Below are 72,089 nucleotides of genomic sequence, written 5' to 3'. Positions count from 1 at the left end.
TTAACTGTAATGATGAATGGTGGAACCAGTGTTTGGAAATTAAACCGTCGCTTTCAGACCCAAATCTGTATGTTCATTCAAACGAAGGTTCTTTTGATCTTTTAAAGTGCACTGAGAACAAAATATGAAACCCCAGAATAACCAGTGAGAGGTTAGTACAGACTTTGTTCTGCAAATGCACTGCAAAGGTGCATTACAGTGTTTAGATTGCACAAGTGAGCTGCTAGACAGTCAGTACTTTTTGCCCCAGACTTCAAGCTGCAGTACAAGACTGTATTTTTGCAGATTGATCCTTGTAGATGACTCAATGACTAGAGCATCTTACACGTCTGATATGGCTGCTGAACATTCAGCTTTGCCATCATAGAAATACCAGTATTACTATTTTTACTTCATTTCTGAAAGAAAAAAAATGCAGCCATGGTGAGCATAAGAGACTTCTTTCAAAAGCGTTAAAAATCTCACTGACCTGCTGAAGCTCGCATACAAGATTTATGAGGAATACAGGGCATATCCAGGAATTGACATCTATTTGGCTCCCTTTATGCATTTTAGGCTTAAGAGCAGATGTTCATGTAATAGACAATTGCATAAAAAGACAGCATGTATTTTGTCTCATTGACTACCATAAATACCTCTAAGACTCTGAAGTTTGGATTTTGCCAAGAGCAACAGCCAAGAATATTAAAGTAATGCTGTGATCTAGATAGTGAGAGTTCGAGAAGCATGGCACGCAGGACAGCGAACAGTCCATCACTTGTCCACCCTATTCTGTACTGCAGTTTTTTTGATGCAGATGCTCATATTCAGCATCCGTTTCACATTGGATACAGATGCATAAATGCTGCTCTGTAGAGGATAACATAAACACAGAGAAATGCTAGGCAGAGAAAATGGTTTTGTTCTTCTTCATCCAGACAGACGTTTTGTTCGCCCAGTCACTGACACAAAGAGGGCAGAGAGCACAGAGGATCAGCTATTACAGCCATTATCAGGAAGCCTCTAGTTCTTCCTTGTCTGAATAAATGAAAACGCACCCACACATTTGTTATGTATCACTTGCCGTTGAAAATAATATATTTTGAAAAAAGGAAAACGAAATATCTGCTTTTCTTGGCACACACATATGCATGCAAGCGCACGCTTTGTACTTCCCACAGCGTTCTGTTTCTCTCAAGTGTAAAGGAACATAATACAATGGCACACGTCAATCACATAAATAGGCCAGAAATATGTCAATTTGATTATTCTTTTAACAAGCACCACAATCACTGCCTTATTTTCTTCTGTCAGTGTGACACTCCAAAATGAAATATTACCAAAAATTCAACAATCAAAATTAATGTTGTGAGGTCTGGGTTTATTATTTGTCTTTCAACTGAGCATAATAAGCAGCTTGCATTGTATGATTTCTTATCGTCTGCATGTTAGGAGTTGGTCTCAATGCTTTTTGTTTTGCTTTTGAACTGTGTCCTTATTATCAGAAATGCTCTGGTTATGGAACACTTCACTCAAATTTTTTTTGATTGCTGAAAATGTACTCACACTCCCAGGCCATCCAAGATGTAGATGAGTTTGTTTCTTCATCAGAAGAGATTTGGAGAAAATTAGCATTACTCACCAATGGATCCTCTGCAGTGAATGGGTGCCGTCAGAATAAGACTCCAAACAACTGTTAAAAACATAAAACTTTTGGGTTACAAGCAATTCACATGATTCCAGACCATTAACACATATTTTGTAGTGAAAAGCTGCATGTTTGTAAAAAACAAATTCATCATTAGGGAATTATTAAGTCTTTTATCCAGTGGGACAAGTCTTGTCTGAATTAGGAGAGAAATATGCACAGATGAAGCACTGTTTATGGATGGCCTTTTTGTCTGGAGGAAGCATTATTATAAATTATGGACTGGCATTTTTGCCCGAAGCAAAAGTTTAAAATTAAAAATCCTTGATGATGGATTTGTTTCTTACAAAATGTTATTTATTTATTTATTTATTTATTATTTTTTTATCTAATGCAATAACATTCAACATTAATGAAAATGTAAGTTTGTTTTTTTCTTTACTAGATTTAATTTTACTATTGGTTTGAATAAATCCGGTAGCATTTTAGCAGGCTGTCCTTATATACACTCAATGATTAAAAAGTTCATGGTTAATCGCAAAGCTCTTCTTATGACTTCTGAAAACACAGTGATGTTTTCGCAGGTTCTGCTAAAAAAGATTACATGCTACACATCAGCTCCCACATTCAGCTTGTGAGTCACGTTGAAAACCTTGAGACTGTGGATAGTGAATGCATTTCACATAAAAACAAAGAACACAATAGAGTGCATGAATACACAACCAAAACCACAAACTGAAATCAAATATTTGATAGAAATGTTAACCAAGGTAACAGGAGTTTGAGAAAAAAATATATATATACATATAAAGCATTTGCTTTTGACACTGTCTTTCATTTGACAGCTTGTAAATGAAACTTTAAAAAAAATCACTTATTACATTAACATAAAATTAAATATTTGCCTTGCATTTAAATTTGACTTCTGTCATCATTTACTGACCCTCGTGTCATTCCAAGCTGATGTGACTTTCTTTCATCTATATGAAACAAAAGGAGAAATTCTGATAACTGTGATGGTCACTCTTTTTTTTAATCACACTTTTAACCTGTTTTTGTTTTAGTTTTTTGTTTGTTTTTTGTTGTTGTTTTGTTTTTGTTTTGTTTGTTTGTTTGTTTGTTTTTGGTTTTTTTTTGGGGGGGGGGCTATCCTTTTAAGAATTTCTCAGTTTGTGTTTCATGGAAGAGAAAAAGTCAAATCTTTTAAAACTGGGTTATATTATTAATCAGCATCAATAGTCTGTAGCCTATAACCATGGCAAGCACCATTGAAAGTGCGTGTAAACACTTGTCTGTCTGCGTCCATTGTGTGTTGTCTTCTATTAGACTGTTATTTTTAAACCTTGGAGGCATCACATTATGTCTGTTTCTCTGTGGAATGTATTTAATGACACAGCACACTTTCTTTCCTTTTGAGCCATTACCAACCTCTAATCCACTGAAGAAGCTCCAAAGGTCACAGCACCATGGCAACAAGGTCATCCCCCCAGCCCAAGGTCAGCATGCTCAGGGGAAAGACTGTTAATGATGTGCTTCTTGTGACATTAATAATAAGCTTCCTATTTAGAGTTTTAACATGTAATTTAATGATTTTCTCATCACTTTGTGGTGCATTGTTGCATATAAATGTGATAATATTTTGTGAGATTGCAAAAAAAAAAAACCTGATCAAATGACCAATAGTTCCTTCAATAGGTGCTTAGTCAGATATTGTCCTCTTAAAGCCTTTTACTGTCCTGTGCTTTCCTCTGTCCATCTATATATCTATTAAACTCATTTTGTCACTTCTTTGGACACCTTGGAGAAGTGGTTCTCTTTCTAAAATGGGAGATCTTGGAGAGGCCCAAAATTGCATGCCTGTGACAATAAGAGACTTTTCAGCTTGACACTTGAGAAAAGTTTTTAAATGTATGTTTTAAAAGAATAGAGACTTACTCACCAGAAAACAAGTTGATGAAATCATGTGAGCTCTACTGAAGTGACTTTATCTTTTCCATATTACAGGGATTGAAGAAAACTTCATAAAGTGGTTGTTCTAATCAGTAGTGTGTTGATGAGTATTTTTTTACTTTGTGTAATTTTCTCCCCATTGCTGAAATTCTCTACTCAGCTCCATTTCTTTTCGTTCTCTCTCTCTGATAGACCTGCCTTGAGGTATTCTGTAATAACTGAGAGGATGAAAAAAAGTGAACTGGAGCACCTGTCCCCGTTTCTTCTGCTCTCCTTTCTAGCATTCAGTTCATTTCAGAGGTAATGATCCCTCTTCTCCACTTTAAAGGGAGAGACAGAGAGAGGACAAGAGTGTGCTTGGAGCTCGCAGGGAGGCCAGGTTAGTAAAAAGACCTTATCCTTTTTTGTACTGAGGTGAAGAGGGGCTGCATCTGCTCACATGTGAGCACGTCCATCCTTATTTCCCTGCCAGCCCATGCAGCAAGACTCCATTAAAGAGTGGGGAAGAGAAGAAAAGAGAGATAAAAGAGGTGATGTGAACAGGATGTCCTTGCATCCTTGCAAGTGGTCTCTGGTGCTCTTCTTCCCCTTCTCCTACTCTGCCTTATAGGATAAGAGCATGGCTCTGATTTAATGCCTGAGAAAAGATGTTGAGGAAGAGAGAATGAAAGGACAGGGATGGTCAGTGGGGTACCTATGGCTCCGGAAAAAAATAATAATAATAGTAAAAATCCATGGTACCTTGTTCTATACAAAAAGAAACAAATGCAGAAAGGAAGTTTCAGAGGAAGTTTGTGTGTGTGTGTTGATTTTTATGACAGTTTAGCAAGGGATAGCAAAAGATTAAAAAGATAACTCATTTATAGAATTATGTATACATTTTTTGACAGTCAATTCTATTTTAAACTGTGATGCCTAACATACTAATTCAATATTCTGCAGTACTCTAGACCACTTTTGTAGCAGATTTCTTTTTAGCACACATTTTTGCATTGATTTTTATGTTTTCATTCAGCAGCTTGTCGATTTACATTTACATTTAGTCCTTTAGCAGACGCTTTTATCCAAAGTGAATTACAAATGAGGACAATGGAAGCAATCAAAAACAACAAAAGAGAAATGATATATAAGTGCTATACTGTAACAAGTCTCAGTTTGCTTAAACGCAGTACACGTATCAAGGGCTTTTAAATAATATAATAAATAAAAAGAAAACAGATAGAATAGAGCAAGCTAGTGTTAGAAGTCTTTTTTATAATTGTTAGAGGGTCAAATAAAGATGGAAGAGATGGGTTTTAAGCCATCTTGTTGTCATTTTTTGTCCATACACTCACATACTGTTCCACTCTCTTTTTACTCATTTTTAATAGTTATGTTATAACTGACTGTATCTGTTTTAACTTTATTTGCAACATAACTACACATTTGTAGAATACAGAATAGAGACATTTTTACAGATTGTGCTTTAGGACTTTAGACATGTACTGTAAGCACACGATCACGCACACATTCACACTTAAACCCCTTTTACTTGATTAGAGTTTGCATGGAACGGTGAGATTGCATTAGTAAATCACATTGTGCATGCTCTTGCGTGATCTAAGGCAGCTCTCAGAGCCCATGGAGAGCATTATTACACATACTTAAAGCATGCATAAACTACCGGCACTCACCGTGTTCTATTTCAAAACTAGTCCAACTGTGAGTGACTCCGGGAGGGTAATAACATTCAGCCTTCATAAAAGGGTTCAGTAATGTGTTGTACAAGTCTTCATGAAGTCTCGAAAATGAAACCAGTAATGTGCATCACATTTCCATGTGAGTGGTGTCCACAATTGCAAACTGTTTCAGTGGGCCATCTGACCTAGGTCTCGATCTTTAATGTTTACTTTCTCTGCACACACACACACACAGACACATGTGCACATAAAGACTCACATGTGCATATACGAATTCACAACAAATGTGATGCCATAATGCTAGACAAATAAAGGCAGAAAGCAGAATGAACAGTGGGTTTAAATCAGAGCTGTCTATGTCCCTTGAATACAGATTTTCTTTTCAATCCCTGTAAAGAAAGGATGAAAGATACAATCCAAACTCAGTTTTGCTTCCAAAAAAATATACATATGAATGGATTTATATCATGATTAGATCTCACTGCCTCTAAAAGCTATGTGTGTGAGTTTGCGTGTGTGTGAGTGAATGCTGGATGGTTTGTGGGGTCTGAAATAGCAGTGCAGGCTGGGAAAGGCAAGCAGAGTTTATAGAGGGATATTATCAGTTTATGGCTGTACATCATCTCCCAAATCAAATCACCCCCCAGGGGGCTTTTCCCTGGCCTGCCCCCCCGCCTCGGGCCCCTCTCAGAGATGGAGCTTTTTCATTTCCGTAATCGCCTCGCTGCCATACGCCGTCTCAGCTGCCAAGAGCCCACAACTCCATTACTGTGGTGACAATGTGTGTATATGCGCAAGTGTGTATATGTATATGTGTATGATTGTCTCACAGGAGACAGACGCGATCAGTTTATGACTTTGGATACTTATAGAGTGAGATTTTCTGAGACTCATTTAGACAAAATGGGAATAGGAAGCAACATACCGAAAGACAATGGTTTAAAGTAATAGTTCACCTTAAAAAATGAAAATTCTGTAATAATTTACCCACCATTGTGTCATTTCAAACCAGTATGACTTTATTTCTTGTGCAAAACACAAAGTAGGGGATTTTGCTGAGAGTTTTCCATGCTATCGGATGCAACAGCACCATAAAGGGTCCATATGATTTATGCTCGATATTCAAAGTCTTCTGAAGTTGTACAATATCTTTGTTTGTGGAACATACTGACATTTAAGTTGACAGAAATTACATTAGAAAAGTAGAAATGTCCAAAACAAATCTGTTTGAATCTTTGCAAAAATATAAATTGACCCAGTTCACAAAAGTGGTTTGATTTCGATTCTGGGCTGTGTCTCCTAGTGTTATTTTAATTTTATTTATATACTAATATAGTTTTTTATTAATATTTCAAATTTTTACTTTTTAATTTAATTATTAGTAATTTTGTTGTTCTTTAGCTATTTTTATATTTTTAAATAGTCTTAGTGTCATATTTATTTAATTTGGTAATTTTAGTACTTTTGCCTAAACTTATTTAAGTTAGTTGCCAAAGCAACACTGAAAAAAAAAAAAAAAAAAAAAAAATGTTTATTATGTTTGTGTAATAGTCCTATTTTATTTAATTTCAGCCTTTTTTATTTGTATTTATTTATTATACATATTATTATTATTATTATACATATTATTATTATTATACATATTATTATTATTATTATTATTATTATTATTATTATTATTATTATTTGCAACACCATCTCTCAAAAAAAGCACCCGTATGGCTTCAGAAGACTTGGACTGGACTATAATGTTAGAGTCTTGTGAGCCACTTTTATTTGTCTTTTTTGCATTGAAAATGCAGCACAGTCTTAAAAAAATTATTTTGTTTTCCATGACAGAAAGATAGACATAAGGGGCTAACTAAATGATGACAGACTGTAATTTATCAGCTGAACTGTTCCTTTAAGGACAGTTGTCTGTGTTTACATTGTATTTATATGCCTCAATTGTTGGTCACTAATCTTGCAGAAGAAAGAGTTTTGCTATTCCCAAGTGGAAGTTCCTCAGGTTGTAGAATCCCCCTGGGTATTCAGACAGCCTCCGAAGCCAAGAAAGACAGACTGTGTCTCACAAACAAATGCTCTGAAAGAATAATCCTTTAATTAAACAGCTTGATATCTAATGGCTGGAAGTGTGAAGGTGCAGTGGAATCAAACTTTGAATTAAACTAGTTTTTCAAACGCTACACAGTGGCTTTTAATGGAATGAGCTGTCGTGTCCTTCAGGCACAAGTATTCTTCTCCAGCTTTGCAGAATTGTTTTGCAAAGGTGGTCCGAATGAAGATGGAGTGTTGTGTCAGGAGGAGCGCTGCCTCATTTTTAGGGTTAGTCTTTCTTATGGAGATGAAAATGGCAGGCCTTTCCCATTCCTTTATACAGAAAAGAACTCAGATAAACTCAAAGCCATTTCCTTTTATGCTCTAATGTGTAAAGCAACCTCCACTGCTCCACCAATCATAAACAAACTTTTTCTGATGGGTTTCTGGGTACTTTTCTTTCTGATTTTCTGTTTAGATGGAATATGTTTCTGTCAGTGAATGGGAAAGTATATGAAAACAAAAACATTTGCAAAGATTGTGTGGTTAAAATCAAAATCCATCTGTTATCATGCAGGATGTCATGTATCATGTGATTTGCCATTTTGATTCTTCAATTTAAATGTGCTCTTAAATTCAAAAAGTGTTCGATAAATTTTATTAGTTACTTATGTTATAAAAAATCAAATCTTAAATCATATAGCCTGTGACATTATGAATTCAGAATTAGTTGTAAATAAATATAAAAAGACATCAGTGGATTTTCATATCTGATCTCTGTCTTATTGAAACTCTCTATTGGAAAGTACTTTGTTTTTTTTGGGGGGGGGGGGTGTTTAAGATGCATTTGGCAGAAGCATTTTGGCAATAACAAATGTTGTCTCTGTATGAATGTGGAAATGAGCTTTAGAAGTGTCAAACAATGTAATAACAATGCTTTAGCAATGTTTTGAAAGTCTTTTTTTACCCAAAAAATCAAGACCTCTCCTTTTAAGTACTAAAACTATGTTTTTCATAATGAAAAATAAAACATTTTTGCAATGTTGTGCTTGCTGTCAACATTGCTGTGTTGTTCTGTTGTGACTTGGAGATGAATTTCTATTCTGCTGTGCTTTTTGACAGTTCGTTTCACAGTTGAACAACGTAGTTATGTGAGCAAGGTTAATGCTGATCAACCCTGTCAGCTGCTAATGCAGAAAAATCGCTGTCTGTTTTGGAATATTGATTCTCCTCAGTGTCTCTCAGTGATTACCGCTCATCACGCTTGGTGGCTGTCTTTACAAGGGCTCTCCTGCTGAGCCTGGCAGGTGACATTTGAATATTACTATACCATGCATGTGAGGAAACAAACAGCAGCACTGTTGTATGATAGAAGATAAAGATACATTGTCGATTATTGCATACAGGCTCTTTGCTAAACATCTCTCTTGAGTTTGTGCTAGCACATCAGAAAACTGCATGCTAGCTTGGTAGTGCGCTTGAACCCTCTTAACATGGGTTGCAGTTTTAGATCTTCTTACACTGAAGTATTTTACATAGATTTGACCTCAGTGCACGAATATGTAAATCTGTTACTAGCAGAAATCTTCTCTATGCTGACAGTGTTGCTAAAGTATGCATTCTTTGATGTTAACAAACTGTTAGCACCCAAGCAGTATCCCAAGGTCATGTGAGGGATATCTTGTCCCATGAGCACATTTATGGTCTAATTAGGTGTTGTTGTTTTTGTTTTTCTTTCTGACAGTCATCAGCAAGAAAACATTTAAGAGGCGGCAGCTACCTAGAGACATGAAGGGGCTGGCGATGAGGCGTTTTATCTTTTAACATTACTTGCAAGGCTTTTTTAGAATATAAAGCATAATCATTTCACTTTGAGTGTACACCAGGGTAGTCCTTACTGTGGCCCTCTGAGAATGAATGTAAGATTATAACCAGACTGTGGCTGGATTGAAACCATTCATGCATCAAAACATTGCCAGAGTCAAAAAATAAAAATAGATTGAATTACAAAGGTGAGCATTCATAAATAAGACGCCAAATGCCATACTAAATGCACTACAAAGCAATGAGATTGCTACATTCATGCTGGTTGATCTTTGTGCAAACAACACAAAGGAAAGGTGCATTATGCTCTTTTCTATTAAATAAAAAGTTTTTTTGTTTTGTTTTTGATGGGAAAAATTGGTTGAAGCACAGGCAGGCACGTGCAGAGGGGGGGGGGGGGGGCGTTGGGTGCTTGAGCACCTGCCCCTTTGCCCTTTGGTGCCCAAAGTGCCCTTTTGTCAAAGCAAAATTTCCTCTAATTTTTTTTTTTTTTGTCATAACGTTTCCTTTTGTGAATGCCTGTTCATGCCCAATCTAAATATTAGTAAAATTTTGAATAATAATTTAGCCGCAATAAGATGACCAACATGGTGACCTTTGACCTGATGACGAGACCTCCTCATCCAACCAGGACGATTCTTCACGCCACACGCGCATTTTTTAATTGTCAGAGGATATTTTCATTACTGCGGAAGTTGGTAAGTGGTGTTTCATTCTCAGTGAAGTGATTTTGATATGTATTTACTTATTATTATTTTACAAGAACGACGAGATGTGAGAACACGCAGATATGTTGTTTATATTGCGGTGTGTAGCCTGTAGTGTACAGTAACGTTAGCGTGCTGTTTGAGGGAGAAACGTTTCACAGGCATCGAGGGAAGAGGCGTCATGCCCATTCAAAGATTTCTGAGCCAAGTTGATTTTAAATGCAGCTTCCAAACGACAAAAAAAAAGAAAAAAAAAAGCAGAATAATATTTTTTATATATTTGATATAATCACACTGTTGTGATTAGATCGTTCAGTGCACAGCATCAGCTGATAAATTCAAATCTGTGTTCGTTGGCTGGCGCTGAGCCAGAGACGTTCTAACAACGCTTCATGATGATAACCAATCAAGGGTTCTGTTGCGCGAATGCAATGGCCAATCGGAGACGTGCAGAAGAGTCATCATGAATCGCGGTGTTTTTGTTCACTTGCTCGCTGACTGAATTATTTAGCGAATTCTTTCTTCAGAGAGAGAGAGAGAGAGAGTAAAAACTAAAAACAATCCTGATGTGCATTGGACATTGGACATCTATTAAGGTGCAAAACGCGTTTACTTACACGTTTGAGAATCGAGATATTTCCTGATATATTAAGCATGTTTGGAATTGTTTTGAATAAAAAGGAAAAATAAATAAAACATAAGCCTATATAAGTTATACAGTGCTTTCATAGCATGACTCAGTTGTTTATTGTTTTGTATCAATATTTAAGGTGGACTTATTGATTAGGTGCAAGAGTAGTAGTGATGGTTAAAATAATAGATTGATAATGAAATAGTAGATTGTGCCTTGTTCTTAGATGGACAGAGACTGGAAAGTAATAGATCAGATGAGGAGATGGAGATAGAGGAAGAAAAAGAGGCAAATGTAGACTTTTTTACTTTTAAACTTAAAATTGTCTCTTCTAATCTTTTTCTTTTTCAAAACTGCATCACAGCATTGGCTGCCGTATCAATACATAATCATCCATATCAATACGCAAATTGGCAAGGAATGCATCACAATATATTGCTGTATTGATATTTTGAACTGCGCTTTTTAAAGCCTTGTTCCATGTGCCCCTTTTATACTTTGAGCACCTGCCCCTCCAAAGGTCTCTGCACGGCCCTGAGCACAGGTAAACATATATTCCACTATAGGAAAAAAATAATAAGAATAATAATTTTTCAGCGGTACTAACAAACAATGTGGTCTTAATTTATATAAACAATGGAGTAGGATTTGTTAATACTGCTGAAACAGTTTGCACTTAAAAATCACTGTATGTTTGTAGAATTCCTACCGTAAATATATATAAAAAAACCTTATTTTTTATTAGTAATATGCATTGCTAAGAACTTCAATTGGACAACTTTGAAGACGATTTTCTCAATATTTCAATTTATTTTTTACACACTCAGATTTAAGAAAGTCTCTTGGCCAATTATTCAGCTTTCAGATGATGTATGAATCTCAGTTTTGAAAAATTGACACCAGTTCTCTAAAAACTGGCTGTGAAGGTATTTAATTTGCTTGTGAAACAAGAACAGGTGGTATATACAGTACATACGAAGATACCGAATACACATACAGACTATCATAAAACTAAACTGACCACAACAATAACAAAACCTTCAAAATGATGTATTACATATATGGTATTCATTTCTTTAATGCATTTTCCCCTTCTTCTTCTTCTTCTTCTTCCTAATAATAATAATAATAATAATAATAAAGATATTGATATAATTTGTCCATCAATAAGGCTATACAAAAACTTTCCTTTGTTGTACATAAAATAAAATATTAAAAATCAAATATTTTTGACATTGTCAACGTGATGATATTTTGGGTTTCGGTGTCTGTTTAAACTTAGAAAAAAGGTTGCTACATTTTACACATGAATACCTACAAATAAAAACGAGAACATCCTGAAACTGAATACTTCATTTGTATAGAAATCACATCATTGCAAGGCACCAGCACATGTACACGTGTACTATGCACGTCAATACTCAAATGTATCCGCCACACATTTTCAAAATGTTTGAGTACTCATATGCACATCACAATAACGGAGTGTCTCTGAATTGATTAAGGGCTCACCAGCGTGAAATAATAGATTAATTTGGTTTTGAGGTGAAAATCACGGTTACCATAATTATGGCAGGGTGAGTAATGGAGTGTGTTGTGATTGGGAATTGCTCCACAGCTGCAGAGTACCTGCCAGGCCTCTAAAAACTGTCAAATCAACCTAAACACACAACACACATTATTGCTGCAATCATGAAGTACAGTCACTGTTTAAACATCAAATTATTCATGAATCCCTAAATGGGAGGACATGTCCGTCATGTTCTTATTGGGTCTTTGCTTATAGACACTTGGTTGCTGAAGTAATCTGTCAGCATTAGTGTGAAAAACCAATTAAGTGTGTAGATTTATTCTGCACTTTACACTGAAGTATTCCAGGTTTAAAACACGTTAAGATCAATCAACAGCATTTATTGCTTTAATGTTGATTACCACAAAAATAACTTTGACAAGTCCATTGTTTTCTTAAAAATAAAATAAAAATGCAAGCGTGTAATTTTACTAGGCATTTAACTTAATTCTTATGTTAGAACTTGTGAATTATTTAATAATTTTTAGTAACACTTTAGAATAGGGAACATTTTCATTATTAATTTAGTTTTCCCTGACAAACCCCTAAATTACTGCTTAATAATAATTAGTAGGTAGATGTTAAATTTGAATAGTTCATAAAGTTTTATATTAAAAGAATTGGGTTTTTTCTCATCTTATTTTGGAGCTCCAAGAAGTAAAACTAACTTTGGCCCATACAGAATTCAGTGTTTGATTGCCAGCAGTACATATGAGTTAATGTGGCCGTTTTGTAAGTCAAAAGCAATGCATGACCTTTGACAGAGCAACACTGAACCACCGTTGAGGGAAAAGCCTGATGAAGGGGAATGTATGTGATTTATAATTTGATTAGAGTGACTTATTCATCAAAAACTTTTGTCTTGGCATATTCCCAGAAAATGGATCGTCATTAAGGTAACAGGAATAGAATTAAATTTAAATTTAGATTTAGGTCATTTGAGGTGAAATGGGGTGCACAATACAGTTCAAAAAGTTAGTTTGTGGTTTGTGTGTGTGCATGAGTGTGGACACATACAGGAGCATATGTGTGTTATGCATAAAAAGTTCAGGTGCTGAGAAAAGGAGAGGAGGTCACATTGTCCCAGTCTAACAGCCATCAGCCTAATGTGCTATGAGACATCATTAAAAACCCATCCTAGCGACTGTCAATCATACCACTAACATAAGCATGAGGGAGGAGAGAGAGAGTGAGAGGGCTTAGGGAAAGAGAGAAGCTTAGAGAACAGAAAAGAGAAAAGGAAAGCATTTTCTGAAGGTTATTCTCCTCCCCTTCACTTCCTGAGAAATGATAGTGTGATGGCTTATGGCTTGAGTGGGCTGATCATCAGTCCATGTGAAAGGCTTAAGATGCCATCAAAGAAACAGATTGTCTTAGTTCTGATCTCTCTATATTCACAGAACTGCATAGTAGATGCTTTTGATCATTCAGACCCTTAAGAAAAACTACTCTAGCGGTAGCTTGGATAATCAGTGATGTTTCAGATGACATCCTGACATACATTTTGAGTTAATAACTTCTCATAGTCACACAGCCTGTTAGGAGCTATAAATACTAAGTGTGAGAATTAACTTGCGCTAGTCTATGGATATGCGCGCGAACGCTGCACATACTAGGCGCTTCAGATCAAAGCCTCAGTGGTCTAACAGCGAGATGGCCAATCAAATCAAAGTAGGCGGAGTTTATTGTTCACAGAAGCAGAGCGCAAAGTCTGAAGTGCCAGTTAACGTTAAAGATGAAGCTGCAAATAATTTTATATTAGGCAGCTTTTACCTATAGTAATGTTAAATGACAGTGTGTGTGTGCGTGTGCGCATCAATTAAAGCAACACATTAAAATAAAACGTGACTAAACTGTTGGCACAGTGGATAACCAGAAAAATTTAAAATGGCACGTCATGCCGAAAATGTTGCCGACCCCTGCTATAGTCCTTGTGTCAACCAAGGTGGTACTAAAAAAACTACCAGGTACTGTACCATGCGGAAAACCCCCCAAAAGGGAACTGTACCCTTCTGTACCATGCAGTGAAAAAGCAACATTAGAAAACCCAGAGAATATTGACAGTATTGACATTTATATATTGTATATAATATTGTATTATATATAATATTGTACTTTTATTGTATAAATGTTCTCCACCATCTCCAGTTGCCAACCATGTTTTAGCATAGTACAATATATCAACCCTATACCACTTACATTGTGGACTTGTTGGTCAGTTTGTAGAGGATTTAACAGGATAAAGGGCTTCCAGCACAAAACTTAGTCATGTGTTGTGCATTGTAAATGTCAAAAGGTCATGTTTTGTTTATTTGTGGACTGTTTTTGTGGTTTTCCCTCCATCGCACTTTCGAAAGGTGGTCCTTAATACAAGTTTAGCTCCCTGTCATTAAAGTTTATCTGCAGCGTAATAAGATTTATTGCGTGTGTTGTATGTGTGTATGTGTGTGAGTGTGTGTCTGTTGTAAGCTGATATTGGTCTCATTTCAGCATGGCTGTTTGGAGGTGTCCACACTGTCACCTGGGAATCCCATTAACTTCTTATCATTCAGTGATTAATGTTTGCTCTCAGGCAATACAGGGATTTTTATATCCGCGTTATCCGCTTAATCGCACAATGTGTTGACACCGTCTTTGACATTCTAATAAACAAAGCAATTACATCTCTGTCAGTCTATGTATTGCGTATGACGGGATCCAAAATGGTGATCGGGTCCACTCTCAGACGCAAACTGGCATATCATAAAGAACTTCAGAGGTATTTTGTGCAGAGCAGATTCATGTGTGTTTGCGTGTGTTGGCCGAGAGAGGCAGAGAAGGATGGAGAGACAGGGACACTCAGCCACAGACTTTCTGGAATTTGAAAGGTCAACGATGACATCATTGATTACTATCGTCTGGGGAACGAGACGCTCCAAGGCAAAGACGAGGAAGTCTATTACGAATACTTGCACAATGAAAGCCAGAGAATTTACATCATATACTGAGCACTCACTTCTAAACCTATTACTGTCAATGTAGATGGATGCTCAAACACTAAACATGAGTAGGATTAGCTAATGTTAATGAAGAGGGCTATAATTAGAATGACAATTCCATGAATCATATAGAATCGATTAGACATAGGTATTCATTATAAAGGAGAAGAAGCAAATTAGCAAGCCACAATTAAATGTTTGTTAAACTAATTGACAGACTTGGCGCTTAAGACACCTGATACTGTATCAAAGTCGCTACATATTAGATACTAAATATTACCGCAACTCTATTTTAAAGGGCTTGAAATATTGAATAGAGTGGGACGAATAAAGCCTTGCAAATATTCCAATGATGTTATCATATGTGGTGCTATATGGGACTTAAATACTGTATATACTGTACCAGCTTACAATGTGGTCTAGCGTAGGGTGAAAACATTACAGTTTATAACAACGTCAACTTTGTGGGAGTGTATAGATAGATAGTGAAGGAAGTTTCTTAACTGATTTGTGAACTGGGCAGATTGTTCCTGTGGACAAAAAGCTGTTTACTGCATATATATCCCCTGTAATTATTGTGGTTAATAGAAGCACAAGCTAATAGATTTTAGTCTACTACATACCAAAGAAATAATTGCTTGAAAACAGCAAGATATCCAAAGGACCTTCAACTATGTAGTGGGTTAATAAAATGTCTTGCAATCTTCCTTTAGAAAAGTATAAAGCACATAGTTAAGCGGAAAATGTTTTACAAATGATGAAGTCCTGTTTGAATTTTATAACCACTTACAGTAGATATAACATTCAAGATCATTTGTTATTATTTAATTGCTGAGATGTAAATGTAAATATATATGGTGTTGTATGGCTGAAAGAGAAGTAGCATTATTTATGTTGTTAATACCTATTAAATGATTAAGTTAAATGTAGATATTTTTTGAAAGAGAGAAATTAATACTTTTTGACATCAAGGTTGCATTAAATTCAACAGATCGACAGTTACACTAAAGACTTTTACACAAAATCTCTTTCAAGTATTTTTTTAAAGAATCCTGAAAAACTATTTGTCAGGGTTTTTTTATACATTTGTATGTACTTATGTTCCTAACTATCAAAGATACCAGGGTAGGTGAAGTTCTAGTTATTCTGACTGTGTTCATGTTTCCTTCCAATAATATCTCTCTCAGTATTAAAATAAATAGATACAAATAAAAATTATAACTCTAATATGACATGCACCAACTACACGTAGAACCATTTGTCCCATAAAAACTCTTGGTGGACACCGGACATTGGATCAAAGTCACTGCATATTAAATATTGAATGGAGTGGGAGGGATAAAACCTCTGTCCTACTGTTATTCTATAGTTATTTAAGTGTCAGTTTGTGCTGACCCACTGTTAGGCTGAAGAACACAATAAAAACAGAAGCAAAGGCTTTTCACAGAGGACTAGTAAAAGATAACTTTTATTGGGTTTACTTTTTCAGAAAGAACCGGTACAACTGTATAACTTTCAAACAGTCTGGGGCTGAGTGTGTGTTCACTGTACTCTTAAACTTATTGAATTTCCTCTGTAGAAATAGAGCGACTGAGAAACACAAAGTTAACTGCTGTAGAAAAAAGAAAGAGCTTTTTCAGGTATGTCTCACTGCACCATACAGATATATACTGCACAGTTCAGTCATGTCTTTCTCTCTCTGTCTTTCTCTCTCTCTCTAACACACACACACACTTTTTCTTTGTATCTCTCTCCGCAGGGTAAATTTAATTTTTGGAATGGAGGGGTGTGGGAATAGGTCATGCGGGTGGATAGGGTGATGTCGGGTGAAATGATGCAGAGCGGAAAGGCAGAATGGGATGGGAATTACAGCCGGACTTGGTAATGGGAAGCCTGGAAACAGACCAAGTTAATAAAGCCACCGGCACTCTGGCCTGCACTCGAGAGTGATTCAGGCAAACTGCCCAATCCAGTCATTAAGCTGATGATACAAATGAGAAGCGAAAAAGGAGTGTGCTCGTGCATGCACGTGATTGTGTATCCCAGCATTTGTGTGTGTGTGTGTGTGTGTGTTTTAGAGAGACACCACACAGCAGACTGATTGGTGCCTCTTCAGCGTGAGGAAGAATAGTTCTTGATTCTGGCTCCTGTGCTTGTCTTTAGCTTGTGCATCTCATGATTAAATCCAATTACACTCTTGAATCCATCTTCCTGCCCAACCATATATGCAATATCAAAGTGTAAAGGGCATAAAATAAATCTCACTTGATGGGAATTCTTCTTCAGACATTAGTGTAATGTATTGATTTATTGATTGATGGATGGATGGATGGATCTATAAGCTGTGTAATTTTAGTTTTCCCATTTTTTTATTTTATAACAATGACTATATTTGCGTTCACAACAATGGTCAATAACTTTCTGTTTATTCTAAGTTTTGTCACCTGCCGCTTTAAATGCTCTAAATTGAGAGGACTTGATTGGCTCTCGATGTTTTTATCGAGTGAATAAATTGAGTGAATCATTCAACGTCTCACTCATAAACACTTCATTCATTTATTCCTGAAAGAATCAGTGTTTTTGAACAAACCATTTGAGCAGTGAATGAATCACTGACCCACCATAGACAGTCACTTAATTTACTTAATGGCTTCACAGTGTTTGCTGAAAGGTGCGGACAGAAAATATCACACCACTAATGCCGAGTTAACATTGCACGATATTCAAACTCGGATCTCCATTGTTTTTACACTGTGTGATGTATTTTTGTATTTTTCAGTCAGAAATCATTGCACACAGCATGATTGTGAATTGCCGACAGCTCCAGATACAGGTGCATCTCAATCAATTAGAATGTTGTGGAAAAGTTCTTTTTTTTCAGTAATTCAACTCAAATGGTGAAACTCGTGAGTTAAATAAATTCAATGCACAGACTGAAGAAGTCTTTGGTTCTTTTAATTGTGATGATTTTGGCTCACATTTAACAAAAACCCACCAATTCACTCATCTCAACATCTCAATCATTTCAACAAATCAGAATTTGGTGACATGCCAATCAACTATTCAACTCAAAAAACCTGCAAAGCTTTCCTGAGCCTTCAAAATGGTCTCTCAGTTTGGTTCACAAGGCTACACAATCATGGGGAAGACTGCTGATCTGACAGTTGTCCAGAAGACAATCATTGACACCCCTCACAAGGAGGGTAACCCAAAAACATTCATTGCCAAATAAGCTGGCTGTTCACAAAGTGCTGTATCCAATCATGTTAAGAGAAAGTTGAGTGGAAGGAAAAAGTGTGGAAGAAAAAGATGCAGATCCAACCGAGAGAAACCAACTGAGGATTGTCAAGCAAAATTAGTTCAAGAATTTGAGTGAACTTCACAAGGACTGAACTGAGGCTGGGGTCAAGGCATAAAGAGCACACAGACGTGTCAAGGAATTTGCTGAACCACAGACAATGACAGAAACGTCTTACCTGGTTAAGGAGAAGGAGAACTGAACTGTTGCCCAGTGGTCCAACATCCTCTTTTCGGATTAGAGCAAGTTTTGTATATAATTTAGAAACCAAGGTCCTAGAGTCTGGAGGAAGGCTGGAGAAGTTCATAGCTCAATTTGCTTGAAGTCCAGTGTTAAGTTTCCACAGTCTGTGATGATTTGGAGTGCAATGTCATATGCTGGTGTTGGTTCATTGTGTTTTTTGAAAACCAAAGTCACTGCACCCGTTTACCAATACATTTTTGGAGCCCTTCCTGCAAAAAGTCCAAATTAAACATTTTAATACAATATTTTGTCTTGCCGTGCCATAAAGTGATCATTGTCATGGCTAGAGGCTGTTATTAGGCACTTGGTATGATGTGTTTACAGATGAGCTAGGACTGTTTTATCTGATAGATGTACACAAACTGGCATCCAGCTGATGATTTTATGCACTGGGGATTTGTGCTCAGCATGGCTATTTGACGTTTAGCAGACGCTTTTCATACAAATTATTTTTAATGCAAAGACAGTCCCTCCAGAGCAGCCTGTGGTTAAATGGGCTCAACTGTGAAAGGGGAGCTCAGTAACTCTTCATGTGACCTTTAAGTTACCAGCTCAGATCTTTAACCACTAAACTGCCTCATAACAGAAGCCCTTTTGTCCCCAAAACATTTTTTTGATTCCCTTCTGTCTGGTTGTTTTGGTCGCTACATGCAATTGTATGTGGATGCATTCAGACACCAATAAACAAAGCACTCTATTTTCATATTTAACACACTGTGTGTTAATGTTTGTTTCTAGGAATGATTATATGGCTGTTGTGGGCCTGAGTCTGTCAGGCAGACTGATGGTAACCTAATTAACTTTATTTTACATGTTTAATGTAGTTTACTTGCCTCAGCAGTTTTCAGCTGCCTGTCTTTTTATTTCATTACATTTTGATGGACTTTAACATATAACATCTACAGACTGCTTAAGGAACTTACTCTATGCATGCAGTCAATAGAAATATGTATGTTAATTTAACAATACCAACACCCAGTTAGTCTTAATTGTTATTGGGTTTTTATTTTTTTTACTTAGTTCAAACCAAAATCCTGGCTGACTTGCTCTAAATAAAACAAAGATTATTGGATTATGCTTTATAAGAAAACACTATTTCATTCTTTCCGCTTAAAATGTGTTCAATGTGTTACTTGGCATTTCTTTTTGTAGTTAATTGCGAATTGCTAGCAATTCCTGAGCAAAAGTAACTCCTACTCCAAATCTACACCAGCAGTTTTGTGTAATTTTGAAAATGGATTACAGATATTATAATTAAAAACAGATGTGAGGTCAGCCAAGCCATGATTTCTGTGAGCTGTCATATGACAAGGTCAGTGTCCAGCCTTGAGATTCAGCCTTTTAAAAATCCCATCATATTCAGAGAAAAGACAGATGCCACAGTGTTAACCTATGAGTGATTAACAATCGCCTGTGTCAATGCTCACACAATGCTGTTAAATCTAAACTTTGTATCCTGTTGCTGCTGCTTTTGTCTGCATAGTCTTTTTGAAAGCAATTTGTTCATCAAATATGTTCTGTCAATTGAAAATATGGATCTATTTTACTCTTTCTTTGAAGCTACAATCATGTTCAGAGAAGGTTTTCCTCTATTTAAACCAGAAATAATGGGATAAACAGATGCAGCATTGAAGAAGAGTTAAATTACACTTTTGCTATGTGTATGCAAGTGCATTGCATGCAATTTTGTCTGTGAATTCCAGCAGCTTTAAACCTTGAATTAAAATCGGCAGATAACTAATGGTCTGTTGCAGTATATAGAAAACTTGGTGCAAAGGGGCAGCAACACAATGTGCTGCACAAGTAATTTTAGGCAGATATGCCTCATATTTCATCTTATTAAATCTAAGGTCGTTGGAAAAACATGCAAAAATACAAAAACCTAAATGTACCTATACATGAAATACACTGCCATCTCCATCTTAAATGATTACTAGAGGCAGTTAGAGGCCAACAACTGTCAGGACTCCAGGCTGATCGACCTGGTTTTGTCCTTTTCTGTCTGTGTTTATAGTTGTCAAGTGCATCACATGGTTTCTGACTTGTTTGCCATGTGCTCCTTTGTTTGTCATGTCTTGGCCCTGCCCCCTCCTTTTTATTAGTCTGTTTGCCTCACCTATTGCTTGTTGACCTGCTCACTTGTCGCCCTACCTATTCTCCTTGTGTGTGTTTTTCTGTGCCAGATTGTTGTTTGCTCTTGAGCTCTCAGCATCAAGTTTTTCTCTGTCAGTTTGTCCAGTCTAGTTTTTTTTCCTGTTGGCTCCAGGATTCTCTGCCTGTTCTCTCCTCCATCTCTGTCAACCTCCTGGTGGGCTTTTTCATCCTGATTTATTCTCCTAGCCTGCGTGGAATCCGAGGTTTCTTCTCCAGGCCTGGTTCTGTTGGATTTGTCTTCTGGATCTCCCTCCTATCTGACTCTTGCCTTCCAAGCCTGCACATCTGCTTGTTCCTGGAGACTTCAGTTTGCCTCCTTTGCCACTCTTGAGATTTCCCTGCTATGTTGTGACTGTTGATTGGCCAATGTTTAAATGTTTTTTTGCTGAGTTTGGTCTTTCAAATAAACCGTATTATTATTCACCTGAATTTGGGTTCTCTCTCTCTCTGAGACAGAAACTTAAATTCTTTTTCACACAGATTATGGCTTTTCTGACACGTTTAACTTGCTTAGTAGCTCACTTGGTACAAGCACTCAAGCACTTGGTTGTGTGTCCTGATAAACAAGGTGTGAGAAAAGAGTTGTATGAGACTTGTAGAAGCAAGCTAAAATGACATGGTTACTTCAGAAATTTTGCTTTTATCTCACGTTTACTGTTTCCAACAGTATAGGTTGGGATTAGGGTATCATTTTACATTATTTACATTATTTTTAAACTTTTAGCACCATTCATGGGACATTTCATTTCCAAAATGCTACGATATGTACAACAACCAATGCAATAAAATGTCATATTTGTATTTTGTTAATAAAACAGAAATGCTTTTAGTGACACTCTTGCTAGAGTATCACAAACTTGCTAGTAGCAAAATAATATAATTGTACACGTTTTAACATGTGTTTCCAATTAACCTGGGATAGATGAGAGATTGGCAGATGGGTCCAGACTCTTTCTTTTTTTTCAGTCCCACGTTACATTTTCAAGGTGGAAAGAACTAAAGGGTTTAGACCAAGAGATAGCTCCACACTCATTGTACATGACTAACTAGGGGTTTAGAGTCATTCTTTATCTTTCTAAATTGAATGAGGTAAAAAAAAAAAAAAAGTTCTGTATTTGAGATTTACAAAACTTGTTATTTAGAGGATCTCTGGCGTTTTGTTCTGTCTCTGTGTATTGCCTTAGAACATTTGTAACCTGTATAAATGCCCAGTTATGCACATGGTGTCCACAGCCCTGAAAAGGGTTCACAAGACTTAACAAATTGACAAATCGCCACATGGACCAACAGTGCCATCTACTGGTGGGATGATAGATTATAAATTGTTAATAAATGTGCTGTCTGCTGTATGTCTTTTGCTTGTTATTTTGTGGTTTTGTCTGTTAATAAAAGAAATTTGCTTTGGGTGTGTGTTTATTGTAATTCACCTCAGTCTTGTCTCTACTGGTTTTTCTCCATATATCTATGTAAGATCCAGTAGTAGAACACTGTCCAGACCTAAATAAATTAATGGTATGGTGTAAAAAGACACAGTCTTCGTGCACATAGAGAAGGGGAAAAAAGAGGACATTTGTTTATCTTTTTGAAACACTTTTTGAAACAAATTATTGCAAATACTGAATGTGATGACATTCAATGTTATTGAGGTGAGCGTTAAAGCAAAGAATGATTACAGAAAAGACAGTATCCTCATGCTGTACACAAAATTTTAACATCTGAATCTTCACCTCTCTCCACTATGCATGTTTCCTCATCACATTAATGCAATCAAAAGGAGCACTTGAAATCCGCCAAATGCTACATTTAGTCCTATTATTCAAATTAGTCATAATGAGTTTTCATAATGGAAGTGTCAACTGAGAAAAAAAAAAAAAGTAAAAATGGCCCTCTTGAGTTATGCCAGCCATTGGTTCAAGCGCATGGGAGCTCTCGAGGTCATAACTAAAACTCCTACTGCATGGATTCATGCATATTTGTGTATTTGTTGAGTGTTTTCTCTTTTTCTTTAATCCGGAGTGTGAGACATTTTTGGGAAACTGTGCTAAAAAATAACTGTTTCAGAAGTTGAAAGACAACATGGAATGCTTATCATCCATCCACTCTCAACATGAGGTAGATCATTGTTACAATGGAAGGAAGGGTGTATATGGAGTTTGTTGGGGATGAGAGTGAAGCTCTGTAAATTCAGATTTATCACATAGGGCACAAAGAGACAGCTGTCACCTGTGAAACCAGAATGTGAAGCTAAGACTATGAGAGTTGCTCTTCTCTGCTCTGAGGGACACACATGCCACTGCCTTTTTCTTAATTCTGTCTTAGTTATTTCTTACTGTTTGAACCCAAGTAGATTATAAGATATAATTCCTTTTCTTAATCTCTATGCCTCTGTTTTTTATATTGTCAATTGACCTTAGAGAAGTTATAAATAAACTACCATTAAAACTTTTAGTGTTGGTACATATATTTGTTTGCTTGTTTAATTCTCTTAGGCTCACCAAGGCTGCATTTATATGATCAAAAAAATTTAATCATTCCAATCACATGGAAGCAACTCAATGCATTTAGGCATCTAAATGTGGTGAAGACGAGTTTCTGAAGTTGAAACTCAGCATCAGAATGGGGAAGAAAGGGGATTTAAGTGACTTTGAATGTGGAATGGTTGTTGGTGCCAGAAGGGCTGGTCTGAGTATTTCAAAAACTGCTGATCTACTGGGATTTCCACACACAACCATCTCTAGGGTTTACAGAGAATGGTCCAAAAAATCCAAAATATTCAGTCAGTGGCAGTTGTGTGGATGAAAATGGCTTTTTGATGTCAGAGGTCAGAGGAGAATGGGCAGACTGGTTCGAGATGATAGAAAGCTAACAGTAGCTCAAATAAAGTAAAAAAAATAAGTGATGTGAAATACAACCAAATATGGTGACCCATACTCAGAATTCGTGCTCTGCATTTAACCCATCCAAAGTGCACACACACACACAGCAGTGAACACACACCCGTAGCAGTGGGCAGCCATCTGTGGTGGATGAACTACACAAATCAAGTACTTGAGTAAAGGTACAGATACGTATCATTAAATATTACTCCAGTAAATGTAAAAGTACTCCTTTTTCAATTTTACTCAAATAAAAGTACAAAAATACTTGATTATTTTAAGTACTTCAGTAAAAAAGTACCGAAAGATAGATTTAGCAATTTTATATAGGCTACTTAATTTAATTTTATATTAGCACATATTTTTGTAATCCTACTGCTCAAAATACCTGGGATTTTCCATGACCTCTTCAAGATATATTTTTGTTGTTAATATGGACTGACAAGAGAACTGTGAAGTTTACACTGCGATGTACCTGAGAGAGAGAAAATCTGTAAGAAAAAAAGGTGTTTTAAAGTTTGTTGTTTTGCAGAACATCACATTTATACAGTATGTGACATGAGAATAAGGTCTGAAGTTAGGAAGAACATTTTAAGGAAAATATCATTATATTTTCATAATGATTTTTTTCTTCTCAAATCTTGTTTGTGGTGTAAAAAAACCCCTGGCAAAATGCCCCCAGAGGGCATCACTTGCCACTTTTTTTATAATTATGTAGTTACCATGTTCTGAACATCACATCCTTTCTTTTCCCCCCAGATGTAATCTATCTAGGTGGTTGAATAAAAATATTTGGACTTTATTTGTAAAACAATTACCTCAACTTAGCATCAGCAAGCTTGTTATAGCTAGACAGCATCAGCTAACAATATTTACTTATTTTCAGTATGGTTATGAATAAACATTCATATCTGTCTACTCGGCTAGTTAATCCAAACAATAGAAAAATTTATACCGTTGATAAACAATATAAAAACAGACATCACATACGGCATGGGTAGCATTTTAATGAAACTGATAACATTACGGCAGCGTGGAATTTGAACGTGCTTGAGTTATTTTATTTAATCTGTGTTATTTTACATAGTCTGCATTCAAGCATTTCAGTGGGCTTAAACAGATCACTCTTTACAGCAGATTTAGTTCACAAACAACTGACAGTTTTGACTTAAATATGATTTTCAGTTACAATAATTAATCCTAAAATTCGAAATTAATAACTTACTTTTAGCAGCATCAGACGCATTCGCTCACAAGATCTCTGGGTTCTTACTTGTGAATTCAGTTCACTGGAGACTCGCACTAAACGGTTAAGTTGTTGATTCAAGAACGACTGCAATCAGATCATTCTAATTCATGATAAAAACCGATTTGCGATCCGATTTAAAAGGTTAATAGAAAAGACTCAGTTTGTTTATGGTATTAACACAAATGGCACCTCAGTCATGGTTTTGAGCCTGGAGAGAGCATTGTACATTCACTCCCCCCACCTACAATTCCTGCCGGCTCAAGACTCGAATTAGCAACTTTTGGATTATGAGTCCGAATCTCTAACTATTATTCCCTGATATTTCATGCGATAACCACTCGTTACAACCAAGGTATGCAGAATACCATCTCTGAATGCACAACAAGTCGAACTCTGAAGCAGATGGGCTACAGCAGCAGAATACCACAGCGGGTGCCGCATCCATCCTGCCTTGTCTCAATGGTTCAGGCTCGTGGTGGTGTAATAGTTTGGGGGATAATTTCTTGGCACACTTGGGGCCTCTTAGTACCAATTAAGAATATTGTTACTGACCATGTCCATCCCTTTATGATTACAGTGTACCAATCTTCTGATGGCTATTTCCAGCAGGATAATGCACCATGTCACAAAGCTCAAAATCATCTCAGACTGGTTTCTTGAACATGACAATGAGTTCACTTTACTCAAATGGCCTCCACAGTCACCAGATCTCAAACAAACAGAGCAGCTTTGGGACGTGGTGGGATGGGAGATTTGCATCATGGATGTTCAGCTGACAAATCTGCAGCAACTGCGTGATGTTATCATGTCAATACATATGGACCAAAATCTCTGAGGAACATTTCCAACACCTTGTTGAATCTATGCCACGAAGAATTAAGGCAGGTCTGAAGGCAAAAGGGTGTCCAATCCAGTACTAGCCAGGTGTACCTAATAAAGTGGCCACTGAGTGTGTGTGTATATTACAATGTCAAACAAATGTCACCCTATTCAAATTTAGCACATACAGAAACAGCAAACATTTTAGATATTTCAGTTTGGTTTACATGATGAACAGGTTATTAGATTAGAACACTTTATGTCTGTCTGGACTTTGCTTTTAAACATGCACAGACACACTGCAGAGATTTCAATCTTCAAGTCTCTCTTATCTGCGTTTTGAATATCTTAACCTGATTTACCCTGCATTCCCTCTCTTTCTCAGTGGCTCAAGCCGAGATATCTGATGCTTTGATGTTTTGTCACACTTTAATTCTCTAATTTTATTTATTTATTTTACAAGTAAACACTTCACGCATCATCGTGGGAGAGAAGATTTCAAACCGTTTCATGCCAGCAATCAGTTGTGCACTTTTAAATGGGGCAGCAGCTCCTGTCACACTCACTGCCAAGGCTGCTCATTCTCTACATTGCCAAACATTAGCTCACAAAGGCACTTAGAAAGTTGCCTTTGTCTGGTGATTTCCAGCTGCTGCGATCCAAACTTCTCTCAGGTGGTCTTGGTGAGATATTTAACAAGCCTGTGATAATTTGGATCAGTCTGCAATCAAACCCAAGATTTTAAATGCCTTCAAACAGCTCAAATTATTGTGTTCGTCTGGTAGTTTTGACATTTTCCTTTCAATGTGTCTATGTGCTGTATTGCCACAGAGTTTCAATTGAACATGTCAGGAGAGCAGACAGTTATGTTCAGTGAGTGTCTAGTCAGCCCAATGTGATTTGTGTTACCAAAACACCTCTGAAAAGCCATTTAAACACCATTGTAACACCACCAGACAATATAAGTGTGTGTGTGTGTGTGTGTGTGTGTGTGTGTGTGTGTGTGTGTGTGTGTGTGTGTGTGTGTGTGTGTGTGTGCGTTGTTGTAAGGTGCTGAGCCATGCAAGCACTTGCTGGGAGTCATAAAACTCCAAACTGAACTTTTGAGCAATCCAAGAAGCACAAGGAGAAAACTGCACGATGCCAGAGAGGAAATGAGCCAGACTGTCCTATGGCTACAAAGCACTGTTAAATCACCTCCCACCATCAGACTACAGAGTGGGTGGATGCTGAGGACATCATCATCACAGATATCTGAGCAGGACTGCCAGGGGGCCACGGGGGTGTTGGGAGACCAATGTGAGGTTTCTCATCCAGCTCCAGATCACTTAGGGAATCCGCATCATGTGGAAAGGGAAGAAGGAGAGGAAACAGGCACCTCCCCCCAACCCCATGAGCTTCTGCACACCACAGAATCTCATTTTTGATTTATGAGGAGGTTGCAGTGATATTGAATTGCACAACTACTGAGATACAAATGGAGCAAACCAGTTAAACACAACAGTTCTTGAAAAGTCAGCCACAGTGAAAAAAGCCATTTGTGAAAATCAAAACTGCAGTCAAAACATGTTGTCTCCTAGAATCAGATCAAAGGGATGGTTCACCCACAATGAAAATCCTGCTGTCATGTACTCATCCTCACGTTGTTCCAAACCTATATGGACATTACAATGGAAGTCGGTGGTGTCCGAAACAGATTGCTTGCTATATTCTTCAAAATATCTTATTTTGTGTTCAGAAAAGAGTTATACAGGGATTTGATAATAATGACTGAAAATGTGTACCTTTAACATTTTAGTGTTTTTGGTGTTTGTTGTTTAAGTCAGAATTCAGGATTTTATTTTATTTTTTTAATACAACCCTCACAAAAAAAAAAGCCAATGAAATATAGAAAATAAATGTTGGTCTTAGGTTCAAATATTAAAATACACTGAACTTTTTTATTAGTAGTATCTAAGCTCTTCGGGGCGCTCCAACAATATGAAATGTTATGTCCTTCGATGGGAAATGAGTTCTGATTGAGATTAGAGATATCACACATAGTTTGAGCACCATCTAGTGGCGGAGAGATGTAATAACCGATAAACCAAGCCTACTCTACCTCAGAGCATACTTCAGAGGTGATGGGCTTGGATAGGATTAAGGTTGAACAAGAGGGAAAAAGGCCATAAAGTTGATAAAACAAAATTACACGCACCTTGGTTCACCGTTAAATAAATAACAATTATCTCTTTAATTTGCTTTAAAGGTGCTGGTAATATAAAATCTAAATAAAATTATTTAATTGGATCAAACAATGAATCGTTTATATGTGGTTAGAGTATAATAGTGTAACTGGAGAAATGTACTAGGCTACTTAATTTATACGGTGAAGCTTAGAAAAAGAAAAAAGAAAAGAATTTAATTATAATTCACCCTATAGAAACTGTTTATTGATTTGTAGTTTTTCTCTAATGGTTATTGATTGCCATGTGTGGTGGAGTAGTGTTGTCATCTGTCCGCATACAGGGGGCGCTCGTGTGTAATTGCTGCCGCTCTCCAGCTGTTGGCGTGTGACTCACAGCTGTAGAGCTTCAGTTCTCTCCACGGTCAGGGATGCTGACGGGTCATGTCAAGAGAAGAGGCGAGTGGAACCTAAGTACTCCTGAACTTTTCTTCTCCTGGACAGTGTACTGAAAAATCTGAACACATTTCAAAGAAGACTTTGCAGCACAAGTGTGTTCGTCTATATCGCGCTATAAGAAACTGATTAATTAGTAGCATTTAATCGCTTTCGTCGGACATGTAAGTAGATACTCAGTGCCTGTAACACCGCATTTACTTTGCAAACGAACGCCTAAACGCGACGCGACTAACGCAACTAAGTTTCGCGTCGGAGTTTCTATGTAACGGTAATGTAAAACTCTGTCGTTGTTATTCTCATGGTTTCTTTTAGTGGCGGGTCATCATAAAATGTTTCCAGAAAGAGGAATCTTGACTTTTCTCACTTGGGTTTTGATCGTGACGCTGACATGTGAAGCGAGAGGTGAGTCATGTTGTCTATTACGAGGCTATTATTCGTTCATTAGGACATAATTAGAGGCCATTTCCTTTGACGATACCGGCCAAATTTAGCAGTCTAATGCTGATTTTATATTCCTGGCTCATAAATAAGGCATTTAAGTGTAACTTTTATCAGATCATCATTTGTATGTTTCACTTTTTAACTCTTGAGCTATTGCGCTAGCAAGTAAAAATTAATAAAATAAAAAAAAGAAGTGTTCAAATATTATTTCAAATAAATAAATCAGTAAAAGCACATAATTTTTCTTTATTTTACACAGGACTGTTGGGGGGAAATGTGAATGTGTTTTGCCCTGTAAAAACTATACTTGACTTTAATTGAAATTTAATTGTTGCATTATTATTATTATGATGATTATTATTTGTAATAAATTTTAACAAGATTCTGTAGTTATAAGTTCAATGCAAATATTCTTATTTAACATATTTGAAGTTAAAACTGACAATAAAAATGTGTAGAAATTATGAGTCAAATATTAGGCCTATTATAATTATTAAAACTGATCAAATCAAAAATGTTATTGTAGGATAACAAAACAATTTTTTAACAGTGCTGAACCAATTGTAGTTTCTTGAATGGTCAAGACATTAAAAATGTACCTTTTGCATGCCCAGTTTGTTTATTGACTATTTTTTAAGCTCATCGGGGAACGGGCCGACCGTGTTCTGTGTTTACAGACACAGCAGACTAACCGCAGACACACATTAAGTTATTCTTTTGATGTCCGACATCTTTATCTGCTCTGAGGTGTCTCAGACCAAACAAGAGGTCCCTGTTCCTTGAACTGTAACAGAAATTTAGAGGGACATAATTCAGTGTTCCCTGCCAAGTTGAAAAGAAATTTACATAAATCAAAGCCTAACTAACTGTGCTGGAGATTGTGTATTGGAGAGTTGAATCAGAACGGTGTTGACCTTCTCCACATGTTCCATCATCCTGCTGCGAGCCCAAAGGACATTTTACTGTCTCTTAGAGGAAAATAAATAAATGCATTTAAAAGAAAAAGCTATTTGTGTGTGTTGTGCAATATCTTAGTTTATTTTATCTTTGATTAAAATTCCTTTAAAATGAATGCACTGACTCATACCGGGATGCCAGAGCTTTTTATCTTTTATTGTGGCTTAGTCATTTATGGTCTCATTTATGTCTCTATTATCTGAAACAATATTATTGGGTCTGGTATAATAAATCTGGAAGAGCTAACTGTGGTGTTTAATCTGTTGAAGGTGATTACTATTATTGTGCCCATAAGAATGTCAGGTTAACCCACAAGTCAGAGCCTGACCTCTATTAAGTAAAAATCCATTGTCTCCTCTGTTTGTTGGTCCATTTGTTGACTCTATCGCACATTGTGTGCTATAAGCTCTTCTTAAGGGGGGTTCCTAATCTGTGTTGTCCTTGGATTGCTCTTCCTTTTCCCCCTATCAGCCATTCTTGGAATTCTGGGCCACAGATTTCTGTGTGTTAGAAGTAGGGAATAAGGGAAACAGGAGTGAGTTTTATGGCATGTGAGTAAACAGCCTGTCTGTGGCTGCTGAATGAGGTGTATATCAGTGGAATTGCTAAAAAGGGGGAACCCTTTGAGGAAACCCTTTGTGAAATTGCTTTAATAGATTGTGTCTATTATGTCTTTAATATATCTATTCATTGTTGGGTGAAGTGACTATTATGTTGTGGAGAAACACAATATGGAGCTTAAGGCAAGACAGTTACTGGATGTGTTTCCAGTCACACTTTGGCACTGTGTGTCAAGGTCATTACTTCGCGACACAAACACTTGTTTCCCTAGAATTCTGGAAGAGCAGACAAATGACTTCATTGTAGAGAAAGAAAGAAAAAACTGATTGAGCAAAGAAGGTCTTTCCTGATTATATTTATATATCAGTGCTACTTTATTTGCCTGTAGCTGTTTTACTTGTGAGAAATTAAGTTGGTGGTGTTATTTGTATGCTTTTAAAAATCATGATATTCAATAAAATCTGGATATAAAATGTAAATTAAAATTAAAAAATTAAAAATAAACTTCAAAGCATCACAAGTTTTTGCGTAAGATAAAGTGCAAAAGTTCAAATTAAGTGGGCTTTTGCCACTGATCAATCATAGATGTCACTGAATATATTTATTGAAAGGTCAATTAACTAACCTTTGAACATTTCGATATTTAATCTAAGTTAAATTATATTAAATTAATGTAATTAATGTAAATTAATGTAGTTTTTACAGAAACCATATTTATTTAATTATATTTATTTTATGTAATCCAGACTGCCAGTGTTAATTAATTGTGTGGCTTTTTAGTGATTCTTTCTGCAGGTTACAATTATTCTCCAGTAGTTGTCGACAGCTTATTAAGTGAATCATTGACCCGACAGATCAACCAGTTTATTCAAAAATGGTGATTAATTCAAAAACAAAACAAGAGACTTCCATCATTGTAGTCATTGAATCATCTGTTCAGCCAATTCAGTTCTGTTTATTTTGGTCCATACAGACACCTTTTCACCAAAAATAAATAAATGAACATCATTTCCGAACATCAACCCTTTATACATATTTAACCGATGTACATCACTTTTTCATTAGATTTGATAATACAAGATAAACAAGTAACATAATACATTTTCCAAAATGTACATACTTAATCACAACCATACATAATTTACAGAAATTTCACATTCCAAATATTACTTCAATATGTTAAATAATACGTACACTATTTATTGATAATGAGTCATATAACAATTAACCACCATCTTTTGATAATTTTTTTTTAATTTGCAAATTAAATTACATAATTTGAATTCTTATCACAATTATTCCATAGATTAATCCCTTTGACAGATATTCACTTATTTTTCACATTTGTTTTTTCCCTTACTTTTAAATTTATACATTTATACATTCCTCTTAGTTTATACTGTCCTTCTCTAATTTTGAACAGCCTCTGAAAACAATTTGTAAGTAAATTATTATAAACTTTGCCTGTGCTGTATATAAATCAAGTAAACAAGCTAATTTTAAAGTATGTAATTTAATTTTCATTCAAAGTATGTTTTGATTTAATTAATATTTCAGTGGATTTGGTCATTTTTGTTTTTACATAATTTATATGCGGCTTTCAACATAATTTATGATCATTTATAACACCCCAAAATTTATTTTCATAGACTCTTTCTATTTCCTCATTGTTCATCCTTATTTTAACTTTATTGTTACTTTGTTGATTACTAAATATTATAAACTTTGTTTTACTTAAATAGACTATTACCATCAAACCATTTTTTAAAACTGATCAATTCGATTTCCACTGTACTCAGAAGCTGTTCCAATTGTTTCCCCGAACAGTATAAATTTGTGTCATCAGCAAACAAAACAATTTTTAATACCTCAGAATTTGTTTAAAACAGTTTTTCGGGAAAGAAAACAACCCTACTGTGTGTTGCAACTTGCAACAGTTCTGTTGTGGCTTTGTCCTCAATTTTGACCTACCTGTCCTCAGTTTTGTTGTTAGGAAATTAAGTTTTATATGATTAACGTTGACTACTGAATACTAAAATTTACCTTTACTTGTCTGTTCTGTTGTGCTCTGCTGCTGTTTGTCTGGAACTATTTTCATTAACCCAATTTCACTAAGCAAAAACAGTTAACATTGACAATAATTGGATTAATCATTTATTTCACCCGAAGTTCGGTTGAAACAACCCGGTATTTTTTAGAGTGTAATCTCAGTACCTCATTGGTTTCTATGAGTTTGGTCAGCTCAGACTGGCATGACATTCCTCCAGAAATCCTTACACACACAAACAGAGCAGTCAGTCCAGACAAAGTGTGAACACAACAGTTTGAAAAATGCTCTAGTATCCCTGTTCTCTCATGTGGGCAGATATTTCCTGTTTCTCACTAACCTTCCTGCTGGTGGAAAGAAGCTGACTGCTTTCTCCCAAGAAAATAAGTTCTTGTGCCACCGCACCTGGCTGTTATGAGCAGCACAGCTTGATGTTTGTCTTTTGTTGATGTTTTTGTTGTTGTTGTTGTTTTGACATTTGTTCTGATCTGGCAAATGATTGCTGCTGCAGAGCGTATGCTTGAAGTTGAAGTGAAACGAACTGTATCCAAGCTAATAAATAAAGCTATTCAATTTATGCACTCTACTGGTCGTAGAGTTTGATGAAAGACAGAAATGTGTATCCAACAGTCGTGACAGTTACCAGCTGTTTGGAGTGGCACATGTATCAAAGGCCTTGATTGTGCTCTTTAAAGGGGTCAGATACGGTAAAACGTGGTTTTTTTTTTTTATTTGCAGCCACAGGAACATCAGAAAAGGTTTTATTTTTCTCTACTTTTAGATATTTAAATCAGTTCCAGACTCTCGGGTTGTAAGCAGGGGACGTTGGCCCTCATGCCCCATTTACCTCAATGATCTACCTTTTAAAGTAGAAATAGCTTTGATAAGAACAGGGAAACAGACTGCAGTTGTGCATCTCTTCCTTCAGCTGGTCTCTCAGCAGGTGTCAGGATCTCTGGGTTTATTAGACAGATAATGCAGCTCTGCAGGCGGACGGTGCTTATCAAACAAATGATAATGGAGCAGCTCTGTTGGAGCCATGCTGTGTCTGTGATCTGCCTCTGCAGGACAACAGTAATGCAGGCGTCAGTGTCTGGCTGCTTTGGCCAAGTTACAAAGAAACTGAACACAATGGAAAAGCATAGGCTGCTTCATATATTATGTTTTGAATAATTGGTAGTCCTGGGCTTTATTTTGATGATTGAATGATATGAATATGAATGACGAGCTCTGAATAAATGACATAAAAATGCACCTAGCAATAGGGGTGTAAGAAACGCACGAGTATCGCAATATTTAGTTAGGTGATACTGTATCGATTCTCAAAAACAGAATATTGATATTTTACAAAATAAAATAATAATATCATTCATGGCATTTATTTCATTTTGAATTAACATCCCGACTGCTAGATGGCAGTCTTCATCTCTGAATAATAGTGAGAGTGACAGGAAATACTAGCGTTAGGGCACGCCACTAATGTTAGCATTAATATTGTTGCTGGTAATGGAGGATGAAAAAAATTGTCCCTGTTCCGGTGTACAAAGCTGAAGTGTACCGTCATTTGGCCTTTTGTGGTAACATCCACCATGGGACCATGGCAAGGGCCCCGTCTCGGTCCCACCACATCCCGTGTGAAAAGGTCACCTTTTCCACAACTGGATCTCTCGCTATTTCGGAATGGAATTACACGTCGCTGTCCATGGTTTCATCAGCACCCTCCCATTCCGCAAAGTCTATTTTATTATATTTTAGTCTATTATAAATAAAGGTTTACCTGTTTTTAGTAATTTTTTTTTGTTAGATATTTCCACTTTGCGGGAGTCCCGCAAATAACTTTATTTTCCCGCAACCCGCGCACAATAATATCTTGCCGCCCGCATCCGTATTCACTAATCAAATATTGTCCCGCGACGCACTCGGTTGCGCTGGGTACCGCAGTACTCCTGCGGACTGCAGGTCTTACTTGAGTGTCGAATACACATGCACCCACGCCTAGAAAAAATAGGCCCTTTTGCGCTGCGTCATCAGGCCCAATTTGGTCTTAATCCGGCCCTGAAGGCGGTGCATTGCCATTGAGACTTGACTGAGTTCACAGCTGAGAGGACATTTCACTCACTAGCTTCAGAGTCACATTTGCGTATGCTGTACTGCTGGAATTTGTGATTGGTTGACAGCAAATTTCAAATATTAAACGGAACGATAAAATAACATTATTAACCGGTTTATGTCCATTTCAAATTTTCGATTCTGTTCGGAACTAAAAGAAATCATTTCGTTTCTGTTTCTGCACTGTAAAAAATTTCCTGTAGAAATTACAGTAACTTACTGGCAGCAGTTTGCCAGTAACTTACTGTAAATTAAACTTACAGTAAAAATACTGTATTCATATTTACAGTACCATTTAACTTGCTGTAAATGTATTTGCAGTAATATATTTTTTTACTGTAAAACACAATTATGTTTTTTTCTCCTTTTATATATTTTAATACAATAAAATATTACTTTACACTGTGAAATTTACTGTAATTGGTTCACTTTTATGTATTGTAAAACTTTACAAATTATTGTATTTCAACAGGTCTCATGTCTCAGTAGTAAAAACTATAAAAAGAAACAAAAGACTGTTTAACTTCTTTTATTGGTTTAACAGTTAAATTGTAATACTTGAAATAACATTTTAATATTCTTGCAGATTGTACTTTCAGTTTTCCAAAAACTTGAATACATTTCATTTATAAATAAAAGTTTCATATTAAGAGCATTTTAAAACAACAGACATGAACAGATTCAGTCATAAGAGCAATCTTAAAAATTTACAAATTCAGAAAACTCCTGTGTAGAATGTATTTGCTCTTAGTAGCTTATAGTTTTGCCAGCTGAAATCCAGAAACTCCTTAAAGGGATAGTTCACCCAAAAATCTGAATTAGGTCATTAATAACTTACCCTCATGTCGTTCCAAACCCGTGAGACTTCCGTTTATCTTCAGAACACAGTTTAAGATATTTTAGATTTAGTCCGAGAGCTCTCAGAGTTCCATCATCAAAGTAGTCCATGTGACATCACAGGGTCGGTTAGAATTTTTTGAAGCGTCGAAAATACATTTTGGTCCAAAAATAGCAAAAACTACGACTTTATTCAGCATTGTCTTCTCTTCCGGGTCTGTTGTGAGACAGTTCAAAACAAAGCAGTTTGTGATATCCAGTTCATGAATCATTCGATGTAACCGGATCTTTTTGAACCAGTTCACCAAATCAAACTGAATCGTTTTATACTGTTCGCGTCTCCAATACGCATTAATTCACAAATTACTTAAGCTGTTAACTTTTTTAATGTGGCTGACTCGTGAACGAGTCAGTATTTTGTTCGTTATCTGGCTCAGCTCGGTGTTCATCTTCAGTTCTCTCCTCACAGCAGTTCAGTCAGTGTACTTTTTGAGTAAATGAATTACTCCGGGATATTGGTTTGTTTGAACTCAGAAGTGTCAGCCACATTAAAAAAAGTTAACAGTTTAAGTAATTTGTGGATTAATGCGTATTGGAGATGCGAACCGTTTAAAATGATTCAGTTCGATTTGGTGAACTGGTTTAAAAGGATCCAATTACATGGAGTGATTCGTTCGCGAACCAGATATCACAAACTGCTTTGTTTTGAACTCTCTCTCACAACAGACACGGAAGAGAAGACAATGCTGAATAAAGTCGTAGTTTTTGTTATTTTTAGGACCAAAACGTATTTTCGATGCTTCAAAAAATTCTAACTGACCCTCTGATGTCACATGGACTACTTTGATGATGTGTTTCTTACCTTTCTGGACATGGACAGCAGACCGAACACACAGCTTCAATGGAGGGACAGAGGAGATAAATGGAGGTCTCACGGGTTTGGAACGACATGAGGGTGAGTTATTAATGGGTGAACTAATTTTTGGGTGAACTATCCCTTTAATGAAGTAGGATACATGAGGGTTCAGACCAGAGTTCTTCCTTTGCACCATCTTCCCACTTCTTTTGATGACGTGGAACTTTGAGGAGCACTTGCTGTTGTCAGGGTTAACATTTAACCTTTACATAACAGAAAAAAAAGTTAGATCATTTGATGTGAAAAATGTCTAACAAAACAACCAAATACTCACAACACAACCAAATACAGAAATGCACTGCAAATGGCACAGAACACAACGGAAATATTTCCAGGGGACCCAATATGTGACGAACCCGGATGGAGCATGTTTAGTACTCAACGTCTACTTTTATTTTCTTGCAAAAAATACAGAGATTACATATTTATGACATACAACTTTATATACAATATAAAAAATGTAAAAAGAACATGAGGGTGAGATATTAATCTATACATTAGTAACATTGTAAAAAAAATTGTAATGTTATGTTTAAATAAGTTTCATAGGTAAGAAATGTAAGGTAATGTAGGATCCAAAGATGAAACAGCTACTTTTAAAGTTGAGACACACACAGATAAATAAAGCATATTACGAAAACTTTTTTTTGTATAAAATGTATTTATTTGCAACAGTTATGTTAACAGCAAAAATAAGACATTTATGTCCTAAGTACAGCTATTAGGCTGATAGACACCATGCTGCTTTGTCACGAGAACATCCCAGGTTAAAATAATGAGGAAATTACGTTGGCTAAATCCGAAATCGCCCCCTTAACACTCATTCACTCATTTCTACATTAGTCCACTAATACGGTTCACTTGAAGCTGTGAATGAAAACGAGTGAGTGAATTCGGACAGCCGTTGATCGCGCATTGGATGTACACAGTCGGGTTCGTCACTTATTGGGGTCCCCTGAAAACATTTCCATTATGTTCTGTGCCACTTTTGGCGCATTTTCGCGAACGAGATTATGTTATTCTCCCGATGCTGATGTACAGAACAAATGTTACATTTGAAGTAGACATATTTTTCTCTTGGTTGTTTAGTTTCCTTAACTTTATGTGTTTGCGGTAACGTTAAATGTGAGACTGAGGGGCGGAGAGGCTTTGGAAAGTGTATGAGCATTCAGGAACTGCACACGAAAACCTTAAATTCGCCGTGTTTTTATGCCCTTTGGCATGATTAATAAAGGCGTATAATGTCTCCACAGAGACGCCAGTGTTTGCACACGACACGAACATTGCGAGTTTTACTCTAGCACTACAAGCATGACGTGCATTTATATGGGGTAATCAGTTAACAGCAAGCGATAATAGCGGGAAAAAATCCGACTGACTTTAAGCTAAATCCACGAAAGCTTTGTTGTTCGGCTAACAGTTCACATGAAAACTCACCAGCTCCTGGAGTGGGGTCAAACCCAAGGCAGAGACCCGTTAATGTCCATATTTTGACGGTGAAACGTTCAGAAAAGGGAAAGAAAGGAAAGAAATATGAATGTTTGCACAGTGTCACCACAACTCTCTCTAGCTCTCTTCACAGCATAAATGTGAGGTGACTGCGCACCATTCAGTGGCAGCGTTTTTTTATTTATATTTTTGTTTTAGTTAAACCAAAGATATAATATATTTAAAGTAAAAGAAGTAATATTTGTACCCACCTTTGCATCTGACTGGTTCTTTTCGCATCTGTGTGTCTTGTTTTCTTCTTTCTCCAAGTGGGAAATAAAACTTGATCTGTGATTGGTCAGGTTTCGCGCTCATTTTTTCTTTACTGTATTTAGATTTACAGTAAATTAAAAATACTGTAATTTAGTGTCGCCAAGAGGGTATTCCCCAAAATGTAACTTTAAAATACAGTAATATGCTGTATAACTAACCTACAGTAAAATACAGTTCATTTTACAGTTAAATACTGTTGAATTTACAGACATTTCTAACAGTGTGGTTCTGTTCCTGTCAAAATATTGTTTGTTTCCGGTTTTCGTTTTCGTTCCTTGAACCGGTTCAGAGCTCTGCGTTACTTTGATGGCACATGTGACAGTCATCTGGCATCAGCACCATTTCAAGTCAGACAAAATTTCTAACCAGCATGCACTGCTTCGAGTCAGACTGCGATCGGTTTGCGCAATGCTGCGTTAAGTCGAACGCACCTAATATCGCAGGATGTCGTATTGGAACCCCTGTATCGTGATACATATCGTATCGCCAGATTCTTGGCAATACACAGCCCTACCTAGCATGCATAAAACTAGTCAGTGTTTGTGTGTTATATTCCATGCCTTCTAAAGCCATAGGATATTTGTGTGAGAAAGAGTCCAAAATGAAAAACTTGTAAACCAAACATCATTCTAATAGTGCTCACATTTTATTGAAATATCATTTTTATTGTTTTGCAACCAGATGTAGACCATCAAATTGACATGTGTGCATATGCAAATTGCATAAATAAGTTTTACAACATTATACTGGCCATCCAGTCTAGAATGTTACTGTATGTCCACTGTGATGCATCTCTGTAATGTAGAAAATCTTTGGTGTAGTTATTTTTATTCATTCCTCTTATAAATTCTCAATAACTTTACTTGCATATTACCACAAGCACATTTATGTAATTTCAATTAACTGCACCTAGCACTGAGTTGTACATGTATTCTGTGTTAGATAAATGATGTACTTGGCAGAGAGTTAAAAATGCCTACGGATACAAACAGCTGTAACCAGAGCTGTTCTTATCTGCCTGTCTGTCTGTGTGCACTGGAGTCAACACATAGTCTGAAAGAGCTGTAAACTGTGTCAAATAAATACACTCTTGTAAAAGAAAACCTAAAAAAAAAAAATTTACAATTCTGGAAATTTCAGTATGAAGTTCTTTAGAGAGAAACATTATGTTACATGTGTGTTTCCATGCATGTGTACATGTGTTTGTAATCTGGCCTGTTTTTAGAGCTAATTATGATGGAGGTGATTTCAATATTAACACATTTTCTGATGAAGTTAGTCTTGCCACAGGAAGTGAGCATTGTTTAATTATACTTATCTGGCAATTGATATTTCAAAAAAGGATTATTTGGCAAACACCTCTGTCTGCTTGTGTATACGTGCACACACATGCACATGTGCGTGTGTTCCTTGGCATTGTAAATGCTGAGCGAGTTAACCAGCACATTTCAATCGGGAAATAGTGCAGTTGTTAAATCTGAACATGATGTTCATAATATCAGACTCTGCAGTGAGTCCAAACACATGCACACACTAGAACATTAATGTCAGGATAGCATGAACCCAGCCTGGCAAATAAAAACTGACGCTGTATTTTACCCCATATATTTTTTTTTATCTCAGATGCAAACCAGAACCATTAGCCCATTATTCTCCTCTGAAGTCTGAGGGCTTTTCTTTGTAGTTCGTGATCTATGTTAAACGTGCACTCCCTGTCGCTTTTGTGAGTGAAAAGTCAGTTTACGTAAACAAAGCGGCTAATGAATTGCATTTGTCGGCGCTGTATTGCACCGACGCGGCTCTTTGAGTGTCGGTATTTATGGAGGAGGCATTAAAACACAAAGAAAGCACCCTAAACCTTTGAACATTTTCTTATAAGCTTAGTTAAAAAGTTTCAGTGAATAGTTGAATAGTTCTGGGAGTTCATCCATGTTTCATCCCCTTCTTGTATAAGTACCTGTTACACACCGAGCTGGAGTGTTTGCACAGGTGGGAGAGGGCAACTCACTCTGAATGAGAGATTGAGGGCTGCCATCCCATCTTGTTCTCCCCATTCCAGTGGACTGAGCTTGTTGGAGCAGTGTCCTCGTGCAAGACCAGGCCAATGCGTTCATCATGTGCAATTTGCTCTGTATGGGAGGTTCACTGTTTGGATACAGTGGACTTCTTGGGAGATTCTCTATCCCCTGTTTTAAAGAACGATTGGCTTGTGTTTCACAGGATTACAGGTGTCCAACACAACCAGGATCAACCTCAGCTGTGAGAGATGCACTGTCCAAGAACCCATTTTGTGAGCTCTAGCATTCCAGGAATTTAAAACTTGGATGGAAGGGCCTCTTTTCCTAGCTGTTTTTAAAGTTCTTTTACACTTATTGGTAACTCGGGTGCACTTTTCCTAGGGTCATTGCAATAGGTCAAAGATCGAGGACAGGAAAAGCACCGAGAGCAGGAATATAAACAGATCAGTGGCCTTGAGTTTGTTTCAGCATCTGGGAAATAAAAGGAAACGGGTGAACTTTCCGTGTTCTTAGTGTAACACAAGGTCAGATGTGATTAATAACATGAGCTCAGCAAATGTGTTGTGTGCAGTCTTGTCTTTCGCAAACAGCTGTGTCTGCTCTGACACGCGATTCTGTTAGTGTCATTGCAACAGCAGTAGCTCACGCTGCAAGGCATAACTCAATATGTAAACACTCATGAGAAAGAAAAGGCGAGAGAGAAACTGAGAAAAAAAAAAAGCAGCAAAAAGAGAGCCAAAGTAGAATTAGAGGCCTTGCGTGTGATTGCTGTTGGCCGGGATTTTTGACACAAAGGCCGAGCTTAATAAACAGGTGCTCATTACGGTGCTCTAGACCAGGTTACTCAACATTCCCGCCGAAACCCTGCAAAGCTGCGGATTATTTATTAGGGTGGGTTTGGCGTGCTTCAGTGCCCTTCCCTGTGGTCCAAATTGCTGATGGTCCATGTGAGGAGGAAACAAACAGGGAATGCTGTCCTACTCTGGAGAAATTGGACATGCTGTCCTGCATTGGGTTTCTGAGGTTGTTCATAGCCTCACTTTGTGGGGTATGAAATAGTGAATAACAAAGCCGATAACATCATCATCATTTCAGCCAGCGTGAGCAAGATAAATCTCAGATCAGCTTTGTATCTTTAATGAATTGTACTATATAATGTTCCCTGTAATTACAGCCCACTATGAAACTCCGGTCATGTTTGAATAGGGCCTTTTCTACTGTATATACCATGGTAATCTGTGGTTTGAAACCATTAGCAATAATCTAAAATATCCTCCATTGTAGATCATTTTGTTGAACTGGAGACTGGAGCAGCAAGGCAGCTTGATGACAGACAGCAACAATTTTGGTGCATATACAGCTATGAATGATACTTATATCTCATCTCCAACTCTCAAAATATCTCTGTCAGGGTGAGGGTTTGGCGAGCACGATGAGGCTAAAGAATCTTGAATCAAATTCCCCAACCAGCAGTTTAAATGTCAGGGGTTCATCTGTGATCCTTGGCATCAGCCGCTTTCTAGCAAATGGGTTTAACAGGGTTATTGTTGCAAGCTATCATACAGTTAATTAAATTAAAACAGTATTATATAATAATTAAATAAATATGAAATAAAAAAAATCCAAAATCTTAAACAGCACAGCCTATAAGAACGATTTCTGAAGTATCATGCGTCACTGAAGACTGAAGTAATGGCTGCTAAAAATTCAGCTTTCCATCACAGGTGTAAATTACATTTTAAAATACATTAAAATACAAAAAGCTATTTTAAATATTTCAACCTCTTGGTGCTTCATTTGATAAGATGAACGTCAGAATTAAGACAAAGTGAGACCAGGTGGCCTGGGCCTCGCTGTGTTTAATTTAATTAATGAATCAGTCATGACGGGCAGCTGCTCTGTGTCCTCTTCAGGGCACAAAGAATGGCTAAAATCTACAAGGAAGTTTGTGTGGAATTGCACACATGATGTCAGACTTCTGCCTTATTGAGTTAGCTTGGCTCCAGAGGCAGCAGTTGGTCGAGGTACAAAGTCTGGCTCAAGATCTGATTACACACAGTAGAGAGACAGCTGTGAGCAGTGGTGATGACAGAACCACAGCTCTGCGTTCACATTAGCAGAACTAAAAGGGTGTAACCTGTTTACCTAGCAATCCTGTGTTTGTGTCAGCGTAGGAGGTAGGAGTGCAAACAGCATCAGGCCTCAATCTCTGCCCACTATCTCTGTTCCTGATAAAAGAGTCACATTCCATTGCCAAGACCAGTACTGCATTGTTTGGTCTATCTGTCTCTATCACTGATCACATGCTGAGTCCTATAGCAGCTCTCCTCCACTTTTTCAGGAGATTCATCATAAGAAGATAAAGCTGCTGTGTAGATCAAACTCTAGATGACCTAGCAGAAGCTGCCCTCTGATTGGCTGCCAGTGCTATATGTATTTTTCATAGAGGAAAAAAATGTTTTATCAGATCATCTAGATCTAGATTTCTTAAAATGATGTACACCACATACTAAGAACTGCATTTAGTTTCTTTTTAGATTATTCAGTAACACTCGATTCAGTCTCATGTTGTTTAAAATATTTTCTTTTGCATTGCACAGAAGAAAGAAATTCATACAGGTTTGGAATGACATGGGGATGAGTAGGCTAAATGATGACAGAATTTTCATTTTGGGGTGTGCTATTCCTTCCACATCAGTCAATGCATTATATAAATCATATTTGAGTTTTTTTTTTTAAACAGTGTCATTTTTTTTAAATGGTAACTTATTATTTGTTCATAAAATATTAACTTATTTATATAACTTAAAATGTTAAAAATAAATTTGTATGTGTACACTACTGTTTAATTTCTTTTAAAGGAATGAATTAGTGCTGTCAATCGATTAAAAAAAATTAACTAATTAATCGCACAATTTTTTTAAATTAATCGCGATTAATCGCAATTAAAAGACTGAAACTTTTTGGATATGTAAATGTAAAATGTAAATAATTAATGTAAACTCAAGACAAAGAAACTATTTAAATTCAAAATATGATTGTTTATTGGAATTTTTGTTTAACTTGTAACACAGATTTTCTCATGTAAACAACATACCTGCAATAAACCATCAATATCCTCCAAATTAACTGTTGGCTTGAAAGCCATATTTATTACAGAAATAAAAACACAGACATGTAGGCTAAGTACCATTTGAATTTCAAAACAATCAATGCCAATAATAGACAAAAATGATTTCCATGTTGAATTCTAAGTGTACTGCAAAAAAATTCCAAAGTATAGTTATTGCCAGTGCTTTAAGTGGGCCGGTACACACCGGTACCGCCACTTCCAAATATAGCCCTTGAGCGTACCGCCACCTCTCCGTGCGCCCAGAACGTGCTTGTAGCGTACCGGTACGCTCATTTGGACATCTGTTTTAATAGAGGTTTTAATCTTTCACCTGCACTGCCGATTTTCAGAGCGCCCTTCACAATGCAAGCTTCCTAATTCATCCCACCCAGAGCAGAAACTACATTACCCATTCACCCTTAAGTTATACAAGTGAATAGCGGATGTGTCGCTTTTCCCACTGTTAAGTGTCAACAACTCAACGTGGCCGGAGAAGGTGTGTGAAACTCGTTGTGAGTTATACTAAAGCAAAATCTTGAGTATTTATTGTCTGATAAACATTAAAAACTGTCTGCGGAGGTTGAGTTATCCTGCAGCCCCCGCTGGCTGCTCATTGGCTGCAGCATCTTTTTTCTAAGTTCTAAAAAAATACCGTAGACGGCAAGGCACAAATTTAGATATTCATTTATCTAATTAATCTATAACCTATACACAAAGACAATATGATCTTTTTGTCACCTTTTTGTTTTAAAGCTTGATGAAGAGAGAGAGCGCAAGTTGCTGCAGCTGCGAGGAGGACAGTGATACACGCGTACAGGAGTGATTGACAGTTCGCGGCACTGTGTACAAAAAATACTCCGCTACACAATTATTTCGTTTATTTTCGTTTAAGCTTATTAACGTTAGCGTTACAGAAAGGTCTGATTTACGCACTGTTACAGTCATTGTTTTTTTTGTTTTTTTTTTTAAACAATGACATTTGAGTTCATGATTTTAATGTTGCTGTTTCTTGTGGCAGACTAAATGAAGAGTAATGTTTCTTGTGGCAGACTGAAGAGTAATCCGGCAGAGTTTTTTACTGAAACTTTCCGTCTAAAAGTCCTTCCTTGGTCTTATCCATATTTCTTTGCACGTTGAACACACATAGGCCACAACTGGAAATAAAAAAAACTGCAACCGCGTTAATTGCGTTATTTTTTTTTAACGCGTTAAATATTTCAAATTAATCGAATGCGTTAACGCGATAATTTTGACAGCACGAATACATCTAGGGCACAATAATTTGATCAAAAGTGACTTTGACATTGTTACAAAACATTTCCATTTCAAAAATGCTCTTCCTTTGAACATTCTGTATATAAAAAAAAAAACGTTTTTCACAAAACTATTAAGCAGCATGTAGTGTTTTCAACACTAAAAACAATAAGAAATGTTTCTTGAGCAGGAAATCAGTATATTTGAATGATTTCTGTAGAAACATGTGAAACTGGAGACTGGAGTAATGGCTGCTAAAAAAGTTCAGCTTTGCCATCACAGGAATAAATTACATTTCAAACCTATTAAAATAGAAAACGAAAAGAATTGTTATGAATTGTTATAAATTTCACAATATGATTGTTTTTATTGTATATTTGATCAAATAAATGCATCCCTTGCAAGCATAAGAGAGATATCATGTCTCATGAACCTACATTAATAAATTATGTAAGGGCTGTTGATTGTTAGTTTGTCTAATGCATTAACTAATGCAAAAAAAAAAAAATACATTTACATTTGTTGCAGTAGTCTATCAGAATATGTGTTCACTAGAAATCAACCCCTTGAGCTTGATGTTAGTAGCACCAAGTTAAGTTACAGGAACTAAAATGCTGTTACGTGTTTTATTCAGTTCCTACTCAATATTTTTTCAATGTTGTCATAGGCTATGTTGAGCAGATTTGTAACAGCGGCAGGTGATTTACAGCAGAAATAATCCCTGGGAACGCTGACAGAAATGTGCAGAAGCAGTTAGTTAACGGGCTGCCATACCTGGACTGTTCATCCAAGTCTTCAGTGTTATTCTTGCACCTTCTTCTCTTACACACTCGCCTCTATTTCTCTCTATCTCTCTTTCTCTATTCCTCTCGGCCTTTGATGGTCATGTCACTTCCTCCATTCAAATCATGCAGCATGCTGTCAAGTTCCGTTTGAAGCTCTCCCTGTGACACCGGTGATGTTCATCTAAAGCTGTGGAGGCTGCCTGGGCTTCAAAGTACTTCCACTGCGCTCTTTAAGGCCTGTTCAGAAATCCTTTGAGAAATCAAAAAACCATATCAAGATGTCTGAGACAAAACAGGACAGTGAAGGAGTGCATGCTTGATAGCTAGTAATTCACATAGTTTGGACTTCTTTTTGACATAGTAGGGATTTAACCGGTCATGTGTCTAGTCCAGTCTATAGATGCAGACAGTAATGAGGGACTCATGTCATTGTAGTCATTTATTATTATTATATTATTTAGGGTGGCAATAAATGTGTATGAACTTTATGGAGCTTCAGTCTATTGATCTTGTCTGCAAGGTTGTCTTGAATGTGGTGAGGGTGTTGCCTGGGAAGCCTGCATGCGATGCCTGCACATGGGCGCAAGATGATGTCTCTCTTTCTTTTTGTTTCTGTCTTTGTCTTGCTCTCATTTTCTTTGTCTAGAGACACAGAATTCATAATTGTTACCAATACAGTGACTTGCACATTAGTGTCGCTAAGCTAAATCTGTTGGAAAGCAAATTATTTATTTTAGAATGCACAGATATTGTGTGAAAGAGCCTGGTTTTAATTAGATAAGACTGAAAAGAATTGAATTGAAATTCGTAAAATTTCAGATTAATGTTTAAATGATGAAAGAAACATTTGATGCTAACTGATGTTAAAAGACTGCATTATTTTATTAAAAATACAGTAAATATGGTAATATTGTAAACTTTCATTCAAAAATTTACAAAAGCTGTTTTCTATGTATTGTAAAATGTACTTTTATTCCTGTGATGGCAAAGCTAAAGTTTCTGCACTTTTTAATTTGGTCTTCAGTGTCACTTGATAATTCAGAAATCATTCTAGTATGCATAAGATATGCTTCTTTAAAAAAATTCAGTGCATCCTTGCTGCATAAAAGTATAAATTTTTATTTTTTTATAAATAAATAATCTTACTTCCTCCAAACTTTTGAATGGTAGAAATGAGTGGGCAAGATTGTTGACTAATTGATCCAACAAAATCAATTACTGACATAAACTAGTTTATAAAAAAAAAAAATGTTAGCTTCAATATTATTTTTAAATGTGGTGCAAAGAGCATGAATTCAGAGATGCAACTTCTCAGAAAGTAGCCTGCTGTGATTAAGCATATGGTACTGTCTGCGTGCAAAACAATGAACCATTACCTTACTTAATATTTTGCCTAAAAAGTCACAGTGTGCTTATTTTCCCCTCATGTAGTTGATTTATTTTGCCACACTGTCTGCAATCAGCTTCAACCAGACATGTATTTGCTGTATGGGGCGTGTGTGTGGCCTCAGTCATCTTTTGTCTTTTCCAGTGTTGTGGGCAATATTTGTCCGTCAGCACGTATGACGCCTCTCTCCGCCTTACATCAAAGCTTTTCGGTCAGCTTAAACATGGCTCTATGACAAATAGTTACTGTGCATGATGGAAGGAAGCAATTTTAAATGACAGTCTCAAGCTTTCTTTCCCAGAGTCCCTCTGAGTCACATCTTTCTTCTAACACATTCTTTATCTGTGCATGATGTACGGTGTGTGTAAAGCGTGGCCTGTTGATGGAAAGGGAATGAGCTATTTCAGCTTCTGCTCTATGGTATCCACCAGTTTGTTTTAATATCCTTAAGCAAACTCAAGTTACCTACTTCTTTTCTATTCATTCAGCCACCAGGTTCATCAGATCTATCTCACGTGGTCCATGCAATCTCTCTCTTGTCTCTGGTAGTGAAAAGATCCATTGTTTGTTCCCAGGAGCCCACCGATTACATTAAATCTTCATTATATACACACAGCTGTTTTCCTTTCCAAAGCCTCACAAGTGTTTATTAAGCCACCAATTGTTTTATACACTTACATTTGTGAATTAAGTGAATGATTCATCTATCAAATACTTCTCTCCAGCTGTGATGTTCATTTCCACCTTTTTCTGCTCTATTTCCAGAGAGGAATCTTTCTGCCATTCTCGGCCCTTCTCAGTCTAACATTCTGGAATTTACTGTAATTTAACTCCTGCACCAAAACAACCTTTTCTTTTCCCTCCCGCGTGTTCTCGTGGCACTTTCTGGATGGCAACCAGCAACTTCAGGTGAAATCATTTCACTCCAGGAGAGAGACTTGAAGGGAAGAAGGAAAAAAAAGAATGAAAAAGTACATTTAGGGTCAGTGTCATTTTTCAGTTTATAATCTTGGTGGTTCTCAAAGCAGCTGCTAGAGCAGCAACAGGATGTGACAGTACCAGGCATGAATGAGAGGTGCCTTCCAACGTACACACACGCCAGTGCAAAGGAAATGGAAAGCAAGTACTCATGGGAGTCTTCGCAAGCTGCAACGAGGGAATGAAAAGGACCTTGTGCACGCAAGGAAAGAAATTCCCCATAAAATGCTTGTGCTTTCCCCCTCATACCATTTCTTTGTAAGACAAGATGTATTAGGAGCTGGTAAAAAAAATAAATAATGTCTTCTTATCACAGATTTTGTGCCCATGACATTTTTGGCTGTGTTGTTGTTGTGTCATAACACTTGCAAAGGAACATTTCAGTCTTTAGGGCGCATAAATCTTCACATACTCTGCTAGTCTTTTGACTAGCATGCCGAGAATAAACAGAGGAAAACTTTTAACTCCTGGTACTGGAGTGTTACATACTGTATACAGTTTATTAAATAAAGCAGAAGGTATTAATTAAAAAAAAAATGTCAATATATTAAGAATTAATATTTATTTATTTTATTAAACAGTATTTCTAATTTTAATGTGCACTTTTGGTTTAAGCTCATATGGCGTGTGGTTATTGTTAGTTATGTAAAATGGAGAATTGCTGTGATTTTACCTAAGATCCTGTTTTTTGCACCAGGTCCTCCATGGGTGAGTCGCCAGGTAGAGGACAGACAGACAGCAAAACTGGGACGCACGATTCGACTACCATGCCCGGTGGAGGGTGATCCCCCTCCGCTGGTCCTGTGGGTGAAGGATGGGCGGAACGTGAATCCGGGCTGGAGCCGCTACAAGGTTCTAAAGAAGAGTCTGAAGATCAAAGAAGTGGAACTGGAGGATGCCGGCGTGTACATCTGCCGCGTCACCAATGGATTTGGCAGCCTCGCCCTCAACTTCACACTCATTGTAATTGGTAAAGACTGCCTCCCACACCACGCACCACAGCCCTTTATATCTCAGTTCTTTATACTTTTGCTCACCCAGAGCATTTGTAAGCCACATCAGTCATCCAGGCTTAATCAAAACCTGCACTGTTGCACACACACAACTGTTTGAGGTAGTGTTTTAGTGACCCAGCTAGACATATGGCATCTCAAAACAGCAGATCTGAAGTATTGAGCTTTTAACTGCCATCCAAAAAGAGCAGGGCAGCTTTCAGATGCCCTCACAAAAGGCTAATTGTGGCACAGCTAGGCAGTCGGGCTCATGTAAATCTGCTCCCAAATCATATTTGACGAAACTGACGTGACTGGCAAGGTGCCTTAAATCAACCATGGTTTCATGAATGTAACATTAACTGAAAAGAGCACAAGAGAGCATTGTGCTGATGGAAATTTATGACTTGTTAGCATTTGTTGGAGCATATGGCACTGATGACGTCTTGCATTATCAAATCGAGAGAACAAAGGGGGGTTTCATATCGTCCGTCACACGATACCTGCAGTTGTTTATGTGGGCTGTAATTTAATACCATGTTCGTACTTTTACCCGGGTAGTGGAAGCTTTTTTTCCCCTCTAGAAACTTACAGGAATGGAAATTAATACACACCTTCCCAGTGTTGGGGAAAGTAACTTTTAAAAGTAATGCATTACAATATTGCGTTACTCCCTAAAAAAGTTACTAATTACGTTACTGTTACTTTTTATGAAAAGTAATGCATTACATTACTTTTGTGTTACTTTCACGCTACTTTTTAAATATGAGCAGGGCTTATTGTTTTTGAATTGTCTTAGTCAATAAATGGGAAAACAAAGTAACTGGCGTTTGTAACTCAGATATTTTCTCATAAATTAAAAAGTAATCTGTAATTGTGTTATTTGTAATGCATTACCCCCAACACTGCACCTACCTGAATGGATGGAAGGAGAATGAAAATAAGGTCCAGAAGCACATAGCTGTTGTGAGTCCGATTGGAGCAATGGGGGGTTTGTGTTAGATCCTTGCAGCTTTGAGCTTGTGGTTCTCCTGATGACTGCTGAGGGATTGTGGGGCAGGCATTTCCAGCCAAAATGTTCTGTACAGGGAGATGAGACAGAGACGTCCTGCCGGCTTCTCTGACATAGTTCTGAACTGGTCCAGTAAAGTTGAGAGGCCTGGAGGGCCTATACAGGCTCTTCCTGTATAACTTGCCACATTTGGGGAGGCAGTTGAGGCAACTCGTGTGCAGATGCAAAGCATGATTATTCTGCATAGCAAGGCAGCTGTCTAATTGGCTGACCCAGTGTTTTCAGCCTCCCTCCCCTTGATGTCTTTCCTCTGGGCCTCCTGTATGGGGAGTGATGGCGGCCTGCTGTTTTCCTGTTTCATCCCCAAGAGCTCTGTGGAGCTCAGAGTTATGGTGCATTGGACTGGTTCACTCCCTTTAGAATATAGCTGTAGAGTTTACTGAAGTCATTAACTGCAATGACCAACATTCCCTGAACAAAAGGCCCATTAGACCCTCCTGTTGCACTGTTTGAGTATTTAAAGCTGTGAATTTTGCTGAGGGGAATGCCACTATATGTTAACCAGAGAGTTGTTAAGAAGCAGCATTGTTTTCAGTAAAGATTAGTAGACCCTGCTGCTGAGTTAGGGATAATTCACTCAAAAATATATGTTGTTCCAAACCTGTGTAACTTTCTTTCTTCTGAACACAAAAGAAGATATTTTGAAGAATGTTTCCACCGTTTTTGCCAATTCAGTGAAAGTCAGTGCGTTCTAAAACAACGCTTGACCACATACCTCACTGTACTGACAAAATGGTCATTTTTAGGTTCAAAGTTTCATGTTTTCCATTGCAAAGCAGAAACTAAGTCATAAAGTTTTGAAACAACAAATATTTCATTTTTATGAAATGTTCATCTCTTCAACAAGGCCTCTTTCAAGCTAAATTGATTAGTTTTTACTATCTCTAATTGGAAATTTTCACCTTTGAGTAGTGAAACATTCGAAGAGAAAATTGTTCTAGTTCTTTCATACCAAAAAATAAATAAATAATCATTGCCATCGGTTTCTTTTCTATCTACAGTATATCATTCTATTGAGCTCTTATGTGCTATTTTCAGGAACATGAATCAGAATTAAAGAATTGGTGTGCATCATTGTGCATATTTTCAGAAAGTCAGAAAAATTATGTGCATGTCAGAGTGCATGAAACACTGATGAGTAAAAGTAATAATAATAAAACTGTTTGAGATAGGTTTTGGCATAACTTAAACTTGAATGCATATCAAAATTACAAAACTACACCTAAAGGTTTTTTTTTTTTTTTTTTTTTTTTTTCAGAGATCCTCCTTTTAAGCAGCTACTTAATGTAAATGAATGTACAACAAAAACACAACAGTGGAACTCCAGCCAGGTCTGAGTGTCAGGAGAGAGGAATCTGATGATATTCAATAGCACCTGTTGTCAGCAGAGCAAGTCTAATCTGTATAAGGTTTTGCGCTCATGGCAAGCATGGGCAGAAGCATGCACCCATATTTTAATGTGCATGCAATCTATACCCCACTTATTTCCTCGTGAAAGTGTAATTTTAGCTTTTAGTTGATATTCTGCCCCTATCAAAGCAGGCGGCTGATGTAAGTCTTCAGTTTTTCCTGACCACAGTCGCCCAAAAGGCTTTGTGCTCTTTACATCCGTAAATAGAAACACATTTTTTATTCAATATCATGTCTGCAGTTGTACATGAGAACAACAACTCAAGTTTAAATATAGACAGAGATTAGCACAGCTTTAAGGCATTTTAATAGAATTGTTAACTTGCTCTCCACTGTTGATCACATTATCAGTGCTTTTTTGCAATCTGGCACAGGGGACTCTGGGAATTTGGCAATGTAAGAATGGCATATTGGGCTTTAAAGGTCACAGTGAAGGAATTGTCTACCAGAAAGTGTTGGAAGCTGTTGAAGAAATGCTTCACCACCATCTCACGCTGACCATTCTCACATTCACTGATGTGACACAGAGTCAAAGCTGCCTCCGTGTCATAAAACGCTGTACTTTAAAATGTCCCCCTGCACCTGGGCCCTCTCCCTCTTTCCCCCACGGTGGTCCCAGACCCTGCAGCCTTTCTATTTCTAAAGAGCTCCATACAATACTGTTTTCTCACAGCCCTGCTCCGCAGGAGTCAAGGGCGAGGGATCTTATGCTTTTCTCCTCAACATAATTGTCTATATTGTGAGAAAGTTTAAATATTTTTTGGATGCATGAATCTGTGAGTGTAGTAGAAGATCTCAAGTTTGCCTCAAAATTAATAGATTCTGCTATCAACTACATTGTTGTAGAGTCCTGGCTCTTGGGCATTGGCTCCCTCTTGTCTGCGTTTTTCACCTATCATATAGGAGGCTGTACTGTGTACGGATGCAGTGGAGGGAGACTGTGGCTTCTTCTCAGACGGTGGTTTGGGCTGCCTGTTTTATGAGGGGACTGGTGGAGAGCTTCCAGCAGTGGCCTTTTGTTCTTTGTTTGCAGGCCATGGGTTACATGTGTTGCAGTTTAGCCAGCATCCACCTCAACTAAATGGATAATTGTATCAAAATTACACTCGTAAGCCAACCCAAGACTGCGGAGGGACACGGTAGGTGGGATAAGGGAGGGGCAGCAAGTTTGAGACCGTGTGGATATGCCTTCCAGTCTTTGGGTCATGCCACCTTGGCCAGGATTGGCTTGAGTGGGAATCTCAGCACTGACGTTCATTCATTCGAGATGATTTGCTCATAACCTTTTCCCGCTACTAACTCTTACACAAACTCTTTTCCATTCCAGTAGACGTGCGTTTACTCATTTGCCATGGCTGGTCTGAGTGCAGAACAGCTTCACTGCTGCAGTATTTATGTTTAGTCTGATTTACACTTATTTTTCATGACAGTTACTTTTTTGGGAAATGCCTCTCTCCTATTTAAACAATCCAAAAGAAACATGAATTGGGCCATTTTATAAAATGGGCATTTTTTCCAGTTTTGTGAAATATTTGATTGATTTGTGTAATATTTGATTGATTTTACACACACACACACACACACACACACACACACACACACACACATACATATATATATATATATATATATATATATATATATATATATAATCAGTTTAATAATCCATTAATTTAGTTTAGCAATTAATCAGTTTATATGTATTTGTATGTGTATGATTGTCCTTACATAAAATTTTGGCACTCCTAGGAAATATGGAATTTAATGCTGATAATTCTACAAATATCGACTTAATTTGTAATATGTATTTTATAATTTGTAATGTATTGTAATTTTAAGATTGTTTGTACCCTGCTGGCAATCATAACAAAATATAAAGTGATTTAATAATAAATTATCTTTTTTTTCTTATTTTATTTTACTACTTATTTTTTATTTATTTATTTTTTTGTATAGATAATTAAATTAAGTGAAAATATGATGTAACAGGTTTGGCATGGAACCTGGGCACTGGAAGTTATTATTACGTTTACTATAAAATCTTATAATATAATAGATTTTAGCTTAATGGTTATTTTCATGTATTTCTTATTGCTTTCATTGTGAATACTTTTAAATATGCAGAGTAAAGTTTTTTTATTTTTATTTTTTTTACACAAATGGCAGCCGTTTTGTAGAATGAATAATGGTATCTTATAAGAAAAGACTAGAACACAGTAGAATTTATTTGTCTGATGTCAAACATATCACAAGAACCATCATAAGCATAAGCTTTTAAAGCCCTAATTTGATCATACGTCTCTGTAACACCGATGAAATTCATAATTCTAATGAAATCTGACACAGAGCTACACAACTTGGGCTCTCAAGAGTGTGTTTGTTTTATTTCTTTCATTGTAGGGAAATACACTTGGGAAAGTTCAAAGCACAAACACATGGACACAAATGAATTCATGCTAGTGAGTAGCTGAAGCAAAGACGAGGTTGAAAAAAGGGAAAGATGAAAGGATGCTTGATGGAATTGAAACCAGTCTGGACTCACATGAAATTAAGCTGAATGGAGAGACAAACAGAGTTAGAAATTTCACCTAAGAATCTTTTCAGGTGGAAAACTGAGAAGTATAACTGAGAAACAACAATCTATAACTTCAGCAGCACAAGGGCATAAAATAACAGATGAAGAGGGAATTAAGATTAAAATGTGAACTGAGGAAACTGTTTCTGCTGATTTAATGATAATAATATTATATTTTGATATAATAATATTGATCATATTTCATCATTAAAGTCAAGTCAAGTCAATTAACCTTTATTTGTATATTGCTTTAGACAATTCCTTTATTTATGATTTTTTTTATATATTTTTTTTTATTACTAGTTCACACCTATAATGTAGTCCAAAGTATAAAATCTTGGATTAATAATGTTGAAAACTGTTAATATTTTGAAGAAAAAATATTTTATATCCTATTGTAAAAAAAAAAAAGGCACTATGTCACTATGACTAACTTTAATTAAATAAAAAGTGACATTATGAAAAATGTAATTCTGAAACTCAAATTGTATACACTGCCATTCCAAAAATGAGGATTCAATAAGATTTTATGTTTCTGAAAAAAAAGAAAAGTAATACTGAAACTTATTAATACAGTTTAAAATAACTGTTTTCTGTTTTAATATATTTTGAAATATAATCCATTCCTATGATAATAAAGCTGAATTTTAAGAAACCATTACTCTGGTCTTCTGTATTTCATGATCCTTATTAAATCATGTTAATATGCTGATTTTGTGCTCAACTAATTTATTTTAATCACTGGTGGTGCTGCTTAATATTTTTGTTGATATTTCTTCAAGATTCTTTGAAGAATAGAAAGTTCAAAAGAACAGCATTTAGTATTATAATGTATTTACTATCATTTTTTTATCAATTTAATGCATCCCTACTGAAAAAGTAACTTACAGGCACCAACGGTAATGTGAACGGTAATGTATAATTTGCATAAAAAAAGAAATAATAATAATAATTAAATATATATATATATATATATATATATATATATATATATATATATATATATATATATATATATATATATATATATATATTATACCCCATTTTATGTCAAATTATAGCATCTAATAAATGCACTAAACATTTTGACTCTAGTATTTTTCTGATGGATCTCATGCCCACCCTGCCTTTCCTTCTATGTGCAATTCAAACCAGAACCTAATCACTTCATGGCTTTGGTTTCATGGCATACAACTGAGCCTTCTTTGAGTTGCAAAGGTTTTAATTAAACTATAAGGATGCAAATTACCCACCTTCATCACAAAGCCGCATTAAAGAGCCTTTCATCCACCTCATTAGAGGAGCCAGAAGTTAGATGCAGGATGCTCTGGGCACACTCCACTCACAACAGAGAAGGTTTGGCCAGTTTCCTCCCGGGTCGCAATGTGACTATTGCTGCAAACCACTCTCTATAAAAGATACAAGGAGACTTCTAATTACCCTTTCTCATCTGCGTCTATCTGTCTTTCCCTGCTGTGAATCCACCAACAGTCTCTAATTTGCCTCTTCAGTCACCACATAGAGATATGCCAAATATGCTGAAATGAGGTGTTAAGTGTAAAGCTATCAAAAAAAACAAAAAAAAAAAAACAGAAAAAACTGAAGTGCCGGATCATATTTTTAAAGGCATGAACTACATTACTCATCTGATTTGATTTTGTGTTTTATTTTTATTGGCAGGAAAAAACACTTGCTTTTTTCAACAGCCCAGTCTATTCTTTTGTATTTCCGTCTCATCTCTCTCCAGTGTTTTTGAATACATTTGAATACATGAAAACGTGAAGAAAACGAAACGAAAAAGGTTAGAACGCTGTAATGTTTTCACGAAGAAAAACATTATTGGAATAGCTCAGCAGGACTAGAAAGCACTCATAAGTGCAAAATGTACCAGTTCATAATTTTTCCATCCTTGATGAATTTAGTGAGTGTACTATAATCTCACTATACGAAACAGCATTGGCAGTGTTTTCCTTTGATTTACTGGAACGGACATGGTTTTAGTTAGTGATAGGCTATTACCTCAAAAACAGCATCACTCTTAGCCAAACGCCTCAGTAAGTTTTTCCAGGATCTTCAATCTTCATTACGTCTGTGATAGAATAAAGGTAACAAAACCTTTTTTCCTTTGATGTTTGTTTTATTTAGATGTCACTGAAAATCAGTAGAAACGTTTCAGCCCGCTTTCTATTCCATGTTTGTTTTGCTTTGATTTTTTTTTTTCCAAGCTTGTGGAGCTCTTCATGACAGATCTACAGGAATGTATGTTTGCTCACACAGGTATGAATGGAGAATGAACCTTTTTAAAGGTGCTGCTTTCAACTTCGTCCCGGTTGGAAAAAAATAATATGCGAGCCTTATTAACACTGAGTCCACATGAAGATCATTTGTAAGCTGAGCTGCATGGTTGCATGTGGACCTCTCTGAACCAAACCCTACTTTTTTAGGCAGCCCCCTCTTAAAATGTATCTCTATGGGCTACAGTGGAAAAGGAGCCCCCTGTCCTTCAGAGGTTCAAAGCCCCTTTTTTGCTATTTTCCTGTTCTAACGGCACAAATACATTACTGAGAGTTATGTGTAAACGTTGAAATGACTCCATGAGAAGCATGCATAGTAATAGCCATTAAGCCATAAAATGCTTTGTCGGAAAGAACCTGTCTTTTTAGACACCTGTTTAAATAACTTGCCGTTCACAGACCAGAGAGCGGGGAGTTTGGGGTCGGGCTCTCAGTAAGACTACTTTAGGCCATATAAAGCTCCACTGATTCCACTCTGCTGCTGCTGAATAGAGTAGCAATGGCTTACTTTTGCTCTTACACCCCAAGGCCAAAGGTAACAATGGACTGAAGGCCGGTGAAAAACTTCTGCTTCCTTTGGCCCGGTTGTCTGTGTTGAACATGCAAGGCTTGTGCTCAACATATGAGGGTTAGCAGGGACAAAGGTGCAGTGCTTAGTCCACACCTGTATACATCACAATAAAACAAAAGAAAAAAATATGAAAGGAAAAAAACAATTGTAAATATTCATTATTAATTTTCATTTTAATTTTTTTTTAAAATGTGTATTATTATTTATTATATTTATTTATTATTATTTAATCAAATATGGTATATACTGTATATATATATATATATATATATATATATATATATATATATATATATATATATATATATATATATATATATATATATATATATATACACTCTCTGCCCACTTTATTAGGTACACCTGTTAAATTGCTTGGTAACACAAATTTACAAATCAGCCAATCACAGGGCAGCAACTCAGTGCATTTAGGCATCTAGATGTGGTGAAGACGACTTGCTGAAGTTCAAAGTCAGCATCAGAATGGAGAAGAAAGGGTGACTTTGAACGTGGAATGGTTGTTGGTGCCAGAAGGGCTAGTCTAAGTATTTCAGAAATGTTGGTGATAGTGGTGTTAGCATAACATTTTAAAAACATCTATAACCAGTGCTACCACCAAGAAGCTCTTTTTTTGCTATGTATTGCTTATTTTACTTAAACATTTTACAATACCATCCAGCAGTGTGCTGTATATGGTATCCAAATGTTCATATTGGTAACAAAATCATATTGACACTCCTATAGCCTTTAAACTCTGCGTCATGGAAGAGGGAACAGCAGCATTGTAAAATGTTTGGTTTCACTTTTTCTTCCTAAGTAAGGTACTAGCTGTACCAACCACTGGGGACGCTAGTTGAACTGGAATATTGAAAGTATTCATAAGGCATTTTATTAAGTAGTTTCATCACCTAAATGTGAGAACCATTTGTTGCCAGTATTGATTCATGGCTTGTTGATTTGGGATTGCTCTGAATAAGTAATGTTATGTACATAAAGATGTTGTGCTGGGTTCATGTACACACCTGTGTGTGTGCATTCGGTGAAGTGAGAGGGTTCTCTGTGCATTCCTGTGAGCCAAGCCGGAGAAATTCATCCCAAACAAAGCAGGGCTCTCAGCTCTGTCTGCACAGTTTAGGTTAAAGTCAGTTAACTGGTTTCCTGTCCAGGGTTAAGTCAACAAGGTGTTGCGTCTTAAACAGGGTGGAAACTGGAGAGAAGAAACAATATAGCAGTGTTTCTTCACCCCCAGCGCACAAACCCCTCTAAAATAATACGTCAGTTCAGCCTGGTTATCATTCCCATGGAGTCAAGTCAAGTCACCTTTATTTAAATAGTGCTTTTAACAATATAGATTGTAACAAAGCAACTGAACAGCATTAAATAGGAAAATATTGTGTCAATAAAGCAAAAAGGTAGTTCATCATTGGATTCAATCATGTCATCATCCAGTTTAAATAGTATCTGTTGTAATCAAGTCAACGAAAACACTGGTAATTAAGTGTCCCGAACTAATCAAGCCAAAGGGGACAGCAGCAAGGAACCAAAACTCCATCTGTGACAGAATGGAGAAAAAACCAGACCAGACGAAACCAGCAGTTCAATTCCAGGCTGCAGCAATTCAGATTGTGCAGAAGAATGGGGATCTGAAACATCACCAGTTCTGAAACAAAACACGAAACGCTTCACACACCACTGATCTCCAAGTAAAATCTGGTGGGCTTTTTCAACACGGAGGGGTTCTGTTGGCTCTCAAAGCACTACAAAATAAATCTCACCAAGTGGTGGCCTTTGCATTGACCCGCTTATTCAGCATGCTTTACATGACACCATTTGCAGACATTAATAGTCAGCATGAAGATGAATGAGCTCATATTGCTAAAGAAACATCTTTTAAAGTATGCCTGAGATCATGAGGATTTTTAAATCGACAAGCTAGGCTGGGGTGCTTAAACACGTTTTATTTTCATATTGAATTGAATCCATTAACACTGAAACAAGCTGACATTTAAATTGCTCACTGAGTAGCAGAGATTTGCCTGAAATCATTTGACAGTAAGTCTTTATAGATAAAACATAAAATATTTGTACATTTTTGTATTAAAGATTCGCACAACTCAATTCTTTGATATTTTGTTGTCCAATGTGAAGATATTCCTGCATTTTTTATATATATATTAGGCTTAAGGGCCACTGTATATTTTAATGTTTCAGTTAGGTAGAAATGCACAATGATTTATATCTAAAAATCTCTTTCCTCCACAATTCCTATTGATTATTTGCATCAGCATATGTTGAATATTTTTCACGAATCATGTGTCTTTCAGATGATGCAGCTGTGACTCAGAATCAGCCTCCACCAGACGCAGCAGAACCTAACACAGATCTCACCCTGCCGGACCCCACCGGAGAGCCATGGGGTAAGCATCTGATACACACCCTCCTCAACTTTCACTCCACGTTACTCAATGCATGAGCTCATCAGAATGGGCCCGCATCCTGAAAGAGCTCAAGACAGTTCATTTCATCACTGTTGTGTTACTACCTAACAGAATATGTTTTGTCATCCAGCCGTAATATCATGCTGTAAATGTTTTATTTCCTCCGCAGTGAAGCCACACTTCACACAGCTCACAAAGATGCGCAGGCGTGTGCTAGAGCAGCCCGTTGGCAGCTCTGTGCGTCTCAAGTGTCTGGCCAGTGGCAATCCAACACCAGTCATTTCATGGTGGAAAGACCAGAGCCAGCTGCCCAGCTCTCACAAGAGTAAACGCCCAGAGTGGACACTGACTCTGAAGAACCTGCAGCCTCAGGACAGTGCCAAATACACCTGTCTAGTCTCCAATGCTGCTGGCCTTATCAATGCCACATACAAAGTGGATGTAATTGGTGAGTTTGGAACCCAAAGTGGATGTTTATCAATGGAATAGATTTGTTAAGATTGTATAATTAATAATGTATGCCTATATTTGTGTATATAGTAATATATTTATTATTATTATTATTAATTGCCATTATTTGGCTATTGCTAAAAATATACCCCAGCGACTTAAGACTGGTTTTGTGGTGCCAGTCTTAGGTCGCTGGGTTATATTTTTAGCAATAGGCAAAAAAACATTGTATGGGTCAAAATTATCAAATTTTCTTTTATGCCAAGAATCATTAGGATATAAAGTAAAGATCATGTTCCATGAAGATATTTAGTAAATTTACTACCGTAAATATATCAAATCTTAATTATTGATAAGTAATATGCATTGTTAAGAATTCATTTAGACAACTATAAAGGTGATTTTTCTCAGTATTTTTATTTCTTTGACCCTCAGATTTCAGTTTTTCTAATAGTTGTATCTTGGACAAATATTGTCCAATCTTAATAAACCATACATCAATGGAAAGCTTACTGATAATTTTTAAAAACTGACACTTAAGACTGGTTTTGTGGTCCAGGGTCACATATATTTAAAGTTTAAATAATATAATATAGATTAGAATAATATTAACTAAATTGAAGACATTTGAGATTATATATATATATATATATATATATATATATATATATATATATATATATATATATATATATATATATATATATATATATATATACTATAACTTTGATAATATAAACTATAACTTTTAATCTAATAAACAAATTGTTTGTGGTTAGCTGTATTTTTATAATTAAGTAACAACTGCAATAATAATAATGATAATAATTTATAATAAATGTGTTTTTTTTTAATAATTTATGTTAATATACATTTATATTCAAATTATACATAATTCAAAATTATAAAACAAATTATAAATACTATTTTAAATCTTATACAAATATATAGTTCACATTCTAAAATGTTTTGCTACTTTAATTGGTATGGATAGTGTGGAGATAACAGAAAAGGATTGGTGGAATATGAATACATTTATTAGGAATTGTTGCGGGCCAGACTAATGTTATATTTAGCACCTCAGCTTAATAAGTGTCCAGTATGCCATGGTTGCACTCACTGTTTCTGTTTACCACTACACCATAATCAGTTACAAATGTGATGTGCATAGGTAATCTCATGTTAGTTTAGACAAAATATTTACACTGCTTTAAGTTTCAGTCTGTTTTCTCCACAGAGCGTACCAACTCCAAACCCATTCTGACAGGTACCCATCCTGTCAACACAACTGTGGAGTTTGGTGGAACAGCTTCCTTTCAGTGTAAGGTCCACAGTGATGTGAAGCCAGTAATACAGTGGCTGAAGCGAGTTGACCAAGGCACAGAGGGGCGCTATAACTCCACACTGGAGATAGGAGGCCAGCACTTTGTGGTTCTGCCCACTGGGGACGCGTGGTCCAGACCTGACGGTTCGTACCTCAACAAGCTGGCCATCATCAAGGCACGTGACGAGGATGCTGGAATGTACATCTGTCTGGGGGCTAATACCATGGGCTACAACTATCGCATTGCCTACCTCACTGTTCTCTCAGGTCAGCTCTCCCCTCAAATCTAGTTAGCTTTACAGCACTAAAATGCACTGTAAAAATGATCATAATATTAATGATGAAAGACAGTAGTTCCCTTACTATATTCTGTGGAAAAACCGTCACTTATTGTAAATTTACAGTACATTATTGTAATTAATTTACAGTCTTTAGAAATGAGAAAGAACAAGTCATCTTCTAATTCACAGTAAAAATAAATTTACAAAATTTAGATTCCTGGAATTCCCTGAGTGACGTTTCACATTTGATGGATTTTCATTAAAATGACAGTTTCTTATTTGTTTTTTCTTCATCATTTATGCACATTAATGTTACATCTTGTGTTGTTAAATAAATGATTACTGCATTATTTTAGTGTCATGTTCTTGTATGAAACTATGTGCCTTCACTCTCAAAGAAAAGGGTACAAAAAGTAATAGAATTAAGTAATAATAATAATAATAATAATAATAACTATGTATGTGTGTGTGTCTATGTATGTATATATATATATATATATATATATATATATATATATATATATATATATATATATATATATATATATATATATATATATCTCAGCTTGTGGAAAAAGACTTGTGATGATCTTGCGTTGGTATAAATAAAGAATTTTTTTCTTCAGCAGGTTGATATCACGTTATCATAAATGTACATTTTTTTTTTTTTCAATTCATAAAAACTCAAATGTTGCTCACATATTCTTATGAAATAGTAACTTCAACTAAAGCTGCCATTTTTACCTGTGAATAAATGTCTCTATTTGTTTGCAGATCCCAAGTTGGATAAGGACATCATTCTCCGCCACATCAGCCCTGGTCTTCCCTGGCCGCTGATCATTGGGATCCCTGCTGCTGCTCTGCTCATGGTAGGAGCCATCGTGCTCTGGTTGTGCCACAGCCGCAGACGCCAGAGTCGTTTGCCTCCCCGACCGACAACCTATCGAGAGCACCACATATCAGACAAGGAGCCCAGCTCCACCAACAGCACCAACCCTGACCTGTCACACCACAGACTAATGGGAATGGGGCCCCCAGCTCTCAGCGGTCCACCAAAGATTTATACCAAGGTCTACACAGACATGCACACTCACACACACTCCCATGCACACATGGAGGGAAAAGTACACCAACATTTCCATTACCAGTGTTAACAGGTGACCATCAGGTTACCGATGCTGCTGCCTCATTTCTCACGAGTTAAGGGCCACTACTCGAGGACCACAAGCGTACAGTCCTGATGGAGCCCATTTACCTTGAAATGTCTCAGGTCAAGGACTGTCTCACACTCCATAGAGCTCCAGTGGACCTCAGTTTCCCTTTAGGTTCTTCTGAGTTCAAAATTAAGTAACACTGAATAAAGGCAACCCAAGCAAGTGCTTACAGTCCAAGAACAATACTTGGACCTTTTTTGCTATCCAAAAGCCAAGCATTACACAGGAAGTAGAGCAGAGATATTTTATGTTTGGAGAAACTGTGATGATATGTGTTGATGTGTTCTGAACAGTAATGTCAGGAAATTAGCAAAGATGTGGTGTTTTCTTTTTCTTGTTTGTTTGTTTTTGTTTTGCAACGTTATATTGTAAAGAAATTATGCAAGGAAATGTCAGGGAAAATAGATGGATGACTAAATGGAAAGGGGGTATGGGCTTTTTGTGTTGTGTTACCATTAAAAGGTGCTTTGTGTGTATGTATGTATGTATGTATTCAGCTCAGCTTTCTGATGATTGCAGTATTATGTAACATTAACAATGTCAATGCAGTCTCACTGTTTGCTAATTACAGTTGAGGAAAGTATTTTATTTCAGATGAGCTGTAAACAATGGCATTTCTGTTGGATGATAATATATTTTAAGACTCAACAAAAGCTAGTCAGCGGGTCTTTAGAACCCTCCTGTGAGCCGATATATAAATCTCATTGAAATCTATAAATGTGACGACATGATTATCTGAGATACTGCATGCTGCGATTTGTACTTTGGTGCTCATGTAAGTGTATATTAATAAAAATTTTGTAAGAAATAAATATATTTTTTATTTTCCCCTATGAGTTTCGAGTTTGACCATATAAGCTTGCGTATGTTCGGTGGGAATTGAAAGTTGGATGCCACTGCAGTGGCTGTTGGCTCTCCTCGCCCTCCCTAACACGGCCTCAGACCACTGTTAGTTCAACAGGCTGAGGAATGCTATAAGAAAATCAAGTTATTCTTTTCAACACCAGGAAAGGAGGGAAATATTCCCAGCAGGATTTGATGGGTATTAATATTCGGATAGGGTTACAAAGAGGGGGCTTGAGTTCTAAAGGCTGTTTCCTCTGTGTTCCCTGTGGATGACAAAGGCAAGAAAAACTCTGCCGCAACACCAAATGCCCCAGAGCTGAGCACTGACTGAGCACTGGACATTTGAACTTTTAAAAGAAAAAAGTTTAGACTGTTTATATGTGATGAATTAGGTTGAGGGACTGTCAGTACCTGCCAATCCGATTGTGCAGTAAAAATAGACGGGGCTAGGCTGCCATCTAGAGGCCGTAATTAGTATTACTACTCAATTTGCAATATTAGTGCCTTGTAATAATATTAATACTTTCCCAAAAATGTTTTATAAAGCTGTCTAAAACAGAACTGTCTCTGAGCTAAAAACTAAAATCATGTAAATTTCAATTTGAGATGTAAATGTATAGGCGTCTTTAATGTGATAATTACAAGGTTAACTAAAGTTGAATGCTCAAGTGTGTGAAAAGTGAAAAGTGTGTGTGTGTGTGTGTGTGTGTGTGTGTGTGTGTGTGTGTGTGTGTGTGTGTGTGTGTGTGTGTGTGTGTGTGTGTGGAGACGGATCAATATCTTGCAAGTTTTCAAGCTTTTCATCTTGAAAGAATGCAACAGGAACAGCTGGTATTTTTTCTGTGGCTTTCTGAATATGTAGCTTAAATTATGCTGCCTCTGTCTGAGGTTTAACAACCACACCTCAACAATTTGTCTATATACTCTAAAATTAGAAGTGCTGATAAGAAGCTTTCCATTGTATTTCAAGAGAGACTATGATTGTTGGTGTCTCAGGTGCTTCTTTAAATTGGCTTGAACATATGCTTTTTTAATGGTGATAATGGCATTTCAGGCAGGATTACCAGAAAAAAAAACTAATACTGTTAAAACAAACGATAGTATAAGAATAAACAGAAAACATCTGAGACAGAGGAATTAGAATTTCATTTTTTATTTCGAGCATTATTAAGAATCTATACTGATTCTTGAATAGGTTCTATTTATATTTATTCTATATTTGTTTGTTTGTGGTCTTTTTGTGCTGCATGGTTTTGACCTTGATCAGATTGAATAGGTCATAACAGAGAACACTCCTCCTTTTTGTGGTTTTGATCTGTCCTTTGACAAAGTGACCATTAAAAACATTTCTTTCATTTATAAAACTGTAGGGTTATATTTAGCACGTTGAGCAGTTATTAGTGTCAAATTAAAAAAAAAAATGTAAAAAATGCATTATTAGTAGTTTTATTAGATTTCCATACATTTTTATTTTGCTCTGATACAGCTAGTCATGTGATGCTATGAAACATTTAATCTAAACTAGAACAGAAAAAGGATGGGGCTTCAAGTTCTGACTTACATTTGGACATCTACGCATCTTTAATTTGAAACTTTTCAATGTTCTTCTACTTTTGAGCTTTGTTTGTGAGTATCATCTTATAATGCTTTAGACCAAAATGAAAACAAATTAAGGATTTACTCATGGTACATTATACATTTAGAACATAATATTTTTACACTTGGACTGGAAGATTTTTCTGCATGATAAATCACTTGCTTGTAAAACCAGCATGTTTTCTCTCAGACCAGTGGCTCAATATATAATATTTGTTATTATATAAGCACTATATATTGCATACATAGGCACTAGTTATACATTATATATTACAAATGTTTTTACAAGTGGGCTGAAAAATTTTGTATAAGAAATCACTTGCTTATGAAGCTAATATGTTTTTTTTAGGCTCTCAGGTCACCAGCTCTGCAGGGTTGTCGTTACCTGCAATCTCAGAGCTCACCTCATGGGGGCAGCAAAACCCACTAAATTAAAAATGATTGACCTTAGGACATGAGTGTTAACATCTGCATTACCAGCAAGCCAAAATAAAACCAGCCAAGACAAAAGGCCTTCCTTGTCTTACAGTTTTATTTTCGTACTTTTTTTTTTTCTTTGACGATCTGCAGTATGTGTACATATAACTGTAACAGAATAAATTATATATACTCGTTTTCACACCATTCTTAAAAATATCATAGATTTTTATCAAGACCTACTGTACAACACATGCTAGAGTTTTTTATACTAAGATTATGTTTCGGTCCCAGGCTGGATGCTAAAGAAACCTTATTAGTGGTGATAATTGATAAACTTTTTTTTTTCTTTTTCAGATTCTCATTTTTGATTTAGGGTCTTCAGACTAAAAGAATAAATAGAAACAGATGCGTAGAATGGAAACTTGTGGTTTCACTTTACCTCCTCCATCACACCTTGACTAATGTCCGATGTCTGGTGAAAGGTTTGTGAGAACAGGAAGCCAACAGCAGCAAAGGCATGCATCATACTGTCTCAAAACTAGTGTCATGCTACAAATGATGATTGTCCAGACTATCCAGGCATTTGTGGTGCTTTATCTTAATATGTGTAAGTGACATTTTAGCCTGCCAAAATATTTCAGTTGGACAGCATATACTTTTAAACCTGAAAAAATAATAATAATACTTTAATGCATTTTAAGTCAGTGGCTTATTTCTATGCTTGTTTGTTTCAGATTTTACTCACTGCATGGTTCTCCATCAGCCGGACTCTGTTATGGCAGTTGACCCTGGTGCCAACGTGACTCTGCAGTGCTTTTTTGCAGAAAACTACACCGTGTATGACATGTTTTGGTACAAACAAATCAAGGGACAGCAGCCCTTTTCTATAGTTAAGGCGAGAGCTGTTGCTGATCCCATTTTTCATAAAGGGTATTTGAACACACGCTTCAATATCAGCAGGTCAAAGAAAAGACTTTCTCTTAGTATCATTAACATTAGTCCCTGGGACGAGGCGGTCTATTATTGTGGAGTGGAGATTTACTATGATATTGAGTTTGGAAATGGGGTATTCTTACAAATATCCTCCTTTAACACTGCAGGTGAGTTGTTGATGTTTTTTTCTTCTACTTCTACTTCTACTACTGAACTTGTCCGTTTATTCCCCTGAAAATGAAATCAGATACATTCACATTTATTAAGCTCTTCATTGGGCATGTTGTAACAGTGATTTTAAGTCATTAAAAAATAATAATAATAAACAACTGCACTGTTCTGTTTTTTTTTTTTTTCAGCTGTAGATCCAACAGAGAGAGATTATCTTAAGGCAGTTATCATCTTTCTGTGCAATGTTATTGGAATATGTGCTGTGTGGATCATATTTCTCTGCATCAGGATTAAACAACAAACGGGTCTGTTTAGTTATACTTTATATTATGCGTCACATATATAATATATATCTTTTTTAATGCTCTTCTGCACTCCTATAAGCTAAAATGTAACTTCAAAACCAGCAAAAAGTGAATCATATATTAAACATCGTAGAAATAGTAAAGACATTTGATAAGAATAGGTATAAAACCACTGTATACCTCAACATCATGCTTACATTATATTTGCAAAAAAAAATTTGTTGTTGTTGTTGATTTATATTGTTTAGAAAGGCAATCCTTAATCAGTGTTTACAAAAATACATATATATCTTTTTTTATAGCTTTATGTCCAGTTTCTTCTGTCTGTAGCCAGCAACATTTTGAAGTGTCTCATGCAAAGGTAAAGTTATTGTTTCGTGCTTTTCAAATTTTTCAGAGGAGCTTGTCATATAAACCAGTCATAAAAATCCACAAACTACGGCTTACACGCACTTCTGCATGTTTTAATCATTGTAAAATCACCAAAAAATTACAATATGAATGTGGCCAATATGTATGTATATGGTATAAAAATATATATAAAACTGTTTTTCTTCTTCTTCTTTTTACATTTCTTTATCTTGTTTTTTTTTTTTTTTTTAAACAGTCATAGATCCAGTTTTTAAACTAACCAAGATCAAAGCCTGAGGAGACAGTGATGCCCAATAAATGAAGAACATTCAAGAAGGAAACATCTTGGTCAAAAAAAAATATTTCTTTAATTTACCATATTCACTTCAATTACTGTACAAGAACTGTATATGCTTTGACAACACAACGTTGTTTGTTCAGTAGAATCTACAATTTGAACAAATGTGCTACAACAACTTATTAGGTTCCATTTAAAAGGGAATGCTAAAGGAATTTTGTGTGAGGGTGGGATGGTGGAGGAATAAAAAAAAATAATTCTGTCATGCCAATTGTTTAACCAGATAACTGTCACTCACGTTTTTGAAGATAGACATGAATATGCATGATACAAACCAAAATTTTTATATTTCATGACTGAAAACATTTTGTAACATGATTTTGATGTGCCATTTACATGGTAATGCAATGTCTGATTTTAAAATGGGTTTTGAAGGATGAATTTTGAGATTTTATGTTTTCAAGTGATATATAACTTCTGATGATTTCTAAAATGTGATAGAGAAAAAGGCAACGAGGAAGTCTTATTTTTAAACAAAGGTCAAAACTCCTTTTGTAATGTAGATTTCTGAGGGTGCACTCTTGTCATAAATTGATCTATTACTTTTCCTACCTAATTTTTAACCAAAAATATTGGTATAATATATATTTGGGAGTCTTAGACCTTTCCAACGATATATAGTTTGTCAAGATTAGATTAAATTTGATATAGTATAGTCAACGTAGGTGTCCCGTATACGGGACGGGGTGACATTTAACAGGTTAAATTCAAATATGTTGTATGTACACAATGTTGTTACAAAATTAGATGCAGTAATGGAATTTGCAGAAAGTCACAGCTAGTTAGTAAATAGATCACAAGAATCACAAAATACAAAGCAAGTGTAGTTAAATTTGCTGTCTGTTAGATTCTACACAGTTCTGTACTCAATCACAGTATGCTCAGTCACACTGGGGTTGTTGATTTGGCTGTACACACTTTTGTGAGGTGTCTCCCCCTTCCTTTGCACTCTTCTGTTATTTGCCTTCTTAAAATGCAAAGCAGCATAACTCAACATCACTGCATCATGGTCCTATGAGATTAAAACATGATAGAGAGAAACACACAATTTTAAAAAGAAAAAACACGTAAAAATATTTTTTATATTATTATTTCATAATTTTATGTTAAATGTACACTTTAAGAATAGAATGTACAATGATCAGTGTTTTCCTAATGACAATTAGGTTTATAAAGGCTACTACAAACACCTTTTCCCATTTTTATCACAGAATGAGGCAGGAAATATATTGTATGGTTTCTAAATGATATGTCAATCAGTACTACATTTTTCATATAGTTAATGTGTACCTGGAGAAAACTCACATAAACCATATATTTTCACAATCGTGTGTTTATTGTCTTCAATGTATTGTTTCATCAGTAAAGACATTTCTGCTTTTTATTCAGCTCCTCATTACTTATATTATCGATAGCATATGACTCTCTTTTAATCTATTTTAATTTAAATCTAGATTTATATCTAGAAACCTCTATGTGAAAACACCTGCCTGAATAAAGTGCGGGGGACAAATTAACATTTTATAAAAATCAAATATTCATTAAATGTAAAAAATGCAGTAGTTCTACACAAATCAATATAAATAAAGGTGCTTGTTCTCTTTCGTTCTTGCTGTTTGATTGGGAAAAGTTTAAAGCATGTTGAGGTGTCTTGTCTTTTTTATGCTATCTCACTAAAAACTATTCATACTGTGAACTATTATTATTACAGTATTTATTTATTTTTAAAAATGAGTGTCTTAAAAAAATTATTATCACACCACTGGTAAAACAGGCTCATACTGATTTTTTCATCCTCCAAATTATACTTATCAATCCTCTTTTTATTATCATTATTATAAAAAAAAAAAAACAGGATTAGAATAGAATTCTATTTTAAATAAGAGAAATATTTTTCTACAACAACAGTAGCATTTACAACAGCAAAACCACCATACCCTGTAAACTAATAATAATAATAATAATAATAATAATAATAATAATAATAATAATATAATTCAATTTCTAATTCCAGAGTAATTAAGAGTTGGGAAAAAAGAAAAACTCTTTTACATTTTAAAATGAACTTTTCTGTTCTGTTTTTCTTTTTTTAAACCTGCGTCACAGCATTTGCTGTTGTATTAATACAGAAGCATCTGTTTTGATACACATATCATCCAGGAGCACAGCCCTATTAAAAGCCATGTTCCATGTGCCCCTTTTATTCTTTTTTAATTTTATGTGTAACCTTAAGGTTTCAAGGTTATAAATATGGCCAGTAACAGAAGAGAATGCAAATTATTCTTCTATATCTGTGGGGTTTTTACCACATCCAAGCAACAGAAAAGTGACAGATTTTGTGTAAAAGGTCATTTGTAAACTTGCATGTATGTTAAGTTCTTTGACATTAGACATTACATTAAAATACTTTTCTGCCCCTTTGCAGATTATAAGTGAATAGTTCTTTAAAGTACTCTTTATATACAGAACTGTTGAACTGTGAGAAATGTTCATTCTTATTTTGAATTATGAATTATAAATGATTTATGACACACACCTGACTGGAGGGATGCTCTTTTTCAGTGTCTTGTAGCATTTTTTCTGGGTGAAAGAAAAAAAAATTGTTGTAATGGAAGCCTTTCAGGTAACTAAAAAAGCTGAATATTACCCCATAGATTTTAATCATTCAGATCAGGCAGAAACATTCTTAAAACATTTCGCAGATGTGTTTTACTAGTCATTTTAATCAAATTTACATTACCCACAAAGAGAGGGATTTTTATTTAAGCCCATTAAATCAAGCACTTTTTTAAGGAGACAAGTTAAATAAAAAAGCTCACCTTTGCTGTTGTAGTATTTTTCCTGTTTAAAACTTGAAATAGCTTGAGCAGTGATCACAACCACACAAATGCCCAATAACACACCCAAGATAATGACTAGAGGATCCACAGGCTTTACTGCAGGACAGTAAGACGAAACGTTATATGAACGAATATGTTAATTTACCACGTCAGTTGCAGAGATGTACATTTATGATTCATATTAAACAGAAAAGACTTGAATGATTCTTACATTATACATAAATTAAAATGTAAACATTTACTGAATATGCATATAGATGCTCTGTATTGTCTGTTTTATACAACAAATAGATTTTCTTCATAAAAAAAAAAGAAAAGAAATATATTAGTTCCAAATATTTTTTGTTCCTTACAAAATATTTAAAAGCCAGAGAAAATTTATATATATATATATATATATATATATATATATATATATATATATATATATATATTTAGGCACTTACCCATATTTATATTTGTTCCATTCCCAAACAGAATTTTTCCGCAGGTGACTACAGCGCAGAAGTAAGTGCCAGTGTCCATTTGACTGCTAATGTTTTTGGACAGTTTGAATGTGCAGCTCTGTGTAGAGTCAGTCTCACACTGATTAGAATAATTATGAGTATGAAGGATTTCTGGAACAGATTGTCCTGAATCTGATCTGAACCAGAACATCCTGATATCTTTGGTGCTGTGTTCATACAGCACAGAGCACCGCAGGGTCACTGTATCTCCAGCCTGGACCGGCTCTGATACGGGATGCTGAAGAACAGACACCTTGAATTCATATCGGTGGTTTTGTGACCCTAAACAGAAATGGAGACATTTTATGCAGAGGGCTATATATGAAATATACAAAGACACATGTTTAAGCAAAGGTCTTATTTTAGAATATAAAATGACATGGACTATAATTTTGCAAATAATCATATGTCACAAATAATTACTCTCATAGAATCCCATTTTTAAATGCATTCATTTACTGAGGATTTTCCCCCCTTTCAGCTTGAAATTATGTTGTAAGAAATTTTAACAAGTAGACTACATTTTTTTGAATCTTCAATAAATGTACTTCTCAGGGATAAAACACAAACCTTTCAAAGCCAAATATGTGCCTCCAGCAAAGTAAGTTTCATACTTTCTCCAGCCACAGTAATACATAGCTTCATCAGATGAAGTGACATTTGAAATCCTTAAATTACATTTTTCTGTGTCTGTCTCGATGCTAAAGCGTGAGGATTCAAAGTTGTCAAAGAAATGAGGAGTTTTGGCTAATTTCTGCACCATTGCAACAGCTTGTGGTTGGTGTCCAGAAGTTTGCTTGTACCAAGTAATTGGATCACTGTGATCCATCAGAATAAAGCAACGCAGAGTGACATTGTCCCCAACAGAGACTACCATCACTGGATCTGGTTGATGAACAATCTTAGAATGCGCTGGGTCTGTAGGGAGGGGGTGAAAGAGCAAATAAGAAAAACACATGTTTAAGGTAATACACTCTTTGATTAAAATTATTGCAGTAAACAGAAAAATATAGCCCTTATTAAATTTATTTCAGTCATAGCCTATGTTAAAAATGACTATGTGATGTACAAAGGTTCTCTAAAGGGATAAAGTAATGTAAATAATAGAGGAAGATATAAATAAAATAGGAATAGAAAATTGGAGGTGAGTTACCATTAAAGATAATTATTAAAGAAATGCATTTAGATACAGTATGTATTGCACTTACACGTTTCACATAGAAGCATGACAGATATCCACATAATCATCATCATCTCGGCAGTCTGTGAATGATTGGCTTGCCTTGATAAACTGCAAGATTATACTGTACACCTCTGTATTGACTTTTTGTGACATCACATACTTCCTGTAACCTTTTCTTGTGAACATTACTGCTGTTTATAGGACAGTCAGGATATAATCTCAAAGAAACATCTCAGTATGTTGAAAAATAGAATTATATTGAGAACAGCAAAAAAAAACTCAAATCCGTTTGATATATACAATTTGCAAACTTTTATTTAAAAGTACACCAGCAAAAAAGTAACATATCTTTAAAAAAAAAAAAAATACAAGATGTTGTGTTTGAAGATCACATTAAATATTTACTGCATCTAGAAAAGACAACTGGCCAGAAGTAAAAAATGAAATAAAATAAAAATAAAAACTTCAAAAACTTCAAAATAAAATATTGAAAATATTGAAAAGCCACTGAGTAAAAACCAAGAAGTCCAT

The 72,089-nt window shown here is 36.0% G+C and overlaps 3 protein-coding genes across 3 annotated transcripts; 2 read left to right on the top strand and 1 right to left on the bottom strand.

The window, feature by feature from the left end:
- Positions 1 to 28,232: 28,232 nt before the first annotated feature.
- LOC128026996 (fibroblast growth factor receptor-like 1) lies at positions 28,233 to 62,861 on the top strand. The gene is made up of 7 exons (XM_052614317.1): positions 28,233 to 28,426; positions 28,578 to 28,667; positions 48,126 to 48,398; positions 58,667 to 58,759; positions 58,950 to 59,228; positions 60,468 to 60,821; positions 61,610 to 62,861. The coding sequence occupies exons 2-7, from the start codon at positions 28,595 to 28,597 to the stop codon at positions 61,987 to 61,989; spliced, it is 1,452 nt and encodes a 483-aa protein (XP_052470277.1). The 5' UTR covers positions 28,233 to 28,426; positions 28,578 to 28,594; the 3' UTR covers positions 61,990 to 62,861.
- A 2,550-nt stretch (positions 62,862 to 65,411) lies between these two features.
- On the top strand, positions 65,412 to 67,679 carry nitr14b (novel immune-type receptor 14b). The gene is made up of 5 exons (XM_052614423.1): positions 65,412 to 65,518; positions 65,646 to 66,011; positions 66,204 to 66,320; positions 66,623 to 66,681; positions 66,928 to 67,679. Exons 1-5 carry the CDS (start codon positions 65,458 to 65,460, stop codon positions 66,931 to 66,933), a joined length of 609 nt encoding a protein of 202 aa, XP_052470383.1. The 5' UTR covers positions 65,412 to 65,457; the 3' UTR covers positions 66,934 to 67,679.
- Positions 67,680 to 67,878: 199 nt separating this feature from the next.
- Positions 67,879 to 71,653, bottom strand: nitr13 (novel immune-type receptor 13). Its single transcript, XM_052614422.1, has 6 exons — positions 71,584 to 71,653; positions 70,946 to 71,293; positions 70,316 to 70,657; positions 69,849 to 69,965; positions 69,566 to 69,609; positions 67,879 to 68,041 (listed from the first exon to the last, which is right to left on the bottom strand). The coding sequence occupies exons 1-6, from the start codon at positions 71,627 to 71,629 to the stop codon at positions 67,880 to 67,882; spliced, it is 1,059 nt and encodes a 352-aa protein (XP_052470382.1). The 5' UTR covers positions 71,630 to 71,653; the 3' UTR covers position 67,879.
- Between the last annotated feature and the right edge of the window lie 436 nt (positions 71,654 to 72,089).

Source organism: Carassius gibelio, chromosome A14, assembly GCF_023724105.1.
Source record: "Carassius gibelio isolate Cgi1373 ecotype wild population from Czech Republic chromosome A14, carGib1.2-hapl.c, whole genome shotgun sequence".
Classification (NCBI taxonomy): Eukaryota; Metazoa; Chordata; class Actinopteri; order Cypriniformes; family Cyprinidae; genus Carassius; species Carassius gibelio.
Note: the sequence above shows the minus strand (reverse complement) of the source record. Positions and strands in the feature narration are given on the sequence as shown.

Excerpts from the sequence above, each read along its gene's own strand:
- LOC128026996 (XM_052614317.1), top strand. The coding sequence starts at position 28,595 with ATGTTTCCAGAAAGAGGAATCTTGACTTTTCTCACTTGGGTTTTGATC. Across the intron at positions 28,668-48,125 it reads GCTGACATGTGAAGCGAGAG|GTCCTCCATGGGTGAGTCGC; the intron begins GTGAGTCATGTT and ends TTTTTGCACCAG. Across the intron at positions 59,229-60,467 it reads ATACAAAGTGGATGTAATTG|AGCGTACCAACTCCAAACCC; the intron begins GTGAGTTTGGAA and ends TTTTCTCCACAG.
- nitr13 (XM_052614422.1), bottom strand. The coding sequence starts at position 71,629 with ATGATGATGATTATGTGGATATCTGTCATGCTTCTATGTGAAACGT. Across the intron at positions 70,658-70,945 it reads CACATATTTGGCTTTGAAAG|GGTCACAAAACCACCGATAT; the intron begins GTTTGTGTTTTA and ends ATTTCTGTTTAG. Across the intron at positions 69,610-69,848 it reads AAAATACTACAACAGCAAAG|AAAAAATGCTACAAGACACT; the intron begins GTGAGCTTTTTT and ends TCTTTCACCCAG.
- nitr14b (XM_052614423.1), top strand. The coding sequence starts at position 65,458 with ATGCTACAAATGATGATTGTCCAGACTATCCAGGCATTTGTGGTGCTT. Across the intron at positions 66,012-66,203 it reads ATCCTCCTTTAACACTGCAG|CTGTAGATCCAACAGAGAGA; the intron begins GTGAGTTGTTGA and ends TTTTTTTTTCAG. Across the intron at positions 66,321-66,622 it reads CAGGATTAAACAACAAACGG|CTTTATGTCCAGTTTCTTCT; the intron begins GTCTGTTTAGTT and ends CTTTTTTTATAG.